Here is a 72,089-nt window from a genome sequence, read left to right as displayed (position 1 = left end):
CGACAGGGACGCTTTCCCCGAACCAACAAGAGGTGCTCTGCTGCTCCCCCATTCCACAAATCTAAAGGGTGCGCGCGGATTACCTCAACCGTACACTGTGACACTGTCTATAGACGACAAGGCGCCGCCCGGTCCTCGTGTTTGTGCGGGAGGGGGGGGGGTGAGAACGGTAGAAATAATCCTTTCAAGTACTCCACTCCGGAATGTCCATTCGTTACACCAAAGGTTCTTTTTTCCTTTTTATGCGTGGGTTCAAGAAACGAGCGAAAACATCTTAAAAGGACCGGGGTTCAGTCTGTACTTGCGGGGACGTCACATGGCGTTCAAAAACTACAGTACGTGAAAGGTCGCCAGTTGCTTCAAGTACTTCCGTAGCATCCATAATATGTTCTAGCAAAGCGTCATCAGGTGGTCGTATGCGATGGCGCAGTTTGTTGGCATACATCGCCACACATTCTCGAGCCATCTTTCCAAACCTTCGAATTTCCTCGCTGCGTGGTGTCAGCCAGTGACGACGAATTCGCTCGTACTCTGTTACAGCACAGGCACAATGGTGGTCTGCCGAAAATGAGCACGAGGCTTTGTAGACCGAAAACCAAGGATAACGTGGGATGTCTCACACACGGACTGCATCCGCGAGTGTCAATACATCTCGATTAACAGTACGCAGCTGACACTCTCTAAGTTTCCGCTCTAATTAACTAGATCTCTCCGTATGACTGCAGGGCTTCATGCACGCAGATATCTTCTAAACGTTCAGGGAGCCAAAATAACTTCATTTTAACTTCTGTGGGCTCAGGGTCTATCACAACACACCTTCCACCTCGAACGAAGAATTCACCACAGGTTACAAGCTTCGCTTTCGCTAGTGCATTCCTGCAAGTCACCATCCAAACATGGGACATCTGAAACTGTCCAATCTAAGTTAGATCTGTAAGTTCTATGATAATATGGAGATCTCTAAAGTCCTGCTCTCGATATGGACCACCAGTAAGGTCTGCATGCAGAAAAACGGAGTCAGCGACGAGCTTACCAGTGGCAAGACGGAGCAGGACGATGCGGTATTCATTATTTCTGGTAGAAACCTGAGCAGTACTTCGGCTTGAAGCCGACTGGTTCTTTGAAGTGGAGAACATCAAAAACGCAACAGGTACGAACGGCGTATTCGTCTTTCTCCCCGAGCCACACCTGTGCTAGAACTTGTTGGCAAACTTTGGGTCGGCAGGCTTGATGTCGGGAAATCAATCGCGTTATTACGACTTGTAAAGCGTTTTAAAACAGAGAAATGTACCCTTATGTACCCACTCCTGCTATGTCTCGTGTATCGAGACAGCAGTATCTGTAAATAAAAAAATAAAGAGAAAGAACGAGCAGTTGTCGCACAATGCGAATTGCGTAACGAGTGGGTGTGACAATGCTCCATCCCATTACAAAGGCTTGTTTTTGTTCAGCTATGAATTGTGGCACATACCCATTTCAGGCATGATTCATCATCATCGTCAGCCACTGCATGAACAATCGGTGGATAGCAAAACGGTGCGTCGTCTGCTACGCTACTTCCGGTTTGAGCCTATCTCTTTACTGCTTCGAGGTGTCTGCTGCGCAGTGTAATCGGGGGAGGGGGCACGCGCAATTTTTGACGTTTTTGCAGCCACTTGTTCAATTATTGTGTTAATCATCACTTGTTTTTTTGTGAATCAATGGATGATATTTCGCGCATTTCAAGGTACGAAGCGAGATGTGGACATGGGGAAAAACGAGGAACGTTGAGAGTTGGCTTTTGAGCACAGAGTGCGGTTATGCTTTCAAACACGCAGTAATCGTTTGCATAATCACCTCGATTTATTAATTTCGAGCGCAAACACTTAACGAGACCTCTTCAAAATCCCTTATACACATGTTCACATGGTGTCATTTGTCATTATACGTGCGATGTCTACATGTGTACGCGTATTTTGCACGAATAGGTATGGCGATATAACATGTTTCTGTTGTATAATCTGCATCGCTAACTGTCTGTCAACTTGATTGAGAAAGGTGAGTGCGTGAAAAACCCACAAAACAATACGGCCACTCAAATAATGGTATCGTGCGATGTGAAACGATCGAAGTCCCTTTTGCAGCATTGCGTAGCATGGTTTGACGTGTCTGTTATGTCGGACTTGCAAGCGTGTAGTGCCGATAGTTGATGTTATACTCCAAATCGTAGCCTTAAAGGCGAGTCTTGCGTAACCATACGTTAAGTGGGGATAACGTTGCATGCATTTAAAAACAGTGTTCGAACGTGTGAGAGACGACACCTCATTTAAAGAGGTATTTATAGGTGCAAAAAAAAGGCCAGAGAACTACGAGCACGTTGCCTTTATAGCGTTCGAAACACATTACTACGGCCATTCACTGTATCGAGCCCGGAATGGTATCTTTGCAAACAAAAAGTAAATAAATCATTTTATGGTTACGTGAGCAACATGGAAACAAGTGAACGGATATTTCTTGATACCATGATGTGCAGGGAATCTTTGTATGTAACAAAAATGTGGATATAACCTTCGCTGCGAAACAACCAGCCTGTGTCCGGAGGCGCAAGCCACTTCAATGAAAAAAATAACCGCTCGCATAATTACAACTATCTCCTAGTGATTCCATTTGTTATTCAATTATGCTGCATAGCACTTCAAAGCATTACGCAGCAATTTATAGGAAAATGACACCACGAGTGCACGACACGCAAAAAACACCGGCACTGGCAATAATGCCCGCACGGCAGTATGGCGCCTCGAACCGGAAATCAGTGCATACGGCCACCGAACCATTGGCGCCCTAAATCTTCGTGTTGACTGGTGATTGGGCAACTTTTATTTTATGTTGTTTACGTAGCGCCCTCACGCCGATGTTTCTCGTCGTCGTCTACACCCGGTTTCTGTCGGTATGTGCACTGCGTGTCTTCCTTGTTTTAGTGTAACGCACATTTCCTAGGCACTCAGAAACGCGCACTATTCAAACGTGCACCACTCATCACAACCACATATATAATACCCAAAATTTGCGAAAATTATTCCATGCTTGGGATTTTGCATTGCTGTTCACACCTTTCCGCGAACCACGTGTGCAAGTGAAAAGTGGCACCGAAAAGCAAGGATAAGGCAACAGGAAAGAACGGGATCTCTCTGTCACGGTTTCGAAGTGATTTTCAGCAATGTAGCTCAATCAGTTGAACTTTAGCCCTTATATCTGGACGAAAAGTAGCCCATAATGATTTTACCAAATACCCGCTGTAGTTCAGTGGTTATGGTGCTCCATTTCTGACCCACAGGTCACATGATCGAATCCTTATCGTAGGTGTTTTCGATGTAGACGAAAATAATCAAGGCTCCTACATTTTGATTAAGTTGCATGTTAAAAACCCAAAGCGGCAAAATTTCCGGAGCGCCCCGCTACGCGTGGTCTCTCATAAACATATAGTTATTTGGGGACGTCAAACACCATCAATTGATCATTAAACGCTATGTTTTTACGCCTGTTCGGAAAATTTATATCAAACAACAACTTCAGTTAATTTTCTTTCTTGATTTACAGCAGGCACTCGTGGTTGGTACATTTGTCTGAAGCCGTCTATAAGTTTCTTTTGAAGAAAAGAGAGAATGTAGGACTTATATTTCACGAGGTATGTTAAGAGAGCGATGCCAAATAATATTTAATTTGATGTTGTAGCTATCAGGTACAACTTTAGGAGTCTCAGTGATAAAAAAAGCGTTCTGCTTCAGCTGTGCCTACCAGCAGTGTTGCCGGAATCTTTAGAAGACGGTGCACGTTTGCGAAGAAAACTTCTGGGCAATTGGCAACCGCTTGCATCGCAGACATGCTCAGCGTTTCTCGATTCTCTCACTTTCATTTCGCAGCCTATACTGCTAAGTCCCCTTGAAATGCTGAAGTTGAGATACTGTTTGAGGACACGTCATTAAACTCCTCGGCAGTGGGAAAAGTGGCAGACTCGGAATATTTTTTGGCAGAAGCGAAGAATACATCTTCAAGGTGTGCCGATGCCTTTTAAAGCACTCATTGAAGTGGTCTAATAAATAATACAGAAAAGGCCAGAAATACTGAAACCCTAAAGTGCTCTTCAACGCGAGCAACTGGCATGTTACTTCTATGAAGCTGCCTGCCTGTGACACGTGGCATCCTCATTTCAACATGGGCGGCTTTAATCCTTTACAGAGGCGTCGTGTACATCATTGAAGCCAGACTCCCGCATCTAGAGCACTGCAGATTTAACGTCGTCGGCACGCATCAAAGCGGTGGCCAGGTCCAAAGAGCTAGGCTGAAGCAACCTCAAAAGCGGAAGCCTTATAGAGAGTACTTTTCTGCTATAGAGAAAACAGCAACGAAAGCTGCGAAAAAAGATGTTACGCGTTTTTGCGCGCATTTAAGTTTTTTATAGCATATATGCAGCGAACAAGCTATTTTTTGTGCGTAGGTATAGTTTGGTCCAGGTGCATTTCCTATTCAGACCAAGTGAATGTTTCTCAACACTGATTACCTTGCTCTTGAAGATTTCGCAATACAACCTCTGCGATTGGAGCAATCCGTTGCTATCAAGTCACAGTGCAACTGTAATGTCACCCAAGGCTGCGAGAAAGTCTGCCGGAAAATTAATGCATAGGAAATTGTGTAGCTAACCTGCAGCATAACTTAGAAAAAAAAATACTTATTGCGTATCGCAAGCATGCTTGGATGCGCGCAGTAAAGGAAAAAAATGCTGACTAGAAGCTGTCACAGCGACCAGGCCTGCTTGACATATGGATCCGAACATAAAAACCATCTCCATAGGCATGCAGTCAAAAACATTGATAGTCAGAAATTAGCTCATCAAAGTAAGCAAAACGAAAATGTAATAATAAATATACAAAATTGTTGCGTATACCTCTCATGCCACGTTGTAAGCGGAGCCGTCCTTGGCTTGTGAAACAAACTTCACTCTGACGAAGACTACGTCATCTACGCTCAACAGAGATTAACGATGCCTTCTCCGATCGGGCGGGTCACGGCAATGATGCGTTGTTTTCAAAGTCTAGTCCATTCAATGCTGCGACGAAAGGTGATTGCTCCAAACGGCCACTGTCCTGCTGTTTACCAAACATTACTGCAATTACTTTATTTTACTTACTCTATTCAAACGCATATGCATGGGGAGGAGGGAGAGGGGTGTTATGACTTTGATATGCATGTACACAATCTGCTCAAACTACCGCCGATAGTCACGTCACAGAGAAAACCTGATGCCTGTGTCTCCCTCGCCAAGTCAGGTTAGTGTGACCTCCCTACCCCGGAAAAAATTTCTGGCTGCAGCCCTGCTGTCGAGTTGTCCGTTTACCTTTTGTTCGCCCAACCCAATAATCTGATTACTTGTTTAGACGCGTTAATTTTGCTGGAAATTTCGTAGAGGACGAGGAGCGACATTATCGTCATCGGAGATTAGAGAAGGGCATTAGAGGTGGAGCGTTGTTACCGTTGTTACAAATTTCTTACGAAAGTCCAAAAGAATAGAATGCTAAACGTAGCTAAATTCAGTTGTTTTAGCGTAGACGTTTTTTTTTCAGTTTTTTGTGTTTTCATGTCATCATTTTAAAGGTATTTCATTGTTTTAAAATTCTTCAACTTTAAATTATTACCTGTAATACCTAAGGAATTTAACCTTTCCCTTCATGAAGTGAAGCAGTTTTAAAGCAAGGCACCGTCCGATTATTGGCTGATCCCCCTAGTCGGGTTGCGCCAAGTTGTTGAGGAACCAACCAACCAAATAAAAAAGAGGTGATAAGAGCGGACTTCACAAATTTCAACCGCAGTCGTAACCTCGAGGACGCTTGTGAAGCCGCCATATGTGAAGCTGATGTGGGAAGCCTAATCGTAAATCATGCAGTGACCCAGATTGTAGAACATAACATCTCGACGACTCCCGGAACCTCTTTGTGCGGTTCTTCATTGACGTCGTGCGTGTTGACTCCAACTTCACCTCGGGACGCGCCCGGCCAGTGATTTCAGACGTTTACGAAACTGGACCAGATCATGAATGCCCTCTACGAGAGGCGGAGTCATGTGCGCAAGGCCGTCACGAAACGCATCGACAACATTGAACGTTTAATACGCGCGGAGCGTCCATCAGTAAGTGAGGCACGAAACATTAATCGAATTTCGACTGAGAACTCCAAGCTTCTTAAAGAAATCGAAGAGGAAGAAGAAGACGCAGTTCATATTAATCGCTTGGAAACTCAGATGGACGAAGCAGAGATTTATGAACAACAGGTCATTCTAGCGAAGGTAAGAGTGGAATAAAGATTGCAGACGTCTGTGGCACTCTTCGTCTGTGGCACCACCATCCAGCCTCTGCTTGTTCAGCAGCAATCTTTTTCTAAGGAAGCTAGACGACTTCTACTCACGACAAAGTGCTGAACGCGCTGGAAGCCAAAACGTATCTGATTTCACCACCGTAACGAGCATTCAAGAACACGTAGAACCGCTACTTCCATAGAACTAGCACTCGCCTTCACGATTCCCGACAGCGTACGCTATCAGTGAAAAAAACGACACAACTGTTAGAACAGCTCAAGTGCACATGGTGGAGAAAGAAAGTTCTAGGGTCGCAAAGCAAAAACCTTTAAATATTTAAAAGAGCATTTGTGGGATATTACGAATGGATGCAAGCCTAAGCCAACACATTCAGATGTTGTACAGCCCTCGCAGCCACACGTAGACACGTCTGACAGAAGCAGACACGACGCATTCAAGCAAAAAAAAGCAAGAGAAAAATTGTGAGGGTGCAGGAGTTTGCAGCCTCTATTAGTCCTGAGATCTCCATGAGTAAGCTGCCAACATCAAGGGGGAGAAGAATGCGGACTGTACAAGCTACCTCACTGCCGATTAAGAATATCGAGACAGGACAACAGAGGCGAATAAAGCAATCAAGTCCAGTGTGGAGGCAGAAGGATGATACTTCCAAGGTGTCCACAGTCAAAGCAAGAAATTCAAAGACAAAAGTTCTCAAAATGAGCTTCACCAGAACCTCGCAGACGAAGCCATTGTTCTGCCAACGAAACCTGTTCATCAAGAGCACAAGTTCACTGAAGACGACACGTTCAAAGGCACCGATATGGAAGAAGCGTCAAAAGCACCATTGAAAAACCAGGCGCTACAGTAAACCCGGATTGTTCCACGTGGATTGACTTGGTCCTGAAAGTATTAGTGACGAACATTGTGTGTTTAGTGTTTATAGCAACCGTGATATCGTTCATCAAGAGGCGGCCACACTGTGGGAGTGCCGAGGATGTTCCAAATTGCGTAGAGGACGACCAGCGACATTATTTTTCATCATCGGGGATTGGAGAAGGGTATTGAATTATAATACCACCTTTCGACGCGACGCCGTCATACATAAAAAATGAAGAGAGGAAGTTTTTTAGTACTATATATAGCTTTTCTAAAAGTGACTGTAGATTACCGCACCGTGCATGGACCCTGTAAACCTCTTTTGTTTGTTTGTTTGTTTGTTTGTTTGTTTGTTTGTTTGTTTGTTTGTTTGTTTGTTTGTTTGTTAGCTTGTGACCTGTAAACTCAGGCATATACCCAGCATGTGTGATTTGACAAAAAAAACTTGTAGCATACGTAAGATAACTTCACAGTGATTGTCATCCTATGTACAAAGAAAGAAAAAGAAGAAATTGTAAATTGTCTTTTAAAAATAAATAAAGCAAGAATAACTTTTTACACACGGGGTTTCTTCTTTGCGTTACGTTAGAAGAGGATTCAAGGTGGCGTACAGGCGCGTCCATTCCGGTACTGCACGTGCTGCCATCCCTGCAGACAAACGACTAGCTCACCGCAGTCTGACACAGAGAAGACCGGGAAGCTAACGGAGGAAGGAGGAAACCGAAGCCGCCAAGCTTCTCTTGCTGAAACGAATTTCAACACACCCGCTGTGGCTGGCTGAAGGCCGCTACCTGTTTTTGGCTGCTCATGTAAGCGGCGCAGCACACTTTCGGCGCAGAACATGGCCGCGCCCAATGGGGAGCGCAGCAGCAGTGACAACAGTGGCGTCGAAGTGACCGATGTATCGACCAACGAAAATGAGACACTGGAGGGTCGAGCTGCGGCCATACGGAACAAACTGGACAACACTTACCGTCAGATAGGGTTCCTCAACCAGCAAATCCGCGACCTCAAACGCCTTTACAAGCGTGCCTTGAAGTACAACAAGAATGATTTTCGCTATAACATCCTTATAAAAAGTCCATCGCAAGTGGCATGATGTATTGCCACTACGCCAACAGCAAAGTGGCTGAGCTGGAGCGCATCACCAGCCCCGCCGCGGTGGCCTAGTGGCTAAGGTACTCGGCTGCTGACCCGCAGGGCGCGGGTTCGAATCCCGGCTGCGGCGGCTGCATTTCCGATGGAGGCGGAAATGTTGTAGGCCCGTGTGCTCAGATTTGAATGCACGTTAAAGAAGCCCAGGTGGTCTAAATTTCCGGAGCCCTCCACTACGGTGTCTTTCGTAACCATATAGTGGTTTTGGGACGTTAAACCCCACATATCATTCAATCAATCGCATCACCACGCAATTGGAAGAGGCGCGTTCAACGGCGAGTGACACCTCGGATGGCGACAGAGTGTATTTTTGGTGTGTGGCATGTTTTAAAGTTTCCATTATTGATGTCCCGTGTTGTTTCTGAGCAGTGTTCCGCTCGCAAGTGTTGTGAAGACTTCCTGAACAGTAATTCTTCATGGGCGTCCTGTGCAGTGTGAATTCCGTTTTCTTTTTTTAACGTTTCTGCAAGAGAGCAAAGTCCGAGCAACTTCTTCGGCAACGACACGCCACTTGCCTGCTTAACGCACGCGGCGACTTGAAGGCCAAGCGCACGTGTCGGTGTCAAGGCTTCGTCTACGCATGCTTTCCCCTCGAAGCCAGCTTTATCATGAGCTAGGACAGACCTCGTTATGAACAGCAGTCTTTGTACAACGAGAAGAATCCAGACGAAGCTGTGTAAGCGATCAGAACAGCACGCCATTCATCTGGGCACAGCGAAGCTGTGGGGTAAAACAGTGACAAATGTTCATCTGATTTTGTGTTACTCAGGCCTCGGTTTCTCCATTTTTATTACAACTTACCGTTTTACGGTCGTGTGTGTGTTGTCATTTACACCTAAGTTAAAATAGCATTAATTGATGTAAAGTTTTACAGGAAAATATGGCTGGCCAACCTTTCCTTTTTCATGATTTTATGTGCTCACTTTTCTTTCGCACCACACCTTGGTGCTTTCCTGTGTTGCCAGTTCCGTCCCAGCTTTCGTTTTAGTATATTGCTTCATTTTTTTGCTCCTCAATTCAGCTGCACTGCCATGTTTTTTTTTGAGAAGGCAATGCTTTGTGAAATACTTTGTTGACTTAACAGCCTTCCCATTATATTTAGTTTGTTTATTGCCTTTCATTTTAGATTGCACTTTTTTGTGTATGATTTTATGCTGGTGTTTTTACTCTAAGAACCTCGAGTAATGTTCTTGCAGGCATCATTAAAAGCAAAGGGTAGGCCGCATAGAAGGATTGCAAGTGACGTCATTTTCTAGGGCGCCAGCGGCACCCGCCGTCATCTCGGTGGTTCGTGGCGGTGCAGATGCCCTATGGTTTGGCGCTACATCGGTTCTGTTGACGCGGCTACGAGAGGCTGTATGCATGACAGTATGCTTGCCCAAGCAGTGTGTGCGTATAGAATGTCGTTGAAACCACCCAAGATGGTCCTTTACCGTTCTGCGCTGGCGCCATCTTGGGGGCCCCACCCCCTAGCAACCATCCTAAACCTCTTACGTATTTTCAGGTTTGTTTATGATCCTTTTTCTCTGAGACTGTTATAAGTGAAGTGTTCGGGTTTGTCCCATCTCATTCTTTGACGTCACTTCTTGCAATTGAACTAGAACTAGCATTTTATTTCCCATGCCCAATTTTTATAGGCAGAGACTACGGCGCCGCTTAGAGCACGAGCCACCTCCGCAAAGAAATGGCTCCAGCGCCACACGGAAGTGACGTCGTACACTTTTACGTTGGGATCATTTCAATAGGACATGAGTTCGCAGAGTCGGCACGTGACGACCTGACTTGCAATGTGCGGCCTCGTCGGCATCCTGTCACCGGACCAGAGCTTCCTCAATTCAGAGGAGGCTCTTGCCGGACTTGCTCTTGCGTTGCTGGTGGGCCTGTCTACAGGCCCTTTGATATTGGATAATTGATTGCCCTCGTAGAATTGGCACATTTACTATGCTAAGCTGCTTAGTGAATGTTCCTTGATGGCGAGAACCCGCCGAACAAGTGAAATTCAGATGCAGCTGGCTGCGTCGGTTTCCCGACATGCGCATCAGGAATGCTTAGTTGTATAGCAGACCAAGTCACTTCAAAATGCTTGCCTGTCACCGTGACGCTCTAGGCGATCAGCACTTTATAAACGATGCCCAACGGCAAGTGCCGACTGCGTTGGCTCAGATACCCATAAAACAATGCGCAACAGTTTGTCTGTTTTGATAATTCATGCGGCCTGGACAGAACGGCATCATTAACCTAGAACAGATGATAACGACCGATACGTGCTCGCACTCTGCGAAAACGTCTGCATTGCAGGAGCTCTGTCATTCGATGATCACAGCTTCGTAAAAACACTTTGCAGCTGCACTGTGATTTCATGAGCGTCCGTGCACTCACGCGAACAGTGCAAAAACATTTTTACAATTTTCGACCTTGCCCTTCGCGATGATCAGATGAAGTGTTCGGCAGCAAAGACACTCACCTTCGACGACACCAACATTTTACATTACAATCTAGAAAATGCAGCACTTACATCAGCAGTAATCCACGTGAAGCTTTCATATTTATATTTTTTGCAACTGCCAATTTTGTCACAGTTAGCTTCCGCAGCGCCCCCTGGTCTTGAGGTACTTGCGATATGTCCTTAGTTAAGAAATATACGTCAACTGACTCATCAAACAGTTCTTGTTTAATACATTTGTATATTTAGCGCTTTATAAGGCAATTATTTGTGCATTTGAATGGCCTTAAAGTCGTTTTATGAAGATGACGTCACTTTCATGTGGTGCGGGTGCCAGTTGTGTGCAGCATTACGGTGAACTATAGCTGTGTTGAGTTACAGTGAACAGCGCGTCACAGAAGACACTGGCTTTTTTATTTCGCGTGCCGTGATTGAATCCGCCACCTTCGGGTAAGCAGATGGCCGCCGTATAACCCCTACACTAGTGCAGCTGACTCTATAGAACGTTGCTCTTATCTTTTTAGAACGAAAGCTGTTATGAGATCACAACTCGGGTATCGCACAGCACCGTAAGTGCCCGCCGCCGCCGCCGGTGTCAGTAAACACACCGCATGATGATGATTAGTGGAGTTTATTGGTGCAAGGGCGAGATGTGGCCAAAAAGTGCCAAAGCGATGATAATGAACTGTGCAATGTGCAGTGTAGATAAAATCAATGTGACGTGGCTGTAAATGAGCCTAAAAACAGTCGCTGTATGAGCATAAAAATATATATAGCAAAATTATGGCAATGACAAATGATGCGTGCGATGGAAACATAAAATGGTTTAAAAGTGATATGTATGTGAAATAAAAACTTAGCATGGAGCACCAGTGCCTCGACAGAGCCCTTAAAACAAGAGGATGGAGGTCTGGGCTCATTAAAAGCTGCTATCACAGCAGCATCCTCTGAACAGAGGATGCGCTATGAACCTGTTGGGCTAACAACATTCAATACTACATCCTTTAAAAAGCTTAAAGCTGATTTTGCATCAAAAAGCGGATCTTCACCGAGAAACGTAATCGGATGTAGAGGAATAGTATAGCGGTATGCCAAAGCAAAATATTTCTTTCTCTCACTTTCAGCTTCAGGACACTCCAGGAGGACGTAGAGGACGGTTAGCCTCTCACCACATCTACCACAAGTAGGAGGTTCATCCCCAGTCAGCACAAAGCTATGGGTACCATAAGTGTGTCCTATTCTGAGGCGACAAAATAGGACATCAGTTCGCCGTGTTCTCGTAGCGGAGGGCCAGTAACCCAACCGCGGCTTAATCAAGTGAAGCTTATTATTTATTTCTGTGTCCCATGACGTTGCCAGTGGTTTCGCAGTTTCTTACGTAGGAAGGGTTTTAGGTCTGTTGCAGGGACAGTAGCGGTGGGGTTAATAGCGCGCAATATAATTGAGGTGGCCATTTGGTCAGCTAAAACATTGCCCTCGATGATTCTATGGCCAGGAACGCAGCAAATAGTAACATGCTGGTTGGCATATACGCTGTACACAGAACAAAATACAGCTCAATTATTACTGAATTTCTGAATCTGAAAAGGGATCTTAATGCATTTACGGCGCTTAACGAGTCTGTGAATATAATAGATTTTTGTATGTTTGAATTCCGTATATGGTTCACATCCGACATTAGTGCATATCCCTCAGCCATAAATATACTTGTTTCCGGGTGCAGCACACCGGATTCCGAGAAGGATGGTCCGACGGCTGCATAAGCCACCCCTGCATGCGACTTAGAAGCATCAGTATAAACCTCTACGCATGAGTAGTTGGACTGAAGTTGTCAGAAATGCATTTTAATATGTGCTTCTGGTGCATGTTTAGTGATCTCGGCAAAGGAAGTGTCACAATGTATGAGCTGCCACTGCCACGGTGGTAAATGTTTTGTTGTGGGCATAGGACAAAGTTTTAGCAGCGGAACACCCATTTCCTCACTTAAGCTTCTCACACGCAAAGGGAACGGCTTTCTCGCTGCGGGTCGATTATGATAGAGGGTGGCAGCGGTCATATCGTTTATAGCTGAATAAGAAGGATGCTTTATGTTTGCGCGTACCTTTATAAAATAAGTGAAACTGCTATAGGATCGCTGTAGGTGCAGTGACCACTGATTCAACTCTACATAGAGACTCTGGATCGGACTTGTCCTGAAAGCACCGGTTGCCAGTCGGATACCCAGATGGTGAACGGGGTCTAAGATTTTCAGAGCACTTGGCGTTGCGGAATGATAAATTATAGAGGCATAATCAAGGCGCGACCAAACAAGGCTTTTGTACAAGTTCAAGAGACACTTCCGATCACTACCCAATGTTGTACGTGATAGGAGCTTTAGGAGGTTCATCGCTTTCAGACATTTCATTTTTACATGTTTAATATGGGGAATAAACGTGAGCTTAGAATCTAAAGTGGTTCTTAGGAATTTATGCTCGCTGCTCACAGAGAGTTGGTCTCCCTTGATCGTAATATTTGGAAGTGGCATTACCCCTCGTTTGTTGGAGAAGAGTACGCAAGTACTTTTCTGGGTGTTTATTTTAAAACCATCCTCATCCGCCCATTTAGAGAATTTATTCATTCCAAGCTGCACTTGCCGTTCGCAAATAGACATATTGCATGATTTGAAAGTCATCTGCACATCATCAACATAGACAGAATAAAACATCGTGCTTGAAATGACTGACTGCTGGGAGTTCATTTTTACAAGAAAGAGTGTGCAACTAAGCACGCCCCCTTGCGGAACACCATTATCTTGGGTAAATGATCTAGAGAGAGCATTTCCCACTTTTACGCGAAAGGTTCTGTTAGACAGATAACTTTTAATTGTGTTTAGCATGTTCCCATGGATGCCCATGGCGGCAAGATCACGTAGAATCCCGAATCGCCATGTGGTATCGTACGCTTTCTCCAGGTCTAAGAATACCGAAAGTACAAACTGCCTATGAATAAATGCATCTCAGATGTAGGTCTCTATGCGAACAAGGTGGTCTGTTGTCGACCTCCCCTCTCTGAACCCACACTGAAGGGGGTCTAGTATACTGTTACTTTCTAGGAAGTGGGCTGAGCCCCAGTTTAACATTTTCTCATATAGTTTGCACAAACAGCTTGTTAACGCTATTGGCCCATAGCTGGCGGCCAAGCATGAGTCTTTGCCTTGTTTAAGTACCGGGATGACTATCGCTTCTTTCCATGACAATGGAATATATCCAGCTTCCCACATGGTATTGATGAGGGTTAGGAGCGTTTTTAGTGCTTCTGGGTGAAGATACTTGATCATTTCGTACGTTATACGATCGCCACCTGGCGCCGATTAGTTGCAGTACGCAAGAGATGCCTTAAGTTCGGCTAATGAAAATGGGCAGTTGTAAGCCTCCCTGGAGGGACGTTAATATTTAAGGGGTTGCCGCTCTTCGCGTTCTTTGAATCTTAAGAACGTTTCTGTGTAGTGCGATGCACTCGAGACGTAGTCAAAGTGTTCGCCTAGGCAGTCCGCCTGCTCCTCCAGGCTCTCCCCTCGGCTACTTACCAAGGGTAGGGGGTGTGACTCCCGACCCATTAACTTCTTTACCCCAATCCAAACCTTCGATTCATCGGTGTAAGAATTTATACCGGAGATGATCCTATTCCAACTTTCTTTCTTTGCAAGACGACGCGTTCTTCTGGCTTGGGACTTGACCTGTTGGAAATTGTTGAGGTTTTCAGCCGTTGGGTAATTTCGGAGTAGTCTCCAAACTTTATTTTGTCTATTGCGCGCTTTCCGACAATCGTCGTTCCATCATGGGATGCGACGTTTATTGGTCATTCCGTTGGTCTGCTTGATATATTTCACTGCAGCGTCAATGATAAAACCTGTTAGGTATGCTACAGCATCGTTCATATTAAAATCAGCAATCTCATCTCCGTGTAAAAATGTAATTTCTCGAAATATTTCCCAGTTGGCTGACTTGGTGTTCCAGCGAGGAAAGTCAGGCGAGCGTGTATCTTCTTTTGTTAACTTTAACATAATCGGGAAGTGGTCACTCCCAAAAGGGTTCTTGAGAAGGAACCACTCCAGATATGGAATTATAGCACTCGAGACAATACTGAGGTCTATAGAAGAGTATGTGTTATGTGCAGTGCAATAATACATTGGTTCTTTTTTGTTTAATAGACATGCACCTGACGAAAACAGAAAGTGTTCTATTAGGCGTCCTCGCGCATCTAAACGGGAGTCGCCCCAGAGGGGATTATGTGCATTTAGATCACCGACGACTATATATGGCGGAGGAAGTTCATCAATGAAGCTTTGAAATTGTGTCTTTGAAAGTTGATAGCACGGGGGAATGTAAGTACAGGTAATTGTTAGTAGCTTCCCGAACAGCACTGCTCAGACAGCAACTGCCTCAAGAGAAGTTCGGAGGCTTAATTGCTTACAGGCAACACCTTTATCAACTATTATATCGACACTGCCCGACGAAGCGGCAGCGTCATCACGGCCTTTGCGGAAGATGGCATAATGCTTTAGAAAGTTTGTTTGTGAGGACTTGAAATGTGTCTCCTGAACACACAGCACTTTTTGAGTATGTTTATTAAGAAGTTCTCTAATATCATCGAGGTTATGGAGAAGTCCTCTCACATTCCAGTGTAAGATCTGTGTATCCATTTTGGATGGGTTTTGTGCTAAGTGCTCCAGGACGGAAAGTTAGCTCACGGACCCTTTCCAGGGGCCATGACACGAGATTTTTCTTTTTTGGATCAGTCGACGGAGTCGCGCCGATCCTTAGGCGCTGGCTGTGCCGTCACGCTCGCTGTTGTGTCCATTGCCTCTTGCGAGGCGCTGGACGGGTGCTCTTGCGAGCGCTGCACTTGTTTTGAGGGCCTCGCCTCAAAAGACGAGACCTTCGCGGCCCCCAGCAAAGAGGTTGGTGGTTCTTTCTTGGATGGCGGAGTAGCACTGGCTGCAACCGCCGAGGGGGCGAATGGCGTCACCGCTGGCTCACTACGCGTGTGCCAGACAGGCGCCAGGGGCCGTCGTGGCGCTGCCCCCTGACGCGCCACTTCGGCAAAGCTAGTTTCTGGTAGGCAGGACACCTGCCTTCGTGCCTTCTTAAATTAAATGTTTTGTTTTACCTTAATTGTGACAATTTCCTTTTTCTTTTTCCAGCACGAGCATGACCGCGAGTATGCGACATGTTCCCCATTACAGTTCGCACAGTGAAGGGAGTTTTCACAGGCATCTGATGTGTGCTCTTCAGCAATGCATTTCGCGCAAGTTAGGCGGCCTCGGCAGTTCTGTGAACTGTGGCCGAACCGCTGGCATTTGAAACATCGGAGGGGGTTTGGTATATATGGCCTCACTCGAAGCTTGATATACCCAGCCTCAACGGAGTCGGGCAGTACACTTGAATTGAAGGTAAGTATCAGGTGTTTAGTGTGGACTTCTTTGCCATCACGCCTCATGCTGATTCATTTTACGTTTATGACATTCTGTTCGCTGAAACCCTCCAGGAGTTCAGCCTCCGTCAGCCCTAACAGGTTATCACCTGAGTCAACGCCACGGGTGGTGTTCATGGTTCGGTGTTGGGTTACTATTAACTTGGTATCTCCAAATTTCACAAGTTTAGGCAATTTTTCATATTGTTTCTGGTCGCGGAGCTCCAACAGGTGGTCACCACTTGCCATTCTCGAAGCTTTATATCCTTAGCCAAAGATTTCCGTCAAAGACTTTGATACTAGAAAAGGTGAAAGTGTTCGCACTGATTTGCCGGGTGTGTTAGCGTGGATAACATGGAATCGGGGAAAAAATACTTTCTGGTTACCAAAAAACTGGAAAACATCGGTGCGTCCTCTTTTCTGAGGGCGATCAGGGAGTGGGGGGAAGGAACAAGCCATATGTAAATGCTTACTTTCGGCAGCAGCGCCAGCCACCCACCATGGAGTCCTACAAGGGGACGCTTCAGGGTCTGTAAGTACAGGCCCCGCAGACGCCAGCTGTACGCCACCACTATAACCGAATATGGTGTATCCAAGGTAGGATAGCCACACAGGGTTAACCCTTGCCTCCAGGAAACACGGAAGTCAATGGAAGTGAGTAGAGGACAGGAAAGGTTTAAAGTGAGAGAAAAGACGAAGATGTGAGGTGGAGACAGGAAAAGGCAACTGCCGATTCTCCCCGGGCGGGTCAATCCGGGAGTGTCGCCTACGTGAAGCCAGGGCCAAAGGGGTGTGTTGCCTCGGCCGGGGGGCCTTTAAGGTCCAATCGCCTTGCGTCGGCTCAACCCCCAGGATCCCCTTTTCTCCGGACACGGCAAAGCCACCCACGGCTAGGCGTGGGAGGGAGTAGAAACTCCCCCGTTAGCTCGGGTCCGTGGTGTCGCTATGATCAATGGTCATTAACAAGCACAAGATTCCACACTGGGGTGTGTTGGCACTTGCTGAACGTCCTAATAGAACAAGGATAGGAACTACTTCTAAAGAAAAATTTCAACAGCAGGAAAGACATGCACAATCAAAAGGGCGGCAACACAAACTAGCACTACTTTGTGTCGTCCCCCTTTTCTTTGTTGATATTTTGCCGTACCTTAGAAAAGTTTCTAGGCGATGAATTACCATCTCGACCAAACACTTGCGTTAATCAAGTATTTAAGGAAAGAGCACATCATAGTGTTGAACTCATGACTATGTTAGACCAAGCAGATGCAAAAAATATCGCCTGAACCCACACGTCCCAGAGATAATACAATTTAGAGTGTATGTACGAGCTCAGCGAGTAAATACAATGTACACACAGGAGTGAACACCATCATCAGTTAAGACGCCAACACAGAAAGAATAGTGGATGCAGCAGTCCATGTACTTGCTCGCACTCCTATTTTCTCCCAAGTATGTACCAACATGCCCAGTATGGTCAACATATATGTACAGTACTCACGGATTGAAACAGGACATTTGTAGCGCGTGGCCACCAATGCATGTGCCGCCGCTCATGGGTGCTCGCGGAACCAGGATGCTGCACTGTTGTATAGAGTGAGGGCAGAAACAGCTACGGAGCAGGCTTACTCCTTCCGGTCTCTAAAGAGTTGGCATTTAGTTCACAAAGTGCACACTGCCAGCGTGGCGCTGCAAGGCCCGCGCATTTTTGCATGCATGCAGCCGGAATAGATGGGGGCGGTACGAACTATTTATATTGTGACGCAAGCAGACGACGCTCTCGATTAACGCTCTGCGACAATGGGGCACGTAGCCTACTCACGTAGGCGGCAGCGGCGGCGGCTGCTGCTCCGTGCTGCTGCTTGCTGCCTGCTGCTGCTGCTGCTGCTGCTGCTGCTGCTGCCGCCGCCTGCTGCCGCCGCCGCCGCCGCTGCTGCTGCAGCTGCTGCTGCTGCTGCTGCTGCTGCTGCTGCTGCTGCTGCTCCTGCTGCTGCTGCTGCTGCTGCTGCTGCTGCTGCTGCTGCTGCTGCTGCTGCTGCTGCTGCTGCTGCTGCTGCTGCTGCTGCTGCTGCTGCTGCTGCTGCTGCTGCTGCTGCTGCATTGCCCACATGATTTGGACATTTGCAACATTCGACACAGGGCAGGCACATAAAAACTGCAACAATACAAGGATATGCATATTCAAAGGAGACACGCGACGACACAAATGATCAGGTTATGAATGAATAAAGTCACGCAATGTCTCAACACGCCGCTTCCGTTCCTGCAAAGCTCGTCTAAAAGGTGCATAAAGTTCGTCTCACGAATCGTCCATGTTGTCAGTCTTTATCGTCTTCGTCGTCTTCGTTGTCTCTCTCAGCGATTTCTATCTTATTCTTTTTTCATAACGTCCCGCAATCACTCGCTTCCTCGTTTCCCATCTCTATCTTTCATTCCTCGTCATACCATCTCTGCCACAGTCATCATCTCATCGACTCTCAATGCTATCTCTTCACATCGTTATCTTCGTTTTCCATTCCGTCTCTCTACCATCTAGAGCTCATCGCATCGTATCTCCAACTCCCTCGTATTGTCTCGTAGTCCCTTTTAGTAGGACCCAACTCACCCTACCGGGGCACCAAACCAATCGCCACTACCGACACGGCATATTTGCTTGTCAGTCGGAGTGTATCATCTTCGATGGCCGCCCTTGCGGCCCACACCAGTAGAAAACCCTCTCCCAAACAAGGCCGAGTAAGTAACAATGTGCAAACTCAAACCTCAGAGAGGGAGATGGGCGAGCAGTCCCAAGACACTTTAATTACGGGTGAACTATGGTGCCGATGCTTCCGACAAAGTGCGTCGCCTGTAATGGCCAACGTCCAGAGTTTGCAGTGTCGTGCCGAAAAGTTTTCGGTCGAACTAATTTCCCCGGTTTCTGTTACTTCATGAGCCGATGTCCAGAAGGAGTCTCGACGTCTCCAAGCAGCTCGGTGTCTCCCGCGAAATGCCGCGTAGCCACCGCTTATTTGTCATTCAACACCGCGGGTGGTCATCGGCACAGAACGCAGTGTTGAGTCCTGGAGCCACGGAGGCTGACGGAAAGTCAAACCAGACCCGGCAGTGGAGCTGCGGCAGAGTCGCATTTCCCGAACCAACAAAAGGTGCTCTGCTGCTCCCTCATGCACAAATCTAAAGGGTGGGCGCGGATTACCTCCACCGTACACTGTGACACTGTCCGTAGACGACAAGGTGCCGCCCGGTCCTCGTGTTTTCGCGGGGGGGGGGGGGGGGACGAGAACAGTAGAAATAATCCTTTCAAGTACTCCACTCCGGAATGCCCATTCGTTACACAGAAGGTTTTCTTTTCCTTTTTTTATGCGTGGGTTCAAGAAACGAGCGAAAACATCTTGAAAGTACCGGGGTTCAGTCCATGTTTGCGCGGACGTCACAATACCTTCATCTTGCAGAAGAATTTTCCCAGCGGGGGAATTCAAACACGGGGAACGCGGGCGCATAGCGCCTTCAGGTTGCGCAGCGAAATTGAGACAGTGCGGCAGTCTTAGGAATACGGTATATGCGAACACAGCACACTTGGGATTCAACCCTGGCGGTAGCGCGTCGCTGAGAGGAACCAATCTGTGATTGTCGCTGTATCATCACCCACCACGAAGCACTTTTATTCCGTGTTTCTACCGCGCACAACACACTTGAAACCTTAAGTATCACCGCCAAAACTCGTGGATGGCGCGTGGACAAAGCGCACACTGGTCACAGCTGTTCTTCGGATGGTTTGGCACGCAACGTTCAGTCATGTGTGCGGAAGGTTCACTACCATGCGACCACATCACACACTTTTTCTGCAGTGTCCACTCTCGGCACAAGCGAACAGATGATACACACATTTCAATACGTTTCCATTCCACACATGCACAAAAATTTTAGGATCTTATCGAAGATCTCAAACCAAACGAAAAGCGGGAAGGCGGGAGAACATAGGTCATATTGGCAGCAACACTGAATTACCCTCGCGTAATATCTCTTGCCCGGCCTCTGCTGCACCCGTTGGTGAGGAAAACGGACCTTCAACGTGGCTTGCGTGTTCGGATTGGCTGAGGACGTAGCGTATATGCTGTCCTATGCAACTGGGACATTGGGCATTGTACATCAATACCGATCACGACGCTCTCTGCCTCCTAAGGAGGCGCGACACTTCCGTACAAGATACGCCATGAACACAATTCAATTTGAAGTTTCTAAACTTTCTCGTTTCTTAAAACAGTCCCTTTTTAACCTTCTTTTCTGACAAGTGGCGTACCCCGCCCTGGTGGTCTAGTGGCTAAGGTACTCGGCTGCTGACCCGCAGGTCACAGGTTCGAATCCCGGCTGTGGCGGCTGCATTTCCGATAGAGGCGGAAATGTTGTTGTCCCGTGTACTCAGATTTGAGTGCACGTTAAAGAACCCCAGGTGGTCTAAATTCCCGGAGCCCTCCACTACGGCGTCTCTCATAATCATATGGTGCTTTTGGGACGTTAAACCCCACAAATCAATCAATTAATCTGACAAATGGCGAGATCTCGGTAACCTGACATTCACTTAGTATATATTTTCTTCCCCCATCATTAGGTGTTAATCAATCCCAGGTCGTACCACTCACTCAGTGATCAACATCAGATGCCGCAAACAACACAAAATAATAATAATCGAGCGAACAACCTGCCTAATCTCCAAACACAATCAACAAAACCAAACAAGCGTACAAGCCAAAGCAAAAATAAAGAAACTCAAACTTCGACACAAGGTCTCTACTAAAATAACAAGCACAATGACCGAGCAGAAATCATAAAACATAAAATGGAATACAACATTGCGGACTCTTATGACCCTAGCCGATCCCCGAGCGCGCAGCGTCTACCCGTATGTAGACCTTTTCCCCAAATCCGAGTCTCGGACCCTCGTTAGATGGTCCGAACTTCCTCCTATTTGACTCACTCACGGACTGGGGCATGTGCGAAGCTATCTGATAAGACCACCGCTGCGCATGCCCGGGTCTGGTGCGGTGTACATCTCGTGTGCTGCAGTTCCCCTTTGGCCCCACAAAAAGCACCCCGTTGCAATATAGGCATTCCTCACTCTCACCTACTCTCTCTAACGTTCAGTCTACCACCGTGTCGACCAAGACTCCGACAACTGCATCCTCAAAAAACCCATTCTCATCCAACTCCATATCTGCAACTCCTACTGGTAATGCCTCATCGCCTCGTGGGACCTTCGAGGTAGAAACCGCAGCTAAACCATCTGTATCCGTTCTAGCAACCTCGATAACTTTTGTTTCACCCAGTGGCACCGACGTGCCAGCGTTCCCCCCCAAACACACACTCACTCAATGGCGGGACATCCTCCTTGATGATGGATCTTACATTAACCACGTCCGCACAAGGTGAACCACGACTCGTTTTTATGGAGCTTGTTTCCTCGCGAATATTTACAACCACGATTGACCTCTGTGCGTCAATGTCATTAGGAGGAGTTGCATCTAGGTTTTCAGATTCGAATTTTGTCCCCATGTCTTTGTCTTTGTGAATGCGGCTGCCACCCGTTGAATTTCACTTTCGTCGCCAGTACCGATAGCATTCTCGCCAAAAGTGACCAAACCTGCTACTGTTATAGCACCTGTCGGGATAAGAGAGCTGCTTCGGGAATTCCTGCCAAATCTGCTTAGCCTTATTGCGTACTGCCAAACTCTCCAGAAGTTTTTCGAGGCGGTCAAGGCGGCTATGCATCTCATGAATATCCGTGTTCTCTTCTGCGAATCGAACGGGTAACGTATTGCTCCACGACACTTTCTCATTCTGTTCCTCCTTGACCGCTATGGCAATGGCCTTGTCAAATGTTTTCGGGTCCCGAGAGAGAACAAATCTGCGGACCTAATCCCTTGGGCCTAATAAAAAACTCCGCCATATCCACAAAGTGAATGATGATGAGTGGGCGAAGTTTCGGAGGTAAACCTGGTAAACCATGAATCCTCTGTACATTTTGCCCACTCGCTTTTATTACATCGCTCCCCCTGGCGTACGTCGCCGCACTAAATCGAACGATTGCGTTCAACCAATGACACGCGCCATATGTGACATCATTCCTAATTTATAAGATCTCGCGTCTTTCATCAACTACAAGTACCGCTTTCTAGTTTATAACATCTTGCATCTTTCATCATCAGCTACAAGTACCACCATCTAGTAAACACTACAAGAACTAAACGAGAATGGGCTACATACAGGAGACGGTACCGCCATATAATGAACACTGCAAGAACTAAACTAGAGGTGGCTACATACAGAGGACGGTACCGCCATCTAGTGAACACTGCAAGAACTAAACTAGGGGTGGCTACATACAGGTTACAGGGGACGCACAGCCCACGCCCTAAGGAGCTTCGCCCCTAAAATTGCGAGAGTAATTGTTCGGCTAGAATTTCACGGCGCAATGAAGCTTTCACCAGATCCTGACTATCGGAGCTCGCCACGGTGACGGTCCCGAGGATGCGCAAGCGACTTGCAAATGACCTCACCTCCTCATCTGCCTTCTGCCTTGCGTTTAAAAACCGTTCCGTTTTAAAGATAAGTGGCTCCGTATCGAACCTGAGGGCCGAATAATTGCACTCAGAAAAAGTTGAAGCCGCAGCGACGCCATCGTCCCACCACGCAAAATCGTGCGCCGTGCCTACCATCTTGCATCGTGCTATGCAGACCAGCTCACTATCCCGCCATCCACCCAAGCGACCAACCTGCTCCAAAATTTTCGAGAAGACCCCAACATTCGAACCCGTATCACCTCCCGTAAACGACGGAACTATGTCCGCTAACATTAACGCGCTCATTTCTATTGGGTCGTCTCTGTCGGTCATCTTGGTAGCCGGCTCGTTCACTTTGCCGCCTCTCCTTCCCTAGCACGAGGGTGAAAGCTCGCACCGTTGCTCCAGCAGTATTCTCACCGCTGCCACCACTTCAGACGTCTCTCGCTATGCCACTGATTGCCAAAGAGAGGGAAGAACACTCAACCCTTTTTCTATCCGGTTCCCTCTTGGCTACGTGTCTCAATCACTTGCGACATACAGGAATTCGTGCTGGGGCCGGGAAAGTAAGAGACTCTACGACCTGTTCCTGTTTACTGATTCATTTAATTTATTACTAACTTAAAACATCGTATACCGCGTACATCAACCACTACACAAACTTATAACACATTTTTTAGTTTTATTTATTTATTTATATATACTGCAGCCATCTTCAGGGCTATCGCAGGAATGGGACGTTATTTATTACCAGGCAACAGAGAAAAAATACAAACAAATTATACTAATTGTGAAGCAAGTACACTCGTAACAAAGCAAAAGTAAAAATGAAGTTAATTATGCGTCAGTAAGATATTCATCGACCGCAACTATGAAGTCGGTTAGTGGCAAGGAGCGAATGCTACCAGGCAGAGAATTCCAAAGTTCTATTGCACGCGGAAAAAACTGTATATAAAGGTATTAGTACGAGCAAAGAAAGGTGTTACATTCAAAGCATGGGAACTGCGGGTACATCTATCATCAGTAAATGTGATGAGGTTACCATGACCAAGGCCAGAGGAGGAGTTATTAATCCCGTAAAAAAATTTTAAAAGTTACGTTTTGGTATCGCGAGAGTTGTGATGGGATGTTTAATTATTGAAGGGCTGTGGTCGGCGAGAAGTTGCGGCTATAGTTATGAAAAATGAAACGGATAGATTTTCGTTGAATGTTATCTAGCAAGCTTATTTCACAGTGTTTGTAAGGGAACCAAACTACGGATGCCTATTCGAGAACAGGGTGAATGAGTGATTTATATAGAAGCAGTTTAGTATCTCGAGGGGCGTTAAGTTAAGTGCTGCGCAAATAACCTAATTTTTTATAGCTTTACGACATACATGATCAATGTGGCCAGTCCATGAAAGGTGTTCGGTTACAATTACTCCTAAATATTTGTACTTTGAATCTCTATTGAGCTGGGTGCCACCTAGAAAATCGTCAAAAGAGAAGGGCTTGCGCCTATTGGTAAAAGACATTACGACTGTATTATTGCCGTTAACGTTCATTTGCCACGTGTCACACCAGTAGCTAAAAAGACGTGAGTGATTGCGCGAGATGGTAATGATCGTCAATGGAGTTGATAGTTTCATAGAGGACGCAATCATCTGCGTAGAGTCTTATTTTAGTTGAGATGCTATGAGGTAAATCATTTATGAAGACTAAAAATAATAAAGGGATGCATATTCGAGAACAGGGCGAATGAGTGATTTATATAGAAGCAGTTTAGTATCTCGAGTGGCGTTAGGTAAAGTGCTGCGCAATTAACCTAATTATTTATAGCTTTACGACATACATGATCAATGTGGCTAGTCCATGAAAAGTGTTCGGTTGCAATTACTCCTAAATATTTTTACTGTGAAACTCTATTGAGCTGGGTGCCACCTAGAAAATAGTCAAAAGAGAAGGGGTTGCGCCTATTGGTAAAAGACATTACGACTGTATTAGTGCCGTTAACGTTCATTTGCCACGTGTCACACCAGTAGCTAAAAAGACGTGAGTGATTGCGCGAGATGGTGATGATAGTCAATGGAGTTGATAATTTCATAGAGGACGCAATCATCTGCGTAGAGTCTTATTTTATATGAGATGCTATGAGGTAAATCATCAATGAAAAATAAAAATAATGAAGGGATGCATATTCGACAACACGGCGAATGAGTGATTTATATAGAAGCAGTTTAGTATCTCGAGGGGCGTTAGGTAAAGTGCTGCGCAAATAACCTAATTATTTATAGCTTTACAACATACATGATCAATGTGGCTAGTCCATGAAAGGTGTTCGGTTGCAATTACTCCTAAATATTTGTTCTGTGAAACTCTATTGAGCTGGGTGCCACCTAGAAAATAGTCAAAATAGAAGGGGTTGCGCCTATTGGTAAAAGACATACCACTGTTTTAGTGCAGTTAACGTTCGTTTGCCACGTGTCACACCAGTTGCTAAAAGACGTAAGTGATTGCGCGAGATGGTAATGCTCGTCAATGGAGTTGATAGATTCATAGAGGACGCAATCATCTGCGTAGAGTCTTATTTTAGACGAGATGCTATGAGGTAAATCATTATTGAAAAGTAAAAATAATAAAGGGCCTAGAACGGATCCCTGAGGAACACCGGATGTGACGTCTATGGGAGATGAGTATGTCGAGCTGAGAGAAACGATTTGTGAAAGCGAATGAAGAAAACTAGCTATCCAAGAAACAATGCGAGGGTTATCGAGAATGCGGTTTGGTTTTAACAATAGCTTAGAATAAATGACGGAGTCAAAACCTTTTAGAAATCAAAGAAAATGGCATCTATTTGATTACCTAAGTCTAAGTTAAAAGCAACGTCATGCATGAAATCGACTAATTGTGTTACAGTACTATAACCGCGATGGAAACCATTGTGAGCTGATGATAGGATATTATTAGAGTCAAGGCATTTGATTATATGTTTGTGAATGATGTGTTCTAACAACTTGCAAGAATAAGGGGTAAGAGATATTGGTCTGTAATTAGAAAGTTGTTTATCGCCTGATTTATGCACGGGAAGTACTTAGGCAGATTTCCATTAACGTGGTACTACACCAGAGTCCAAGGATTTCTGAAAAATTCAGGTAAGGTATTTTGCTGTCCATAAAGAGTATTGTGAGAAAAAAGAATTAGGAATGTCATTGGAACCGGTACATTTTCTGTATCTACTTTCAGAATAAGGTTTAATACACCATCGCAACTAATTGCGATATTTTCTAGTTTATTATTCTAAGCAACATACCTAAACTCCGGAACTGCATGGTTATCGAGGGTGAAAACAGATTGGAAGTATGAGTTGAAAGCATTCCCAATGGCATCAGGATCGTTGGTTATAGCATCGTTAATCTTAAAACAGGTACTTCCACTCATACTAGGCGATACTTACGTCCAGAACTTTCGAGGATTTGATTTTAGTAGTTGAGAAAGTTGCACTGAAAGGTAGAAATCTTTAGCCTTTTTAGTAATAGTGCGAAGTTCATTCTTAGCTTTTTCAAAGGAGACGCGAGCCTCGGGATTAGATTGTTTAATTTTACGCAGCCTGCTAACACGTCGTGATATGTGCAAGATATCGCGGTTATTCCAAGGAAGTTTATTGTTTATCTTTTTTGTTTTCTGTGGAAAGTGGCAAGTTATGCATGACCTCACTAGTGACTCAATATAATCGACAAGCACGTCAACATGACACTCAGTACTGAGCGACACAATATGATCAAGATTGTCTGCCAGGGCATCAACAATAGCCGTATCATCAGCCTTAGAAAAAGCATATGTGGTATAGCTGGAACGTTCATGTGGAATGGGACAGTTAATGTGCACGAGTACTGCATTATGATCAGAGATACCTTCTAAGATCTCGTACGTGACACCTAAATGAGCAAGACTGTTACTAACAAACACTAAATCAAGAATAGAGTTCCGCCGAGTATTTTCATGAACTAGTTGTATTAGGTTATGTGACAAGGAAAATGTAACTAGATCCCTACAGATAGGGGCACTAGAAGCGGAATACGTAAGTGAAGGCCAGTGAATGCCGGTGATGTTGAAGTCCCCTAGAAGTATCAAATTCGAACTATCCAGGTGATGCTCTTGTATGAAATGTGAGAGATCGTCGAACAGATCGTTAGGGCCATCAGGAGGACGATAAACACCACATGTGGTTAAATTCTGCTTATTTATTATTAGCTTTCACCAAACTGATTGAACGTTAGGGGGACCAGATAGAGCCTTAAAACTAAAATCTGAGCGTAAAAGCAAGGAGACACCACCCCGTTTTCTATTCTGGCGATCACAACGGAGAGCAAAGTAACCAGGGGGCGTGAATTCAGAATCGTGAATTTCATCGTGAAGCCATGTTTGCGTGATGCATATAACATGAGGAGAACATGATGAAACTAGCAAAAAAATTGGGGGAATTCGTTAGTATTGCTTCTGGCATTAACGTTCAAAAACGCAAGATCGGAGCTGGGTTGATAGGACGGTCAAGGCAGTGATGCATATGCGTTAGTCGTTCTGGCATTGCTGTCAGAACCACGAGCTAATATTAGTCTGTTTGAAAGCCATCCCAATTATACCGAACGTTATCGATAAATAAATGATCAAACCTCATCTTGACAATTGATCTGTTATTACAATGCTCAGCTGAAGCGTCCCATAGCTTTTTATGTACGGCACGTACTTTCGAGAAAAAGTTTTCGGACAGTTTTATATCAGAATTTTTCAACTTGAAAGCATTCTTTAGCAGTAATAGTTTGTCATTGAAATCTAGCAATTTCAGAATGACAGGCCAAGAACGTTCAGGGCATGTTCTACCTAACCTATTGGAACGTTCAATACGTGTACAATCAATGGCAAGCATGTTGAACACGTTCACTACCTTGGAATGCAGTGTGTCACGATTCTCATCCTTATCTTCTGGTATACCATGAATAATGATGTTCCTTCGCGAACGGTTTTCAAGATCATCAAGTTTAGCCGTTATGTCAGCCACTGTGCGTTTTAAGCAAGCGAGTTCGCAACGAAGCTGCTCGGAATCTTGCTCACTCAGAGCTTTGGAGCATGTGTTTTCTAGAGCAGTCACACGCAGTTACAAGGCGTCAAAACGTGTCTTCACAGTATTTTTTATTTCGCTTATGTCTTGGGATAAATTTTTCTGGCAAGCAACTAAATCGGAAAGAACCTTCACGAGGGAAGGGTTATCACAATCTGCAACTGCCAGCTCAACCGACGACTCAAGAGCGCTTAGGAAATATTTACGTGACTCGTCAGCTTTACTCAGTTTTGAACCAGCCACTTTATTGGGGCCTGGGTTAAGCTCAACGTCCCCGCTCAGGAGTAGGCGACTGAAGCTATCAACGACATGGGAACAGTAGCACAACAAGACCAATAAACGAATCACCAAGTGGGCAACGCAGCAGCAGCAAGAATTGATCATCATACCAGATACAGCACGAGTTGTCGAGGTAAAACACCTGTGTGAACAAGAAGATGCATTTATGCAACATGCCAAGGCTGCTGCTGCTGCTACTGCTGCTGCTGCTGCTGCTGCATTGCCCACTGCCGAGATGTGCGAACGACAGGGCTCTTATACAGCTGATGCCTGACGTCAACGATGTGGTGGCGTCACATAGCAGAGCTGCGATGATTGTAGTGTCCACAGGTGTGCGCAAGATCCCAGCTGTGTCAAGTGAACACGCCGAGAAACCAAGCCGATGTCGCTCTTCGCTGAGGGGGCCATCCCGCTGCAAACTACCGCTGATCGCCACGTGTGCGTCCGAACTAGAGATCGCCGGGCACTGGACACGAGCGGCGAGGCCGGCAATGAAATTCAAGAGCAGTGCAAACAAGAAACAAGAAGATGCATTTAGGCAACATGCTGCTGCTGCTGCTGGCTGCTGCTGCTGGCTGCTGCTGCTGCTGCTGCTGCATTGCCCACATGATTTGGACATTTGCGACATTTGACACAGGGCAGGCACACAAAGTAACTGCAACAATACAAGGATATGCATATACAAAGGAGACACGACGACACAAATGATGAGATTATCAATGAATAAAGCCACGCAATGTCTCAACACGCCGCTTCCGTTCCTGCAGGGCTCGTCTAAATAAGGTGCATAAGGTTCGTTTCACGAATCGTCCGTGTTGTCAGTCTTCATCGTCTTCGTTGTCTCTCTCAGCGATTTCCATCTTAATCTTCTTTCATAACGTCCCGCAATCACTCGCTCCCTCGTTTCCCATCTCTAATTTCCATTCCTCGTCATACCGTCTCTGCCTCAGTCATCATCTCATCTACTCTCATTGCTATCTCTTCACATCGTTATCTTCCTTTTCCATTCCGTCTCTCTACCATCTCGAGCTCATCGGATCGTATCTCCAGCTCCCTCCTATCGTTTCGTAGTCCCTTTTTGTAGGACCCAACTCCGCCCTACCGGGGCACCAAACCAATCGCCACTATCGACACGGCATATTTTCTTGTCAGTCGGAGTGTATCATCTTCGATGGCCGCCCCCGCGGCGCACACCAGTAGAAAACCCTCTCCCAAACAAGGCCGAGCCACTAACAATGTGCAAACTCAAGCCTCAGAGAGGGAGATGGGCGAGCTGTCCCAAGACACTTTAATTACGGGTGAACTATGGTCCCGACGCTTCCGACAAAGTGCGTCGCCTGTAATGGCCAACGTCTGGAGTTTGCAGTGTTGTGCCAAAAAGTTTTCGGTCGAACTAATTTCCCCGGTTTCTGTTACTTGATGAGCCGATGTCCAGAAGGAGTCTCGACGTCTCCATGCAGCTCGGTGTCTCCCGCGAAATGCCGCGTAGCCGCCGCTTATTTGTCATTCAACGCCGTGGGTGGTCATCGGCGCAGAACGCAGTGTCGAGTCCTGGAGCCACGGAGGCTGACGGAAAGTCAAACCAGACCCGACACAGGCACTGCGGCAGGGTCGCATTTCCCGAAACAACAAAAGGTGCTCTGCTGCTCCCTCATGCCACAAATCTAAAGGGTGCGCGCGGATTACCTCCACCGTACACTGTGACACTGTCTGTAGACGACAAGGCGCCGCCCGGTCCTCGTGTTTGCGCGGGGGGGGGGGGCGAGAACAGTAGAAATAATCCTTTCAAGTACTCCACTCCGGAATGCCCATTCGTTACACCGAAGGTTTTCTTTTCCTTTTTTATGCGTGGGTTCATGAAACGAGCGAAAACTTCTTGAAAGCACCGGGGTTCAGTCCATGTTTGCGGGGACGTCACAATACCTTCATCTTGCAGAAGAATTTTCCCAGCGCGGGAATTGAAATACGAGGAACGCGGGCGCATAGCGCCTTCAGGTTGCGCAGCGAAATTGAGACATTGCGGCAGTCTTGGGAATACGGTATATGCGAACACAGCACACTTGTGATTCAACCCTGGCGGTAGCGCGTCGCTTAGAGGAACCAATCTGTGATTGTCGCTGTATCATCACCCACCACGAAGCACTTTGACTCCGTGTTTCTACCGCGAGCAACACACTTGAAACCTTGAGTATCACCGAAGAAACTCGTGCATGGCGCGTGGACAAGCGCACACTGGTCACAGCTGCTCGTCAGATGGTTTGGCACGCAACGTTCAGTCATGTGTGCGGAAGGTTCACTACCATGCGACCACATCACACACTTTTCCTGCAGTGTCCACTCTCGGCACAAGTGAACAGATGATACACACATTTCAATACGTTTCCATTCCACACATGCACAAAAATTTTAGGATCTTATCGAAGATCTCAAACCAAACGAAAATCGGGAAGGCGGGAGAACATAGATCATATAGGCAGCAACACTGAATTACCCTCGCGTAATATCTCTTGCCCGGCCTCTGCTGCACCTGTTGGTTAGAGAAACGGACCTTCAACGTGACTTGCGTGTTCGGATTGGCTGAGGACGTAGCGTATATGCTGTCCTATGCAACTGGCACAATGGGCGTTGTACATCAATACCGATCAAGACGCTCTCTGCCTCCTAACGAGGCGCGACACTTCCGTACGAGATACGCCAAGAACACATTTCGATTTGAAGTTTCTAAACTTCCTCGTTTCTTAAAACAGTCCCTTTTCAACCTTCCTTTCTGACAAGTGGCGTACCCCGCCCTGGTGGTCTAGTGGCTAAGGTACGTTGTACATCAATACCGATCAAGACGCTCTCTGCCTCCTAACGAGGCGCGACACTTCCGTACGAGATACGCCATGAACACATTTCGATTTGAAGTTTCTAAACTTCCTCGTTTCTTAAAACAGTCCCTTTTCAACCTTCTTTTCTGACAAGTGGCGTAGCCCGCCCTGGTGGTCTAGTGGCTAAGGTACTCGGCTGCTGACCCGCAGGTTACAGGTTCGAATCCCGGCTGTGGTGGCTGCATTTCCGATGGAGGCGGAAATGTTGTTGATCCGTGTACTCAGATTTGAGTGCACGTTAAAGAACCCCAGGTGGTCTAAATTCCCGGAGCCCTCCACTACGGCGTCTCTCATAATTATATGGTGGTTTTGGGACGTTAACCCCACAAATCAATCAATTAATCTGACAAATGGCGAAATATTGGTAACCTCACATTCACTGAGTATATGTTCTTCCCCCATCATTAGGTGTTAATCAATCCCAGGTGGTACCACTCACTCAGTGATCAACATCAGATGCCGCAAACAACACAAAATAATAATAATCGAGCGAACAACCTGCCTAATTTCAAAACACAATCAACAAAACCAAACAAGCGTACAAGCCAAAGCAAAAATAAAAAAACTCAAACTTCGACACAAGGTCTCTACTAATATAACAAGCACAATGACCGAGCAGAAATCATAAAACATAATATGGAATACAACATTGCGGACTCTTATGACCCTAGCCGATCCCCGAGCGCTCAGCCTCTACCCGTATGTAGACCTTTTCCCCAAATCCGAGTCTTGGACCCTCGTTAGATGGTCCGAACTTCCTCCTATTTGACTCACTCACGGTCTGGGGCATGTGCGAAGCTATCTGGTAAGACCACCGCTGCGCATGCCCGGGTCTGGTGCGGTGTACATCTAGTGTGCTGCAGTTCCCCTTTGGCCCCACAAAAAGCACCCCGTTGTAATATAGGCATTCCTCACTCTCACCTACTCTCTCTAACGTTCAGTCTACCACCGTGTCGACCAAGACTCCGACAACTGCATCCTCAGAAAACCCATTCTCATCCAACTCCATATCTGCAACTCCTACTGGTAATGCCTCATCGTCTCGTGGGACCTTCGAGGTAGAAACCGCAGCTAAACCATCTGTATCCGTTCTAGCAACCTCGATAACTTTTGTTTCACCCAGTGGCACCGACGTGCCAGCGTTCCCCCCCAAACACACACTCACTCAATGGCGGGACATCCTCCTTGATGATGGAACTTACATTAACCACATCCGCACAAGGTGAACCACGACTCGTTTTTATGGAGCTTGTTTCCTCGCGAATATTTACAACCACGATTGACCTCTGTGCGTCAATGTCAAGAGGAGGAGTTGCATCTAGGTTTTCAGATTCGAATTTTGTCCCCATGTCCTTGTCTTTGTGAATGCGGCTGCCACCCGTTGAATTTCACTTTCGTCGCCGGTACCGATAGCATTCTCGCCAAAAGTGACCAAACCTGCTACTGTTATAGCACCTGTCGGGATAAGAGAGCTGCTTCGGGAATTCCTGCCAAATCTGCTTAGCCTTATTGCGTACTGCCAAACTCTCCAGAAGTTTTTCGAGGCGGTCAAGGCGGCTATGCATCTCATGAATATCCGTGTTCTCTTCTGCGAATCGAACGGGCAACGTATTGCTCCACGACACTTTCTCATTCTGTTCCTCCTTGACCGCTATGGCAATGGCCTAGTCAAATGTTTTCGAGTCCCGAGAGAGAACAAATCTGCGGACCCGATCCCTTCGGCCTAATAAAAATTGCGAGAGTAATTGTTCGGCTAGAATTTCGCGGCGCAGTGAAGCTTTCACCAGATCCTGACTATCGGAGCTCGCCACGGTAGCGGTCCCGAGGATGCGCAAGCGACTTGCAAATGACCTCACCTCCTCATCTGCCATCTGCCTCCCGTTTAAAAACCGTTCCGTTTTAAAGATAAGTGGCTCCGTATCGAACTTCCTGAGGGCCAAATATTTGAATTCAGAAAAAGTTGAAGCCGCAGCGACGCCATCGTCCCACCACGCAAAATTGTGCGCCGTGCCTACCATCTTGCATCGTGCTATGCAGACCAGCTCACTATCCCGCCATCAACCCAAGCGACCAACCTGCTCCAAAATTTTCGAGAAGACCCCAACATTCGGACCCGTATCACCTCCCGTAAACGACGGAACTATGTCCGCTAACATTAACGCGCTCATTTTTAGTGGGTCGTCTCTGTCGGTCATCTTGGTAGCCTGCTCGTTCACTTTGCCGCCTCTCCTTCCCTAGTACGAGGGTGAAAGCTCGCACCGTTGCCCCAGCAGTAATCCCAACGCTGCCACCACTTCAGACGTCCCTCGCTACGCCACTGATTGCCAAAGAGAGGGAAGCACACTCAACCCTTTTTTTATCCGGTTCCCTCTTGGCTACGTGTCTCAATCACTTGCGACATACAGGAATTCGTGCTGGGGCCGGGAAGTAAGAGACTCTACGACCTGTTCCTGTTTACTGATTCATTTAATTTATTACTAACTTAAAACATTGTATACCGCGTACGTCAACCACTACACAAACTTATAACACATTTTTTTAATTTTATTTATTTATTTATATATACTGCAGCCATCTTCAGGGCTATCGCAGGAATGGGACGTTATGTAATACTAGGCAACAGAGAAAAAATACAAATTATACTAATTGTGAAGCAAGTACACTCGTAACAAAGCAAAAGTAAAAATGAAGTTAATTATGCGTCAGTAAGATATTCATCGACAGTCACTATGAAGTCGGTTAGTGGTAAGGAGCGAATGCTACCAGGCAGAGAATTCCAAAGCTCTATTGCGCGCGGAAAAAAACTGTATATAAAGGTATTAGTACGAGCAAAGAAAGGTGTTACATTCAAAGCGTGGGAACTGCGGGTGCATCAATCATCAGTAAATGTGATGAGGTTACCATGACCAAGGCCGGAGGAGGAGTTATTAATCCCGTAAAAAAATTTTAAAGTTTCGTTTTGGTATCGCGAGAGTTGTGATGGGATGTTTCATCATGGAAGGGCTGTGGTCGGCAAGAAGTTGCGGCTATAGTTATGAAAAATGAAACGGATATATTTTCGCTGAATGTTATCTAGCAAGCTTATTTCACAGTGTTTGTAAGGGAACCACACTACGGATGGATATTCGAGAATAGGGCGAATGAGTAATTTATATAGAAGCAGTTTAGTATCTGGAGGGGCGTTAGGTAAAGTGCTGCGCAAATAACCTAATTATTTATAGCTTTACGACATACATGATCGATGTGGCTAGTCCATGAAAGGTGTTCGGTTGCAATTACTCCTAAATATTTGTACTGTGAAACTCTATTGAGCTGGGTGCCACCTAGATAATAGTCAAAAGAGAAGGGGTTGCGCCTATAGGTAAAAGACATTACGACTGTTTTAGTGCAGTTAACGTTCATTTGCCACGGGTCACACCAGTTGCTAAAAGACGTGAGTGATTCCGCGAGTTGGTAATTCTCGTCAATGGAGTTGATAGATTCATAGAGGACGCAATCATCTGCGTAGAGTCTTATTTAAGACGAGATGCTATGAGGTAAATCATTATTGAAAAGTAAAAATAATAAAGGGCCTAGAACGGATCCCTGAGGAACACCGGATGTGACGTCAATGGGAGATGAGTCTGTCGAGCTGAAAGAAACGAATTGTGAAAGCGAATGAAGAAAACTAGCTATCTAAGAAACAATGCGAGGGTTATCGAGAATGCGGTTTAGTTTTAACAATAGCTTAGAATGAATGACGGAATCAAAACCTTTTAGAAATCAAAGAAAATGGCATCTATTTGATTACCTAGGTCTAAGTTAAAAGCAACGTCATGCATGAAATCGACTAATTGTGTTACAGTACTATAACCGCGACGGAAACCATTGTGAGCTGATGATAGGATAATATTAGAGTCAAGGCATTTGATTATATGTTTGTGAATGATGTGTTCTAACAACTTGCAAGAATAAGGGGTAAGCGATATTGGTCTGTAATTAGAAAGAAGTTGTTTATCGCCTGATTAATGCAAGGGAAGTACTTAGGCAGATTTCCATGATCGTGGTACTACACCAGAGTCCAAGGATTTCTGAAAAATTCAGGTAAGGTATTTTGCTGTCCATAAAGAGTATCGTGAGAGAAAAGAATTAGGAATGTCATTGGAACCGGTACATTTTTTTGTATCTACTTTCAGAATAAGGTTTAAGACACCATCGCAACTAATTGCGATATATTCTAGTTTATTATTCTAAGCAACATACCTAAACTCCGGAACTGCATGGTTATCGAGGGTGAAAACAGATTGGAAGTATGAGTTGAAAGCATTCCCAATGGCATCAGGGTCGTTGGTTATAGCATCGTTAATTATAAAACAGGTACTGCCAGTCATACTAGGCGATACTTACGTCCAGAACTTTCGAGGATTTGATTTTAGTAGTTGAGGAAGTTGCACTGAAAAATAGAAATCTTTAGCATTTTTAGTAATAGTGCGAAGTTCATTCTTAGCTTTTCAAAGGAGACGCGAGCCTCGGGATTACATTGTTTATTTTACGCAGCCTGCTAACACGTCATGATATGTGCAAGATATCGCGGTTATTCCAAGGAAGTTTATTGTTTATCTTTTGTTTTCTGTGGAAAGTGGCAAGTTATGCATGACCTCACTAGTGACTCAATGTAATCGACAAGCACGTCAACATGACACTCGGTACTGAGCGCCACAAAATGATCAAGATTGTCTGCCAGGGCATCAACAATAGCCGTATCATCAGCCTTAGAAAAATCATGATATGTGGTATAGCTGGAACGTTCATGTGGAATGGGACAGTTAATGTGCACGAGTACTGCATTACGCTCAGAGATACCTTTTAAGATCTCGTATGTTACACCTAAATGAGCAAGACTGTTAATAACAAAAACTAAATCAAGAATAGAGTTCTGCCGAGTATTTTCATGAAATAGTTGTATTAGGTTATCTGACAAGGAAAATGTAACTTGATCCCTACAGATAGGGGCACTAGAAGCGGAATACGTAAGTGAAGGCCAGTGAATGCCGGTGATGTTGAAGTCCCCTAGAAGTATCGAATTCGAACTATCTAGGTGATGCTCATGTATGAAATGTGAGAGATCGTCGAACAGATCGTTAGGCCATCAGGAGGGCGATAAACACCACATATGGTTAAATTCTGCTTATTTATTATTAGCTTTCACCAAACTGATTCAAGGTTAGGGGGACCAGATAGAGCCTTAAAACTAAAATCTGAGCGTAAAAGCAAGGCGACAGCACTCTCTTTTCTATTCTGGCGATCACAACGGAGAGCAAGGTAACCAGGAGGCGTGAATTGAGAATCGTGAATTTCATCGTGAAGCCATGTTTCCGTGATGCATATAAAATGAGGAGAACATGAAGAAACTAGCAAAAAAAATTGGGGGAATTCGTTAGTAATGCTTCTGGCATTAACGTTCAAAAACGCAAGATCGGAGGTGGGTTGATAGGACGGTCAAGGCAGTGATGCATATGCGTTAGTCGTTCTGGCATTGCTGTCAGAACCACGAGCTAATATTAGTCTGTTTGAAAGCCATCCCAATTATACCGAACGTTATCGATAAATAAATGATCAAACCTCATCTTGACAATTGATCCGTTATTACGATGCTCAGCTGAAGCGTCCCAAAGCTTTTTACGTACGGCGCGTACTTTCGAGGAAAAGTATTCGGACAGTTTTATATCAGAATTTTTCAACTTGAAAGCATTCTTTAGCAGTAATAGTTTGTCATTGAAATCTAGCAATTTCAGAATGACAGGCCGAGAACGTTCAGGGCATGTTCTACCAAACCTATGGGAACGTTCAATACGCGAACAATCAATGGCAAGCATGTTGAACACGTTCACTACCTTGAGATGCAGTGTGTCACGATTCTCATCCTTATCTTCTGGTATACCATGAATAACGATGTTGTTCCTTCGCGAACGGTTTTCAAGATCATCAAGTTTAGCCGTTATGTCAGCCACTGTGCGTTTTAAGCAAGCAAGTTCGCAACGAAGCTGCTCGGAATCTTGATCAGTCAGAGCTTTGGAGCATGTGTTTTCGAGAGCAGTCACACGCAGCTACAAGGCGTCAAAACGTGTCTTCAAAGTATTTTTTATTTCGCATAAGTCTTGGGATAAATTTTTTTGGCAAGCAACTAAATCGGAAAGAACCTTTACGAGGGAAGGGTTATCACGATCTGACACTGCCAGCTCAACCGACGACTCAAGAGCGCTTAGGAAATATTTACGTGACTCGTCAGCTTTACTCAATTTTGAACCAGCCACTTTATCGAGGCCTGGGTTAAGCTCAACGTCCCCGCTCAGGAGTAGGCGACTGAGGCTATCAACGACATGGGAACAGTAGCACAACAAGACCAATACACGAATAACCAAGTGGGCAGCGCAGCAGCAGCAAGAATTGATCATCATACCAGATACAGCACGAGTTGTCGTGGTAACATACCTGTGCAAACAAGAAGATGCATTTATGCAACATCCCGAGGCTGCTGCTGCTGCTGCTGCTGCTGCTGCTGCATTGCCCACTGCCGAGATGTGCGAATGACCGGGCTTTTATACAGGTGATGCCTGACGTCACCGATGTGGTGGCGTCACTTAGTGGAGCTGCGATGATTGTAGTGTCCACGGGTGTGCGCAAGATCCCAGCTGTGTCAAGCGAACACGCCGAGAAACCAAGCCGATGTCGCTCTTCGCTGAGGGGGCCATCCCACAGCAAACTACCGCTGATCTCCACGTGTGCGTCCGAACTAGAGATCGACGGGCACTGGACACGAGCGGCGAGGCCGGCAATAAAATTCAAGAGCTGTGCAAACAAGAAAAGGGAAGATGCACTTAGGCAACATGCTGCTGCTGCTGCTGGCTGCAGCTGGCTGCTGCTGCTGCTGCTTGCTGCTGCTGGCTGCTGGCTGCTGCTGCTGGCTGCTGCTGCTGCTGCTGCTGGCTGCTGCTGCTGCTGCTGCTGGCTTCTGCTGCTGCTGCTGGTGCTGGCTGCTGCTGCTGCTGCTGCTGGCTGCTTCTGCTGCTGCTGGTGCTGGCTGCTGCTGCTGCTGCTGCTGCTGCTGCTGCTGCTGCTGCTGGCTGCTGCTGCTGCTGGCTGCTTCTGCTGCTGGCTGCTGCTGGCTGCTGCTGCTGCTGGCTGCTGCTGCTGGCTGCTGCTGCTGGCTGCTGCTGCTGCTGGCTGCTGCTGCTGGCTGCTGCTGCTGCTGGCTGCTGCTGCTGCTGCTGCTGGCTGCTGCTGCTGCTGCTGGCTGCTGCTGCTGCTGGCTGCTGCTGCTGCTGGCTGCTGCTGCTGCTGGCTGCTGCTGCTGGCTGCTGCTGCTGGCTGCTGCTGGCTGCTGCTGCTGCTGCTGCTGCTTCTGCTGCTGCTTTGCCCACTGCCGAGATGTGCGAATGACCGGGCTTTTATACTGGTGATGCCTGACGTCACCGATGTGGTGGCGTCACTTAGTGGAGCTGCGATGATCGTAGTGTCCACGGGTGTGCAAAAGATCCCAGCTCTGTCAAGCAAACACGCCGAGAAACCAAGCCGATGTCACTCTTCGCTGAGGGGGCCATCCTACAGCAAACCACCGGAGATCGCCCTGTGTGCGTCCGACCTTGAGATCGCCGGGCACTGGACACGAGCGGCGAGACCGGCAATGAAATTCAGGAGCTGTGCAAACAAGAAGATGCATTTAGGCAACATGCCGAGGCGGCGGCGGCGGCGGCGGTGGCTGCTGCTTGCTGCTTGCTGCTTGCTGCTTGCTGCTTGCTGCTGCTTGCTGTTTGCTGCTTGCTGCTTGCTGCTGCTGCTGCTGCTGCTGCTGCTGCTGCTGCTGCTGCTGCTGCTGCTGCTGCTGCTGCTGCTGCTGCTGCTGCTGCTGCTGCTGCTGCTGCTGCTGCTGCTACTGCTGCTGCTGCTGCTGCTGCTGCTGCTGCTGCTGCTGCTGCTGCTGCTGCTGCTGCTGCTGCTGCTGCATTGCCCACATGATTTGGACATTTGCGACATTTGACACAGGGCAGGCACACAAAGTAACTACAACAATACAAGGATATGCATATACAAAGGAGACACACGACGACACAAATGATGAGGTTATCAATCAATAAAGCCACGCAATGTCTCAACACGCCGTTTCCGTTCCTGCAAACCTTGTCTAAATAAGGTTCATAAGGTTCGTCTCACGAATCGTTCGTGTTGTCAGTCTTCATCGTCTTCGTTGTCTCTCTCAGCGATTTCCATCTTAATCTTCTTTCATAACGTCCCGCAATCACTCGCTCCCTCGTTGTTTTCTATCTCTAATTTTCATTCCTCGTCATACCATCTCTGCCTCAGTCATCATCTCATCTACTCTCATTGCTATCTCTTCACATCGTTATCTTCCTTTTCCATTCCGTCTCTCTACCATCTCGAGCTCATCGGATCGTATCTCCAACTCCCTCGTATCGTTTCGCAGTGCCTTTTTGTAGGACCCAACTCCGCCCTACCGGGGCACCAAACCAATCGCCACTATCGACACGGCATATTTTCTTGTCAGTCCGAGTGTATCATCTTCGACGGCCGCCCCCGCGGCGCACACCAGTAGAAAACCCTTTCCCAAACAAGGCCGAGCCAGTAACAATGTGCAAACTCAAGCCTCAGAGAGGGAGATGGGCGAGCTGTCCCAAGACACTTTAATTACGGGTGAACTATGGTCCCGACGCTTCCGACAAAGTGCGTCGCCTGTAAGGGCCAACGTCCGGAGTTTGCACTGTTGTGCCAAAAAGTTTTCGGTCGAACTAATTTCCCCGGCTTCTGTTACTTGATGAGCCGATGTCCAGAAGGAATCTCGACGTCTCCATGCAGCTCGGTGTCTCCCGCGAAATGCCGCGTAGCCGCCGCTTATTTGTCATTCAACGCCGCGGGTGGTCATCGGCGCAGAACCCAGTGTTGAGACCTGAATCCACGGAGGCTGACAGAAAGTCAAACCAGACCCGGCACAGGCACTGCGGCAGGGTCGCATTTCCCGAACCAACAAAAGGTGCTCTGCTGCTCCCTCATGCTACAAATCTAAAGGGTGCGCGCGGATTACCTCCACCGTACACTGTGACACTGTCTGTAGACGACAAGGCGCCGCCCGGTCCTCGTGTTTGCGCGGCGGGGGGGGCGAGAACAGTAGAAATAATCCTTTCAAGTACTCCACTCGGGAATGCCCATTCGTTACATCGAAGGTTTTCTTTTCCTTTTTTATGCGTGGGTTCAAGAAACGAGCGAAAACTTCTTGAAAGCACCGGGGTTCAGTCCATGTTTGCGGGGACGTCACAATACCTTCATCTTGCAGAAGAATTTTCCCAGCGGGGGAATTCAAACACGAGGAACGCGGGCGCATAGCGCCTTCAGGTTGCGCAGTGAAATTGAGACATTGCGGCAGTCTTACGAATACGGTATATGCGAACACAGCACACTTGTGATTCAACCCTGGTTGTAGGGCGTCGCTTAGAGGAACCAATCTGTGATTGTCGCTGTATCATCACCCACCACGAAGCACTTTGATTCCGTGTTTCTACCGCGCACAACACACTTTAAACCTTGAGTATCACCGAAGAAACTCGTGCATGGCGCGTGGAGAAAGCGCACACTGGTCACAGCTGCTCGTCAGATGGTTTGGCACGCAACGTTCAGTCATGTGTGCGGAAGGTTCACTACCATGCGACCACATCACACACTTTTCCTGCAGTGTCCACTCTCGACACAAGCGAACAGATGATACACACATTTCAATACGTTTCCATTCCACACATGCACAAAAATTTTAGGATCTTATCGAAGATCTCAAACCAAACGAAAAGCGGGAAGGCGGGAGACCATAGCTCATATAGGCAGCAACACTGAATTACCCTCGCGTAATATCTCTTGCCCGGCCTCTGCTGCACCTGTTGGTGAGGGAAACGGACCTTCAACGTGACTTGCGTGTTCGGATTGGCAGAGGACGTAGCGTGTATGCTGTCCTATGCAACAGGCACAATGGGCGTTGTACATCAATACCAATCAAGACGCTCTCTGCCTCCTAACGAGGCGCGACACTTCCGTACGAGATACGCCATGAACACATTTCGATTTGAAGTTTCTAAATTTTCTCGTTTCTTAAAACAGTCCCTTTTCAACCTTCCTTTCTGACAAGTGGCGTACCCCGCCCTGGTGGTCTAGTGGCTAAGGTACTCGGCTGCTGACCCGCAGGTCACAGGTTCGAATCCCGGCTGTGGCGGCTGCATTTCCGATGGAGGCGGAAATGTTGTAGTCCCGTGTACTCAGATTTGGGTGCACGTTAAAGAACCCCAGGTGGTCTAAATTCCCGGAGCCCTCCACTACGGCATCTTTCATAATCATATGGTGGTTTTGGGACGTTAAACCCCACAAATCAATCAATCAATCTGACAAACGGCGAGATCTCGGTAACCTCACATTCACTGACTATATGTTCTTCCCCCATCATTAGGTGTTAATCAATCCCAGGTGGAACCACTCACTCAGTGATCAACATCAGCCGCCGCAAACAACACAAAATTATAATATTCGAGCGAACAACCTGCCTAATTTCAAAACACAATAAAAAAACAAAACAAGCGTACAAGCCAAAGCAAAAATAAAAAAACTCAAACTTCGACACGTCTCCACTAAAATAACAAGCACAATGACCGAGCAGAAATCATAAAACATAAAATGGCATACAACATTGCTGACTCTTATGCCCTAGCCGATCCCCGAGCGCTCAGCGTTTACCCGTATGTAGACCTTTTCCCAAAATCCGAGTCTCGGACCCTCGTTAGATGGTCCGAACTTCCTCCTATTTGACTCAGTCGCGGACTAGGGCATGTGCGAAGCTATCTGATAACACCACCGCTGCGCATGCCCGGGTCTGGTGCGGTGTACATCTAGTGGGCTGCAGATCCCCTTTGGCCCCACAAAAACCAGCCCGTTGCAATATAGGCACTCCTCACTCTCACCTACACTCTCTAACGTTCGGTCTACCACCGTGTCGACCAAGACTCCGATAACTGCATCCTCAAAAAACCCATTCTCATCCAACTCCATATCTGCAACTCCTACTGGTAATGCCTCATCGTCTTGTGCGACCTTCGAGGTAGAAACCGCAGCTAAACCGTCTGTATCCCTTCTAGCAACCTCGATAACATTTGTTTCACGCAGTGGCACCGGCGTGCCAGCGTTCCCCCCCAAACACACACTCACTCAATGGCGGGACTTCCCCCTCGATGATGGAAATAACATTAACTACATCCGCACAAGGTGAACCACGACTCGTTTTTATGGAGCTTGTTTCCTCGCGAATATTAAGAACCGCGATTGACCTCTGTGCGTCAACGTCATGAGGAGGAGTTGCATCTACGTTTTCAGATTCGAATTTTGTCCCCATCTCCTTGTCTTTGTGAATGCGGCTGCCACCCGTTTAGTTTCACTTTCGTCGCCGGTACCGATAACGTTCTCGCCAAAAGTGACCAAACCTGCTACAGTTATAGCACCTGCTGAGATAAGAGAGCTGCTTCGAGAATTCCTGCCAAATCTGATTCACCTTATTGCGTACTGCCAAACTCTCCAGAAGTTTTTCGAGGCGGTAAAGGCGGCTATGCATCTCAAGAATATCCGTGTTCTCTTCTGCGAATCGAACGGGTAACGTATTGCTCCACGAAACTTTCTCATTCTGTTCTTCCTTGACCGCTATGGCAATGGCCTCGTCAAATGTGTTCGAGTCTCGAAAGAGAACAAATCTGCGGACCCGATCCTTCGGGCCTAATAAAAATTGCGAGAGTAATTGTTCGGCTAGAATTTCGCGGCGCAGTGAAGCTTTCACCAGATCCTGACTATCGGAGCTCGCCACGGTGGCGGTCCCGAGGATGCGCAAGCGACTTGCAAATGACCTCACCTCCTCATCTGCCATCTGCCTCCCGTTTAAAAACCGTTCCGTTTTAAAGATAAGTGGCTCCGTATCGAACTTCCTGAGGGCCAAATATTTGAATTCAGAAAAAGTTGAAGCCGCAGCGACGCCATCGTCCCACCACGCAAAATTGTGCGCCGTGCCTACCATCTTGCATCGTGCTATGTAGACCAGCTCACTATCCCGCCATCAACCCAAGCGACCAACCTGCTCCAAAATTTTCGAGAAAACCCCAACATTCGGACCCGTATCACCTCCCGTAAACGACGGAACTATGTCCGCTAACATTAACGCGCTCATTTTTAGTGGGTCGTCTCTGTCGGTCATCTTGGTAGCCTGCTCGTTCACTTTGCCGCCTCTCCTTCCCTAGTACGAGGGTGAAAGCTCGCACCGTTGCCCCAGCAGTAATCCCAACGCTGCCACCACTTCAGACGTCCCTCGCTACGCCACTGATTGCCAAAGAGAGGGAAGCACACTCAACCCTTTTTTTATCCGGTTCCCTCTTGGCTACGTGTCTCAATCACTTGCGACATACAGGAATTCGTGCTGGGGCCGGGAAGTAAGAGACTCTACGACCTGTTCCTGTTTACTGATTCATTTAATTTATTACTAACTTAAAACATTGTATACCGCGTACGTCAACCACTACACAAACTTATAACACATTTTTTTTTAATTTTATTTATTTATTTATATATACTGCAGCCATCTTCAGGGCTATCGCAGGAATGGGACGTTATGTAATACTAGGCAACAGAGAAAAAATACAAACAAATTATACTAATTGTGAAGCAAGTACACTCGTAACAAAGCAAAAGTAAAAATGAAGTTAATTATGCGTCAGTAAGATATTCATCGACAGTCACTATGAAGTCGGTTAGTGGTAAGGAGCGAATGCTACCAGGCAGAGAATTCCAAAGCTCTATTGCACGCGGAAAAAAACTGTATATAAAGGTATTAGTACGAGCAAAGAAAGGTGTTACATTCAAAGCGTGGGAACTGCGGGTGCATCTATCATCAGTAAATGTGATGAGGTTACCATGACCAAGGCCGGAGGAGGAGTTATTAATCCCGTAAAAAAATTTTAATGTTTCGTTTTGGTATCGCGAGAGTTGTGATGGGATGTTTAATCATGGAAGGGCTGTGGTCGGCAAGAAGTTGCGGGTATAGTTATGAAAAATGAAACGGATATATTTTCGCTGAATGTTATCTAGCAAGCTTATTTCACAGTGTTTGTAAGGGAACCACACTACGGATGGATATTCGAGAATAGGTCGAATGAGTAATTTATATAGAAGGAGTTTAGTATCTGGAGGGGCGTTAGGTAAAGTGCTGCGCAAATAACCTAATTATTTATAGCTTTACGACATACATGATCAATGTGGCTAGTCCATGAAAGGTGTTCGGTTGCAATTACTCCTAAATATTTCTACTGTGAAACTCTATTGAGCTGGGTGCCACCTAGAAAATAGTCAAAAGAGAAGGGGTTGCGCCTATTGGTAAAAGACATTACGACTGTATTAGTGCCGTTAACGTTCATTTGCCACGTGTCACACCAGTAGCTAAAAAGACGTGAGTTATTGCGCGAGATGGTAATGATCGTCAATGGAGTTGATAGTTTCATAGAGGACGCAATCATCTGCGTTGAGTCTTATTTTAGATGAGATGCTATGAGGTAAATCAATAATGAATAGTAAAAATAATAAAGGGATGCATATTCTAGAACAGGGCGAATGAGTGATTTATATAGAAGCAGTTTAGTATCTGGAGGGGCGTTAGGTAAAGTGCTGCGCAAATAACCTAATTATTTATAGCTTTACGACATACATGATCGATGTGGCTAGTCCATGAAAGGTGTTCGGTTGCAATTACTCCTAAATATTTGTACTGTGAAACTCTTTTGAGCTGGGTGCCACCTAGATATTAGTCAAAAGAGAAGGGGTTGCGCCTATAGGTAAAAGACATTACGACTGTTTTAGTGCAGTTAACGTTCATTTGCCACGGGTCACACCAGTTGCTAAAAGACGTGAGTGATTGCGCGAGTTGGTAATTCTCGTCAATGGAGTTGATAGATTCATAGAGGACGCAATCATCTGCGTAGAGTCTTATTTAAGACGAGATGCTATGAGGTAAATCATTATTGAAAAGTAAAAATAATAAAGGGCCTAGAACGGATCCTTGAGGAACACCGGATGTGACGTCAATGGGAGATGAGTCTGTCGAGCTGAAAGAAACGAATTGTGAAAGCGAATGAAGAAAACTAGCTATCTAAGAAACAATGCGAGGGTTATTGAGAATGCGGTTTAGTTTTAACAATAGCTTAGAATGAATGACGGAATCAAAACCTTTTAGAAATCAAAGAAAATGGCATCTATTTGATTACCTAGGTCTAAGTTAAAAGCAACGTCATGCATGAAATCGACTAATTGTGTTACAGTACTATAACCGCGACGGAAACCATTGTGAGCTGATGATAGGATAATATTAGAGTCAAGGCATTTGATTATATGTTTGTGAATGATGTGTTCTAACAACTTGCAAGAATAAGGGGTAAGCGATATTGGTCTGTAATTAGAAAGAAGTTGTTTATCGCCTGATTAATGCAAGGGAAGTACTTAGGCAGATTTCCATGATCGTGGTACTACACCAGAGTCCAAGGATTTCTGAAAAATTCAGGTAAGGTATTTTGCTGTCCATAAAGAGTATCGTGTGAGAAAAGAATTAGGAATGTCATTGGAACCGGTACATTTTTTGTATCTACTTTCAGAATAAGGTTTAAGACAATATCGCAACTAATTGCGATATTTTCTAGTTTATTATTCTAAGCAACATACCTAAACTCCGGAACTGCATGGTTATCGAGGGTGAAAACAGATTGGAAGTATGAGTTGAAAGCATTCCCAATGGCATCAGGGTCGTTGGTTATAGCATCGTTAATTATAAAACAGGTACTGCCAGTCATACTAGGCGATACTTACGTCCAGAACTTTCGAGGATTTGATTTTAGTAGTTGAGGAAGTTGCACTGAAAAATAGAAATCTTTAGCATTTTTAGTAATAGTGCGAAGTTCATTCTTAGCTTTTCAAAGGAGACGCGAGCCTCGGGATTACATTGTTTATTTTACGCAGCCTGCTAACACGTCATGATATGTGCAAGATATCGCGGTTATTCCAAGGAAGTTTATTGTTTATCTTTTGTTTTCTGTGGAAAGTGGCAAGTTATGCATGACCTCACTAGTGACTCAATGTAATCGACAAGCACGTCAACATGACACTCGGTACTGAGCGCCACAAAATGATCAAGATTGTCTGCCAGGGCATCAACAATAGCCGTATCATCAGCCTTAGAAAAATCATGATATGTGGTATAGCTGGAACGTTCATGTGGAATGGGACAGTTAATGTGCACGAGTACTGCATTACGATCAGAGATACCTTTTAAGATCTCGTATGTGACACCTAAATGAGCAAGACTGTTAATAACAAAAACTAAATCAAGAATAGAGTTCTGCCGAGTATTTTCATGAAATAGTTGTATTAGGTTATCTGACAAGGAAAATGTAACTAGATCCCTACAGATAGGGGCACTAGAAGCGGAATACGTAAGTGAAGGCCAGTGAATGCCGGTGATGTTGAAGTCCCCTAGAAGTATCGAATTCGAACTATCTAGGTGATGCTCATGTATGAAATGTGAGAGATCGTCGAACAGATCGTTAGGGCCATCAGGAGGGCGATAAACACCACATATGGTTAAATTCTGCTTATTTATTATTAGCTTTCACCAAACTGATTCAACGTTAGGGGGACCAGATAGAGCCTTAAAACTAAAATCTGAGCGTAAAAGCAAGGCGACAGCACTCTCTTTTCTATTCTGGCGATCACAACGGAGAGCAAGGTAACCAGGAGGCGTGAATTCAGAATCGTGAATTTCATCGTGAAGCCATGTTTCCGTGATGCATATAAAATGAGGAGAACATGAAGAAACTAGCAAAAAAAATTGGGGGAATTCGTTAGTAATGCTTCTGGCATTAACGTTCAAAAACGCAAGATCGGAGGTGGGTTGATAGGACGGTCAAGGCAGTGATGCATATGCGTTAGTCGTTCTGGCATTGCTGTCAGAACCACGAGCTAATATTAGTCTGTTTGAAAGCCATCCCAATTATACCGAACGTTATCGATAAATAATTGATCAAACCTCATCTTGACAATTGATCCGTTATTACGATGCTCAGCTGAAGCGTCCCAAAGCTTTTTACGTACGGCGTGTACTTTCAAGGAAAAGTATTCGGACAGTTTTATATCAGAATTTTTCAACTTGAAAGCATTCTTTAGCAGTAATAGTTTGTCATTGAAATCTAGCAATTTCAAAATGACAGGCCGAGAACGTTCAGGGCATGTTCTACCAAACCTATGGGAACGTTCAATACGCGAACAATCAATGGCAAGCATGTTGAACACGTTCACTACCTTGAGATGCAGTGTGTCACGATTCTCATCCTTATCTTCTGGTATACCATGAATAACGATGTTGTTCCTTCGCGAACGGTTTTCAAGATCATCAAGTTTAGCCGTTATGTCAGCCACTGTGCGTTTTAAGCAAGCAAGTTCGCAACGAAGCTGCTCGGAATCTTGATCAGTCAGAGCTTTGGAGCATGTGTTTTCGAGAGCAGTCACACGCAGCTACAAGGCGTCAAACCGTGTCTTCACAGTATTTTTTATTTCGCATAAGTCTTGGGATAAATTTTTTTGGCAAGCAACTAAATCGGAAAGAACCTTTACGAGGGAAGGGTTATCACGATCTGACACTGCCAGCTCAACCGACGACTCAAGAGCGCTTAGAAAATATTTACGTGACTCGTCAGCTTTACTCAATTTTGAACCAGCCACTTTATCGAGGCCTGGGTTAAGCTCAACGTCCCCGCTCAGGAGTAGGCGACTGAGGCTATCAACGACATGGGAACAGTAGCACAACAAGACCAATACACGAATAACCAAGTGGGCAGCGCAGCAGCAGCAAGAATTGATCATCATACCGGATACAGCACGAGTTGTCGCGGTAACATACCTGTGCAAACAAGAAGATGCATTTATGCAACATCCCGAGGCTGCTGCTGCTGCTGCTGCTGCTGCTGCTGCTGCTGCTGCATTGCCCACTGCCGAGATGTACGAATGACCGGGCTTTTATACAGGTGATGCCTGACGTCACCGATGTGGTGGCGTCACTTAGTGGAGCTGCGATGATTGTAGTGTCCACGGGTGTGCGCAAGATCCCAGCTGTGTCAAGCGAACACGCCGAGAAACCAAGCCGATGTCGCTCTTCGCTGAGGGGGCCATCCCACAGCAAACTACCGCTGATCTCCACGTGTGCGTCCGAACTAGAGATCGACGGGCACTGGACACGAGCGGCGAGGCCGGCAATGAAATTCAAGAGCTGTGCAAACAAGAAACAAGAAGATGCATTTAGGCAACATGCTGCTGCTGCTGCTGGCTGCAGCTGGCTGCTGCTGCTGCTGCTTGCTGCTGCTGGCTGCTGGCTGCTGCTGCTGCTGGCTGCTGCTGCTGCTGCTGCTGCTGGCTGCTGCTGCTGCTGCTGCTGGCTGCTGCTGCTGCTGCTGGCTGCTGCTGCTGGCTGCTGCTGCTGCTGGCTGCTGCTGCTGCTGGCTGCTGCTGCTGCTGCTGCTGGCTGCTGCTGCTGGCTGCTGCTGCTGCTGCTGGCTGCTGCTGCTGCTGCTGGCTGCTGCTGCTGCTGCTGGCTGCTGCTGCTGCTGCTGCTGCTGCTGGCTGCTGCTGCTGCTGCTGCTGGCTGATGCTGCTGCTGCTGGCTGCTGCTGCTGCTGGCTGCTGCTGCTGGCTGCTGCTGCTGGCTGCTGCTGGCTGCTGCTGCTGCTGCTGCTGCTTCTGCTGCTGCTTTGCCCACTGCCGAGATGTGCGAATGACCGGGCTTTTATACTGGTGATGCCTGACGTCACCGATGTGGTGGCGTCACTTAGTGGAGCTGCGATGATCGTAGTGTCCACGGGTGTGCAAAAGATCCCAGCTCTGTCAAGCAAACACGCCGAGAAACCAAGCCGATGTCACTCTTCGCTGAGGGGGCCATCCTACAGCAAACCACCGGAGATCGCCCTGTGTGCGTCCGACCTTGAGATCGCCGGGCACTGGACACGAGCGGCGAGGCCGGCAATGAAATTCAGGAGCTGTGCAAACAAGAAGATGCATTTAGGCAACATGCCGAGGCGGCGGCGGCGGTGGCTGCTGCTTGCTGCTTGCTGCTTGCTGCTTGCTGCTGCTTGCTGTTTGCTGCTTGCTGCTTGCTGCTGCTGCTGCTGCTGCTGCTGCTGCTGCTGCTGCTGCTGCTGCTGCTGCTGCTGCTGCTGCTGCTGCTGCTGCTGCTGCTGCTGCTGCTGCTGCTGCTGCTGCTGCATTGCCCACATGATTTGGACATTTGCGACATTTGACACAGGGCAGGCACACAAAGTAACTACAACAATACAAGGATATGCATATACAAAGGAGACACACGACGACACAAATGATGAGGTTATCAATCAATAAAGCCACGCAATGTCTCAACACGCCGTTTCCGTTCCTGCAAACCTTGTCTAAATAAGGTGCATAAGGTTCGTCTCACGAATCGTTCGTGTTGTCAGTCTTCATCGTCTTCGTTGTCTCTCTCAGCGATTTCCATCTTAATCTTCTTTCATAACGTCCCGCAATCACTCGCTCCCTCGTTTCCCATCTTTAATTTTCATTCCTCGTCATACCATCTCTGCCTCAGTCATCATCTCATCTACTCTCATTGCTATTTCTTCACATCGTTATCTTCCTTTTCCATTTCGTCTCTCTACCATCTCGAGCTCATCGGATCGTATCTACAACTCCCTCGTATCGTCTCGTAGTCCCTTTTTGTAGGACCCAACTCCGCCCTACCGGGGAACCAAACCAATCGCCACTATCGACAGCGCATATTTTCTTGTCAGTCGGAGTGTATCATCTTCGACGGCTGCCCCCGCGGCGCACACCAGTAGAAAACCATCTCCCAAACAAGGCCAAGCAAGTAACAATGTGCAAACTCAAGCCTCAGAGAGGGAGATGGCCGAGCTGTCCCAAGACACTTTAATTACAGGTGAACTATGGTCCCGACGCTTCCGACAAAGTTCGTCGCCTGTAATAGCCAACGTCCGGAGTTAGCACTGTTGTGCCGAAAAGTTTTCGGTCGAACTAATTTCCCCGGTTTCTGTTACTTGATGAGCCGATCCAGAAGAAGTCTCGACGTCTTCATGCAGCTCGGTGTCTCCCGCGAAATTCTCCGTAGCCGCCGCTTATTTGTCATTCAACCCCGCGGGTGGTCATCCGCGCAGAACGCAGTGTTCAGTCCTGGAGCCACGGAGGCTGATGGAAAGTCGAACCGGACCCGGCACAGGCGCTGCGACAGGGTCGCATTCCCCGAACCAACAAGAGGTGCTCTACTGCTCCCCCATGCCACAAATCTAAAGGGTGCGCGCGGATTACCTCCACCGTACACTGTGACACTGTCTATAGACGACAAGGCGCCGCCCGATCCTGGTGTTTGTGCGGGGGGGGTGAGAACAGTAGAAATAATCCTTTCAAATACTCCACTCCGGAATGCCCATTCGTTACACCGAAGGTTTTCTTTTCCTTTTTTATGCGTGGGTTCAAGAAACGAGCGAAAACTTCTTGAAAGTACCGGGGTTCAGTCCATGTTTGCGGGGACGTCACAATCCCTTCATCTTGCAGAAGAATTTTCCCAGCGGGGGAATTCAAACACGACAAACGCGGGGCATAGCGCCTTCAGGTTGCGTGCGCAGCTAAATTGAGACATTGCGGCAGTCTTAGGAGTGCGGTATATGCGAACACAGCACACTTGTGATTCAACCCTGGCGGTAGCGCGTCGCTGAGAAGAACAAATCTGTGATTGTCGCTGTATCAGCACCCACCACAAAGCACTTTGATTGCGTGTTTCTACGCGCACAACACACTTGAAACCTTGAGTATCACCGCAGAAACTCGTGCATGGCGCGTGGACAAAGCGCACACTGGTCACAGCTGCTCGTCGGATGGTTTGGCACGCAACGTTCAGTCATGTGTGCGGAACGTTCACTACCATGCGACCACATCACACACTTTGCCTGATGATGATGATGTTTGATGTTTTATGGCGCAAGGGCCATTTCACGGCCAAAGAGCGCCAGTTCATCTTACTAAAAATATGGACAATGATTGTGATAAGCGGCTGTATAAGGGCCATAAAATTCCTCGCAGTAAGGCGGGTAAAAACATACAAGTAATAAAATCATGACCATGCCGTGAAAGGTGTGTGTGGTGTGAATAAATGACAAAAGTTTGTGATAAGAAAAGACGATGGTGGATATGTATGGCATTAGCACAAGTGCCTCACTCGTTCATACCCTTGCGTCCAAGGGCCGTGAGGCACGTGTTGTTTTGTGTAACCACCACAGCAAAAACCTCTCTGGAGAGGTCATGCTACGGGATGCCCCGGTATATGATATGAAAACTGTGAATTTCTTTTAAAAACGCTAACAATGATTTATGACTAAAAAGCGGTTCCCCACCAACGAACATTGCAGGGTGTAAGGGTATATGTTGTTGATAGGGTAATGGAAAGTGTTGTTTTCTTAGAGTTTCTAAGTGTTTGCACTGGATTAACATGTGAAGGACGGTTAATGGTTCACCACTTCTGTCACACAATGGTGGATCGCCACCAGACAAAAGATATGTGTGTGTCGTGTATGTGTGTCCTATCCTGAGTCTCGTTAGTATTACCTCTGTAGGACGCGATTTTGATACTGGCAGCCATTGACCAAGGTGTGGCTTAATAATGTGTAGTTTGTTTTGTGTGTGTGTATCCCATTTGCTCCGCCAGTAGTCCCTGATGTTTCGTTTGAGAGACGGCTTAAGATCAAGGGCCGGAATCGATATGGGTGTAGGGGCAGTGCTTTTGTGGACGGATGCAGCGAGCTGATCCACCCTCACGTTGCCTTGAATCTCACGGTGCCCTGGCACCCAGCACACTACAACATGTTGTTTGAGTGTGTAGAGTGTGCATAAAATGGAGTAAAGTGAGACAAGGACTGGGTTTTTGTGTTTTTTAAGAGTGTGCAAAGCCATTACTACACTGAGGGAGTCTGTATAAATTACTGCTTTTTGTATTTGTAATTGCTTGATGTGTTTAGCCGCCACAAGTATCGCATAGGCTTCTGCTGTGAAGTTACTTGTGCCTGGATGTAGAGGGCCAGCATCCGAAAAGGATGGACCGACAGCAGTATAGGGCACAGAGGAGTTAGACTTGGAGGCATCTGTAAAGAACTCAGGACGTGTGTATTTGTGATGATGATGTTTGATGTTTTATGGCGCAAGGGCCGATTCACGGCCAAAGAGCGCCAGTTCATCTTACTAAAAAATATGGACAATGATTGTGATAAGCGGCTGTATAAGGGCCATAAAATTCCTCGCAGTAAGGCGGGTAAAAACATACAGGTAATAAAATCATGACCATGCCGTGAAAGGTGTGTGTGATGTGAACAGATGACAAAAGTTGGTGATAATAAAAGACGATGGTGGATATGTATGGCAATAGCACAAGTGCCTCACTCGTTCAAACCCTTGCGTCCAAGGGCCGTGAGGCATGTGCTTTTTTGTGTAGCCACCGCAGCAAAAACCTCTCTGGAGAGGTCCTGCTACGGTATGCCCGGGTATATGACATGAAAGCTGTGAATTTCTTTTAAAAACGCTAACAATGAATTATGACTAAAAAGTGGTTCCCTACCGACAAACATTGCAGGGTGTAAAGGTATATGTTGTCGGTAGAGTATTGGAAAATGTTGTTTTCTAAGAGTTTCTAAGTGTTTACACTGAATTAACATGTGAAGGACGGTTAAGTAGTCCCCACATCTGTCACACAATGGTGGATTGCCACCAGACAAAAGGTGTGTGTGTGTCGTGTATGTGTGTCCTATCCTGAGTCTTGTTAGTGTTACCTCTGTTAGACGCGATTTTGATACTGGTGGCCAATGGCCAAGGTGTGGCTTGATAACGTGTAGTTTGTTTTGTGTGTGTGTATCCCACTTGCTCTGCCAGTAGTCCCTGAGTTTTCGTTTGAGAGACGGCTTAAGATCAAGGACCGGGATTGATGTCGGTGTAACGGCGGTGCTTTCGTGGGCGGATGCAGCAAGCTGATCCGCCATCACGTTGCCTTGAATCTCACGGTGCCCTGGCACCCAGCACACAACAACATGTCTGTTGAGTGTGTAGAGGGTGCATAAAATGGAGTAAAGTGAAACGAGGACAGGGTTTTTTTTGTTTTTTAAGACTGTGCAGAGCCGTTGCCACACTGAGGGAGTCTGTATAAATTACTGCTTTTTGTATTTGTGATTGTTTGATGTGTTTAGCTGCCACAAGTATCGCGTAAGCTTCCGCTGTGAAGATACTTGTGCCTGGATGTAGAGGGCCAGCATCCGAAAAGGAAGGGCCAACAGCAGCGTAGGACACAGAGGAGTTACACTTAGAGGCATCTGTAAAAAACTCAGGACGTGTGTATTTGTGTTGAAGTTCCAAGAAGTATGTTCGAATATGGGCAATAGGCGCATGTTTAGTAACTTTTAAAAAAAGACACATCGCAATCTATAGTCTGCCACTGCCACGGTGGCGGGTATGCTACAGGAGCCATTAAATTGTGTTCGAGTGACACTCCAGTGTCCTCAGCTAGACCCTTCAGGCGAACTGAGAAGGGCTGCCTCATTGAAGGCCTGTTTTGAAAAAGAATGGAGCTCGACAAGTCATTAATAGTAGAGTATGAGGGGTGCCTCTTGTCTGCTTTCACCTTAAGGAAATAAACAAAGGACATGTAGGTTCTTTGCAGATGAAGCGACCACTCATTTGACTCAACGTAAAGGCTTTCTACGGGGCTGGTGCGAAAAGCACCCGTAGAAAGGAGGATGCCCAAATGGTGCACGGGGTCCAGCATCTTCAATGCACTTTGAGTAGCAGACTGATAGACAACGGCCCCATAATCTAAGCGGGTGCGAATGAGGCTTCTATAGAGGTTCATGAGGCATTGCCTATCACTACCCCAAGTAGTACGTGACAACACTTTTAAAACATTCATGGCTTTTAAACATTTTGTTTTTAGATACTTGATGTACGGCACGAAGGTCAACTTGTTGTCCAAGATTAGGCCCAAGAATTTATGCTCGGCTTTGACGGACAGACGTTGCCCGTTCAGTCGAATGTCAGGTTCGGAGTGCATGCCTCTCTTTCGAGAGAACAAAACACACGTGCTTTTTTGGGGGTTAAGTTGAAATCCGTTTTCATCTGCCCATTTGTAGATCTTATTTAAACCCAGCTGAACCTGCCGCTCACACATGGCCAAGTTGCATGACTTGAAGCCAAGCTGGACATCGTCGACATATGTACAATAGAACATATTGCGGGGAATGGACAAGTGCAAAGAGTTCATTTTGATAATAAAAAGTGTGCAACTAAGCACGCCACCTTGTGGCACGCCTGTTTCCTGGACAAATGTTTGGGAAAGCACACTGCCCAGACGGACACGGAATGTCCGCTTTGACAGGTAACTTTCGATTATATGAAACATTCTTCCGCGCACACCAAGATGAGACAGGTCTCTTAGAATGCCGAACCGCCATGTTGTATCATACGCCTTTTTGATATCTAGGAACACAGAGAGAAAATATTGTTTATGGACGAAGGCGTCTCTGATCTGTGCCTCAATACGAACAAGGTGGTCTGTGGTGGATCTACCTTCTCGAAACCCGCACTGAAATGGGTCGAGCAAATTATTTGTTTCAAGGAAATGTACAAGTCGGCAGTTTATCATTTTTTCGAAGACTTTGCACAAGCAGCTTGTAAGTGCTATAGGCCTATAACTTGAGGGTAAAGAAGGGTCCTTGCCCTCTTTCAAAATGGGAATGACAATAGCCTCTTTCCAGGAGGTAGGAATAGTGCCAGAAGACCAAATAGCATTGTACAAACAAAGTAAGGTTTTACGGGTTTCGTTTGGTAGGTTTTTTAACATTTCATACATCACACGGTCAGAACCTGGGGCAGAAGTTCTGCAGGTGTTTAGAGACATTTGCAGCTCAGCTAGACTGAAAGCTTGGTTATATGCCTCAGATCTAGTGCGTTTGTGTTCAAGTTTCTGCTTTTCTATTCTTGTTCTGTATTTTTGGAAAGTGTCAGTATAGTGAGATGAGCTGGACACCTGTTCGAAGTGTGCACCGAGGAAGTTTGCCTGATCTTCCAAGGTATCACCCCGAGTGTCCACAAGTGGAAGTGTGTGTACTTGTTTTCCTGCTATCCTACCGACCATGTTCCAGACTTTAGCCTCCTGTGTGTATGAATTGATCCCTGACAAAAACTTCTGCCAGCTTTCTCTTCTGGCCTGCCGACGCGTTCTCCTGCCTTGAGACTTTATTTTCTTGAAGGTGTCAAGATTTTCGGCTGTCGGTGAGTTCCGAAGCAGCCTCCAAGCTCTGTTTTGCTGTTTGCGCGCGTTTCGGCATTCAGAGTTCCACCATGGCACACGCCGTTTTCCTGGGTGCCCATTTGTTTGTGGGATGCATTTTGTTGCAGCATCAATCAAAAAAGCTGTGAAGTAGTCGACAGCAACATCAATGCTTAAGGTACCTATGTCACTCCAATCTATACGAGCGATGGTATGAAACCGTTCCCAGTCGGCTCTGTTTATGAGCCATTTGGGAACACGGGGTGTACACCCAGTTGTTGTAGTTGTGCTCAAAACTACGGGAAAGTGGTCACTTCCGTACAGATTACTGACGACTTTCCACTGGAGTAGAGGCACAAGAGATGGAGACACTATGCTTAGGTCTATGGAGGAGTAGGTGTTATGTGCGAGATTATAATAGGTTGGTTCTTTTCTATTTAGGAGACATGCGTTCGACGAGAGAAGGAATTGTTCAATCAGTCGACCTCGCGCATCGCAACGAGAGTCTCCCCATAGCCTGCTATGCGCATTGAAGTCTCCAAGGAGAACATAAGGCTCCGGAAGTTCATCAGTTAAAGAGTGTAAATCACGTTTTTGGAGCTGATAGCTAGGAGGGATGTAAATAGTGCAGATTGTGATTAGTTTATCAAAAAGAACCGCTCGAACAGCCACTGCCTCAAGGGATGTTTGGAGTTGTAAGTGTGTGCATGCAATTCCTTGTTTCACTATGATGGCAACACCTCCGGATGATGTCATGGCATCATCACGGTCCTTTCGGAAAATAACGTATTTACGAAGAAAATTTGTGTGTTTTGAATTAAGGTGTGTTTCTTGTACACACAGCACTTTTGGTAAGTGTTCGTGTAGGAGTTCTTGGATGTCGTCAAGGTTTCTGAGAAGGCCCCTGACGTTCCATTGTATAATTTGAGTGTTCATGGGGAATGTAAAATAATGCTGTGTGTACGAAAAACAAGTGGCTGTTTAGACGGGGAGTTTGAGTTCACTTAACAGGGCCATCACCAGGCCCTGTTATTTGCTTTTTTGTTTTCTTGGCGCGCTCCAAGGAGCCACGCCGCTCTTTCGGCACCAAGGGTGCCGACGTATCCATTGCCTCCTCGGAGGCACTGGATGCCCGCACGTGCGGGCTGTTAGTTTGGATTTTGGGCCTCGCCTGGTGAGGGGAGGCCTTGAGACCCGAAGACTCTGGAGTCTCCGGTCTCTGTTTAGGAGTAGGCGGTGTAGCCTGGGCTACAGCCGCCTTGGGGGCAGGTGCCACAGCCGACGGCTCGCTCTGCGCAGGCCGAAGGAATGGCGAGGGCTGGTGCGGCGTTGCCCCCTGACGCGCCGCATCAGCATATGTTGCGCCGTAAAATGGCGACACTCTTCGTCTTGCTTCTTTGAAGGTGATGTTTTCTTTGACTTTAAGTGTGATTATTTCTTTTTCTTTCTTCCAGTTAGGACACGAACGCGAATACGCGGCGTGTTCTCCGTCACAATTCACGCAGTGAGGCGTAGTAACACAGTTATCAGATGGGTGGCCGTGGCTACCACATCTTGCACAAGTTTCCTGACCCCGGCAGTTCTGCGAGCCGTGACCAAATCGTTGACATTTATAACACCGTCTTGGATTGGGAATGTAGGGACGGACAGAGAGTTTCATGTATCCTGTGTCTATAGATGAAGGCAGTGTGCTAGATGCGAAGGTGAGTATTAAATGTTTGGTAGGTATTTCTTTGTTGTCTCGTCTGATGACGATTCGTTTCACATCTGTGACATTTTGCTCTTTCCACCCTTCAAGCAGTTCCTGTTCAGACATTTCAAGAAGGTCTGCTTCTGAAACAACTCCGCGTGAGGTGTTCATTGATCTATGCGGTGAAATAGATACTGGGATATTACCGAATGCTACGAGGCTGCCAAGTTTTTCATAGTGGTGTTTTTCAGGCAGCTCAAGGAGAAGGTCTCCGCTAGCCATCTTTGTAACCTTGTATCCTGGGCCAAAGACCTCTGTCAGAGATTTTGCAACAAGAAATGGAGATATTGCTCTGGCTTGTTTTGTTGGGTTATCGCTGTGCACAACATGGAATTTGGGAAAGCATTGTCTGGGTTTGCTGAAAAATGATATGTCATCGGTGCGTCCCCTCTTAGGCGGGAGACGATCTAGGAGACGGGGAAATGCAGGTGTTCCCATAGTAGTGTACTTTTTGTTCGGCAGCAATGGCGACCACCCACCACGGAGTCCAACCAGGGGACGCTGAAGCACTTAATAGCATAAGGCTGCAGACGCCAGCCGTACATTGCCACTATAACCAAATATAATTACTCAAGGTTGAGTAATTACACAAGGTTAACCCTTGCCGCCATGAAAAATCGGAAGTAAATGGAAGAGAGAAGAAGACAGGACAGATTTAAAGACGAGAAAAGACTAAGATGTAGGAAGAGAGAGATAGGAAAAGGCGACTGCCGATTTCCCCTGGGTGGGTCAGCCCAGGGGTGCCGTCTACGTGAAGCCGGGGCCAAAGAGGTGTGTTGCCTCTGCCGGGGGGCCTTCAAGGTCCAATCACCCAGCATCAGCTCAACCCCCAGGATCCCCTTTTCCCCGGACACGGCAAAGCCACGCACGGCTAGGCGTGGGAGGGAGTCGAAACTCCCCCGTTAGCTCGGGTCCGTGGTGTCGCTACACACCAAACGCCTTCTTGCGCAGGCGCCCCTGCGGGGGACGTGTGTATTTGTGTTGAAGTTCCAGGAAGTATGTTCGGATATGGGCAATAGGCGCATGTTTTGTAACTTCTAGAAAAGACACATCGCAGTCTATAGTCTGCCATTGCCACGGTGGCGGATATGCTACAGGAGCCAATAAACTGTGTTCTAGTGAGACGACAGTTTCCTCAGCTAGACACTTCAGGCAAATTGAGAAGGGCTGCCTCATCGAAGGCCTGTTCTGAAACAAAATTGAGCTCGACAAATCATTAATAGTAGAGTATGAGGGGTGCTTCCTGTCTGCTTTCACCTTGTGGAAATTGAGGCTAGCCCGCTGCCTTTGCGCGGGCTTTGCCGCCTTTTCTGCCGTTCTCATGTCCCGACATGTCTGCCCTCCTTTGCTGTCTGCCGCGCTGAGAGAGCGGCGTGACGTTTAACTCCCTCACCCGGTAGCGGATGTTGACGGTGGCGCCGCGCGCGGGGACTCCCAAGAGAGGTTTTCGCGCGCTGCGTCGGGAGCGGTCAGATACTCTCCGGGACAGCACACGGTGAGCCACGCTATCTTTTCGTCCGTCGACTCCCGTCAGTCGGGGGCTCGTCGGACTTCGCTGACGGCGCCTCGCGCCCAAGGCGAACGCTCACCCGCTGTTTGCCCCGCTGCGTACGCACGGCCGAAGGGCGGTATGGTGTCCTAGTGCGTGGCCTCGCTACGCCGACCCGTCTCCCTTCGAAGCCAACGCGAGCGCCTTTGCCCTCGCTCGAGCAACCGGGCCTTTGCTCCGGTGTCTCAGTGGATCAGCTTTACCACGGAGACGTGCTCGTGGCACCCCTGTGTAGTACTTTGTTCCCGTGGCGTGGATAAGCCCACTTGCTTTCCCGCCGCGCCTTTTTGCAACGGGCTGTACTGCGTTTGGTGTTGCCACAATAAAGTGTTGCGACTTGAGCAGTATCGTGTTTCCCGCCACGGCGACGGTTAACGCGTGCCCTGCGGCTCGCTAAGACCGGACCCACGCTGGTGGCCGTACTCCTTCGGGATACGTGTACACCACAACCTTAAGGTAATAAACAAAGGACATGTAAGTTCTCTGCAGATGAAGCGACCACTCATTTGACTCAACATAAAGGCTTTCTACGGGGCTGGTGCGAAAAGCACCCGTAAAAAGGCGGATGCCCAAATGGTGCACGGGGTCTAGCATCTTCAAAGCACTTTGAGTCGCAGACTGATAAACAACGGCCCCATAATCTAAGCGGGTGCGAATGAGGCTTCTATGTAGGTTCATGAGACATTGCCTGTCACTACCCCACCTAGTATGTGACAACACTTTTAAAACATTCATGGCTTTTAAACATTTTGTTTTTAGATACTTGATGTGCGGTACGAAGGTCAACTTGTTGTCGAAGATTAATCCTAAGAATTTATGCTCCGTATTAACAGACAGACGTTGACCATTCAGTTCAATGTCGGGTTCTGAGTGCATGCCTCTCTTTCTGGAGAACAGGACACACGTGCTTTTTTGTGGGTTCAGTCGGAATCCGTTTTCCTCTGCCCATTTGGAGACCTTGTTTAAACCTAACTGAACCTGCCGCTCACACATTGCCAGATTGCAAGACCTACGCCAAGCTGGATGTCATCGACATATGTACAATAAAACATGTTGCGAGGGATGGTCAAGCGCAAGGAATTCATTTTTATGAGAAAAAGTGTGCAGCTAAGTACACCATCTTGTGGCACGCCTGTTTCCTGGACAAATGTTTGGGAATGAACCGTGCCCACTCGGACACGGAATGTCCGGTTTGACAGGTAACTTTTGATTATGTGAAACATTCTTCCGCGCACGCCAAGGTGGGATAGGTCTCTTAGAATTCCAAAACGCCATGTTGTATCATAAGCCTTTTCGATATCGAGGAACACAGAGAGAAAATATTGTTTATGGACGAAGGCGTCTCTGATCTGTGCCTCGATACGAACAAGGTGGTCTGTCGTGGATCTACTCTCTAGAAATCCGCACTGAAATGGGTCCTGCAAATTTTTTGTTTCAGGGATATGTACAAGTCGGCAGTTTATCATTTTTTCAAATACTTTGCATAAGCAGCTTGTAAGTGCAATAGGCCTATAACTCGAAGCTAAAGAAGGGTCCTTGCCCTCTTTCAAACTGGGAATAACAATAGCCTCTTTCCAGGAGGTAGGAATAGTGCCAGAAGACCAAATAGCATTGTACAAACAAAGTAAGGTTTTTCGGGTTTCCTTTGGTAGGTTTTTTAACATTTCATACATCACACGGTCAGAACCCGGGGCAGAAGTACTGCAGGAGTTTAGAGATGTTCGGAGCTCAGCTAGACTGAAAGCTTGGTTATATGCCTCGTATCTAGTGGGTTTGTGTTCGAGTTTCTGCTTTTCTATTCTTGTTCTGTATTTTTGGAAAGTGTCCGTATAGTGGGACAAGCTGGATACCTGTTCGAAGTATGCACCGAGGAAGTTTGCCTGATCTTCCAAGGTATCACCTTGAGTGTTTACGAGTGGAAGTGTGTGTACTTGTTTCCCTGCTATCCTACCGACCATGTTCCAGACTTTTGCCTCCTGTGCGTATGAATTGATCCCTGACAAAAACTTCTGCCAGCTTTCTCTTCTGGCCTGCCGACGCGTTCTCCTTCCTTGAGACTTTATATTCTTGAACGTGTCAAGATTTTCGGCTGTCGGTGAGTTCCGAAGCAGCCTCAAAGCTCTGTTTTGCTGTTTGCGCGCGTTGCGACATTCAGAGTTCCACCATGGCACACGTCGTTTTCCAGAGTGTCCATTTGTTTGTGGGATGCATTTTGTTGCAGCATCAATCAAAAACGCTGTGAAGTAGTTCACAGCAACATCAATGTTCAAAGTACCAACCTAGACAAGCGATAGACAAGCAATTCCAACCTAGACAAGCGATAGTATAAAACTGTTCCCAGTCGGCTCTGTTTATGAGCCACTTGGGAACACGTGGTGGACACTCAGTTACTGTCGTTGTGCTCAAAACTACGGGGAAGTGGTCACTTCCGTACAGATTACTGACGACTTTCCACTGGAGTAGAGGCACAAGAGATGGAGATACTATGCTCAGGTCTATGGAGGAGTAGGTGTTATTAGCGAGGTTATAATAGGTTGGTTCTTTTCTATTTAGGAGACACGCGCTCGACGAGATAAGGAACTGTTCGATCAGTCGACCTCGCACGTCATACCGAGAGTCACCCCATAGCCTGCTATGCGCATTAAAAGTCTCCAAGGAGAACATAAAGCTCCGGAAGTTCATCAATTAGAGAGGGTAAATCGCGTTTTTGCAGGTGATAGCAAGGAGAAATGTAAATAGTGCAGATTGTGATCAGTTTGTCAAAAAGAACCGCTCGAACAGCCACTGCCTCTAGGGATGTTTGGAGTTGTAAGTGTGTGCATGCTATTCCTTGATTCACTATAATGGCAACACCTCCGGATGATGTCATGGCATCAACACGGTCTTTTCGGAAAATAACGTATTTACGAAGAAAATTTGTGTGTTTTAAATTAAGGTGTGTTTCTTGTACACAAAGCACTTTTGGTGAGTGTTCATGTAAGAGTTCTTGGATGTCGTCAAGGTTTCTGAGAAGGCCCCTGACGTTCCATTGTATAATTTGAGTGTTCATGGTGAATATGAAATAGTGCTGTGTGTACGAAAAGCAAGTGACTGTTTAGACAGAAAGTTTGAGTTCACTTAACAGGGCCATCACCAGGTCCTGTTATCTGCTTTTTTGTTTTCTTGACGCGCTCCACGGAGCCACGCCGACCTTTCGGCACCAAGGGTGCCGACGTGTCCATTGCCTCCTCGAAGGCACTGGATGCCCGCACGTGCGGACTGTTAGTTCGAGTTTCGGGCCTCACCTGGTGAGGTGAGACCTTGAGACCCGAGGACTCTGGAGCCTCCGGTCTCTGTTTGGGAGTAGGCGGTGTAGCCTGGGCTACAGCCGCCTTGGGGGCAGGTGCCACAACCACCGGCTCGGTATGCGCGGGCCGAAGGAGTGGCGAGGGCTGGTGCGGCGGTGCCCCCTGACGCGCCGCATCAGCGTATGAAGTTCCATAGAATGGAGCGACTCTTCGCCGTGCTTCTTTAAATGTAATGTTCTCCTTCACCTTCAACGTAATTATTTCTTTTTCTTTTTTCCAGTATGTGCAGGAGCGTGAATATGCGGCATTGTTTCCTTCGCAATTTACACAGTGTGGCGGTTGTTTGCAGTTCTCCGACACGTGGCCTAGGACTCCACATTGTGCACAAGTCTGGCGATCACGACAGGTTTTAGAGCCATGGCCATATCTCTGGCATTGGAAGCAACGACGAGGGTTTGGTATGTACGGCCTGATAGATGTCTTTGTGTACCCTGTTTGAATAGATTCCGGTAGTTTACTAGATGCAAATGTGAGTATTAGGTGTTTATTCGGTGTTTCCTTATTATCTCTTCTAATGATGATTCTCTGTACATTAGTGACATTTTGGCTCTTCCACCCCTCCAAAAGTTCAGTTTCAGTCAAGTCGAGTAAGTCCACGTCAGATACCACTCCGCGAGTTGTGTTCATTGATCTATGTGGTGTTATGGTTATTGGTATGCCACCGAAATCTGAAAGACGGTCTAGCTTTTCAAATTGTTCTTTGTCACGGATTTCGAGGAGAAGGTCTCCACTAGCCATTTTGGTTACCTTGTATCCTGTGCCAAGAGTTTCGGTAAGACATCTAGAAACCAGGAAAGGAGAGACGGTTCTGGCTTGCTTTTCAGTTTTTTCACAGTGGATAACATGATAGTGAGGATATGTTTCTTTGGGCTGGTTAAAAAAGTTAATATCATCGGTGCGTACCCGCTTTAAGCCGGTACGATCAGACAATAAGGGGAATGCTCTGTGCATGCTTGTCTTATTTTTGTTCAGTAGCGTTGGCGGCCACCCACCACGGAGCCCAACGAGGGGATGCTACAAGTTTGCGGATGCTGAAACCTGCAGACACCAGCCGTACAACGCCACTGTAACCCAATGCGCCTAGACCAAGGTAGGCTATTTGCACAGGGTTAACCCTAGCTGCCAGGAAGTTTGGAAGTAAACGGAAGAGAGTAAAAGACAGGAAAGCTAAAAAAGTAAGAAAGACGAAGATGTAGGGAGAGAGAGATAGGAAAAGGCGACTGCCGATTTCCCCTGGGTGGGTCAGCCCAGGGGTGCCGTCTACGTGAAGCCGGGGCCAAAGGGGTGTGTTGCCTCTGCCGGGGAGCCTTATATGTCCAATCACCCAGCGTCGGCTCAACCCCCAGTATCCCCTTTTCCCCGGACACGGCGAAGCCACGCACGGCTAGGCGTGGGAGGGAGTAGAAACTCCCCCGTTAGCTCGGGTCCGTGGTGTCGCTACACTCCAAACGCCTACTCGTGCAGGCGCCCCTGCGAGGTCACACACTTTGCCTGCAGTGTCCACTCTCAGCACAAGCGAACAGATGATACACACATTTCAATACGTTTCCATTCCAAACATGCACAAAAATTTCAGGATCTTATCGAAGATCTCAAACCAAACGAAAAGCGAGAAGGCGGGAGAACATAGGTCATATAGGCAGCAACACTGAAATACCCTCGCGTACTATCTCCTGCCCGGCCTCTGCTGCACCTGTTGGTGAGGGAAACGGACCTTCAACGTGACTTGCGTGTTCGGATTGGCTGAGGACGTAGCGTATATGCTGTCCTATGCAACTGGGACATTGGGCGTTGTACATCACTACCGATCACGACGCTCTCTGCCTCCTAACGAGGCGCGACACTTCCGTGCGGGATACGCCATGAACACATTTCAATTTGAAGTTTCTAAACTTTCTCGTTTCTTAAAACAGTCCCTTTTTAACCTTCTTTTCAGTCAAGTGGCGTACCCCGCCATGGTGGCCTAGTGGCTAGGGTACTCGGCTGCTGACCCGCAGGTCGCGGGTTGTAATCCCGGCTGTGGCGGCTGCATTTCCGATGGAGGCGGAAATGTTGTACGCCCGTTTACTCAGATTTGTGTGTACGTTAAAGAACCCCAGGTGGTCTAAATTTCCGGAGCCCTCCACTACGGCGTCCCTCATAATCATATGGTGGTTTTGGGACGTTGAACCCCACAAATCAATCAATCAATCTGACAAGTGGCGAGATCTCGGTAACTTCACATTCACTAACTATATGTTCTTCCCCCATCATTAGGTGCTAATCAATCCCAGTTGGTACCACTCTCTCAGTGATCAACATCATATGCCGCAAACAATACAAAATAATAATAATCGAGCGAACAACCTGCCTAATTTCAAAACACAATCAACAAAACAAAACAAGTGTACAAGCCAAAGAAAAAATAAAGAAACTCAAACTTCAAGACAAGGTCTCCACTAAAATAACAAGCACACTGACCGAGCCGAAATCAAAAAACATAAAATGGCATACAACATTGCGGACTCTTATGACCCTTGCCGATCCCCGAGCGCTCAGCGTCTACCCGTATGTAGACCTTTTCCCCGAATCCGAGACTCGGACCCTCGTTAGATGGTCCGATCTTCCTCCTATTTGACTCAGTCGCGGACTGGGGCATGTGCGAAGCTATCTGATAAGACCACCGCTGCGCATGCCCGGGTTTGGTGCGGTGTACATCTAGTGTGCTGCAGTTCCCCTTTGGCCCCACAAAAACCAGCCCGTTGCAATATAGGCATTCCTCACTCTCACCTACTTCCTCTAACGTTTGGTCTACCACCGTGCCGACCAAGACTCCGACCACTGCATCCTCAGAAAACCCATTCTCAATCAACTCCATATCTGCAACTCCTACTGGTAATGCCTCATCGTCTCATGGGACCTTCGAGGTAGAAACCGCAGCTAAACCGTCTGTATCCGTTCTACCAACCTCGATAACTTTTGTTTCACCCAGTGGCACCAGCGTGCCAGCGTTCCCCCCCCCCAAACACACACTCGCTCAATGGCGGGACATCCTCCTCGATGACGGAAATTACATTAACCACATCCGCACAAGGTGAACCACGACTCGTTTTTATGGAGCTTGTTTCCTCGCGAATATTTACAACCGCGATTGACCTCTGTGCGTCAACGTCATAAGGAGGAGTTGCATCTAGGTTTTCAGATTCGAATTTTGTCCCCATCTCCTTGTCTTTGTGAATGCGGCTGCCACCCGTTGAATTCCACTTTCGTCGCGGGTACCGATAGCATTCTCGCCAAAAGTGACCAAACCTGCTACAGTTATAGCACCTGCCGGGATAAGGGAGCTGCTTCGGGAATTCCTGCCAAATCTGTTTCACCTTATTGCGTACTGCCAAGCTCTCCACAAGTCTTTCGGGGTAGTCAAGGCGGCTATGCATCTCATGAATATTCGTGTTCTCATCTGTGAATTGAACGGGTAACGTATTGCTCCATGACACTTTCTCATTGTGTTCCTCCTTGACCGCTATGGCAATGGCCTTGTCAAATGTTTTCGGGTCCCGAGAGAAAACAAATCTGCGGACCCGATCCCTCAGGCCTAATAAAAATTGCGAGAGTAATTGTTCGGCTAGAGTTTCGCGGCACAGTGAAGCTTTCACCGGATCCTGACTATCGGAGCTCGCCACGGTGGCGGTCTCGAGGATGCGCAAGCGACTTGCAGATGACCTCACCTCCTCATCTGCCTTCTGCCTCGCGTTTAAAAACCGTTCCGTTTTAAAGATAAGTGGCTCCGTATCGAACCTCTTGAGGGAAAAAGGTGCTCTGCTGCCTCCATGCTACAAATGTGAAGGGTGCGCGCGGATTACCTCCACCGTACACTGTCACTCTGTAGACGACAAGGCGCCGCCCGGTCCTCGTGTTTGCGCGGGGGGGGCGAGAACAGTAGAAATAATCCTTCCAGGTACTCCACTCCGGAATGCCCGTTCGTTACACTGAAGGTTTTCTTTTCCTTGTTTTTATGCGTGGGTTTAAGAAACGAGCGAAAACATCTTAAAAGGACCGGGGTTCAGTCTGTGTTTGCGGGGACGTCACACGGCGTTCAACAACTACAGTACGGGAAAGGTCGCCACTTGCTTCAAGGACTTCCGTAGCATCCATAATATGTTCTAGCAAAGCGTCATCAAGTGGTCGTATGCGATGGCGCAGTTTGTTGGCATACGTCGCCACACATTCTTGAGCCATCTGCCCAAACCTTCGAATTTTCTCGCTGCGTGGCGTCAGCCAGTGACGACGAATTCGCTCGTACTCTGTTACAGCGCAGGCATAATGGTGGTCTGCCGAAAATGAGCACGAGGCTTTGTAGACCGAAAACCGAGGGTAACGTGGAATGTCTCACACACGGACTCCATCCGCGAGTGTCAATACATCTCGATTAACAGTACGCAGCTGACACTCTCCAAGTTTCCGCTCTAATTAACTTGATCTCTCCGTATGACTGCAGGGCTTCATGCACACAGATATCTTCTAAACGTTCAGGGAGCCAAAATAACTTCATTTTAACTTCTGTGGGCTCAGGGTCTATCACAACACACCTTTGACCTCGAACGAAGAATTCACCACAGGTTACAAGCTTCGCTTTCGCTAGTGCATTCCTGCAAGTCACCATCCAAACATGGGACATCTGAAACTGTCTAATCAAAATTAGATCTGTAAGTTCTTTGATAATATGGAGATTTGTGAAGTCCTGCTCTCGGTATGCACCACCAGTAAGGTCTGCATGCAGAAAAACGGAGTCAGCGACGAGCTTGCCAGTGGCAAGACGGAGCAGGACGATGCGGTATTCTTTATTTCTGGTAGAAACCGGAGCAGCGACGAGCTTACTAGTGGCAAGACGGAGCAGGACGATGCGGTATTCTTTATTTCTGGTAGAAACCTGAGCAGTACCTCGGCTTGAAGCCGACTGGTTCTTTGAAGAGGAGAACATCAAAAACGCAACAGGTACGAACGGCGTATTTGTCTTTCTGCCCGAGCCACACCTGTGCTAGGACTTGTTGGCAAACTTTGGTTCGGCAGGCTTGATGTCGGGAAATCAATCGTGTTATTACGACTTGTAAAGCTTTTTAGAACAAAGAAATGTACCCTTATGTACCCACTCCTGCTATGTCTCGTGTATCGAGACAGCAGTATCTGTAAAAAAAATAAATGGAAAGAACGAGCAGTTGTCGCACACTGCGAATTGCGTTACGAGTGGGTGGTACAATTTTTCATCCCATTACAAAGGCTTGTTTTTGTTCAGCTATGAATTGTGGCACATACCCATTTCAGGCATGATTCATCATCGTCGTCAGCCACTGCATGAACAATCGGTGGATAGCAAAACGGTGCGTCGTCTGCTACGCTACTTCCGGTTCGAGCCTATCCCTTCACTGCTTCAAGGTGTCTGCTGCGCAGTGTAATAGGGGGAGGGGGCACGCGCAATTTTTGACGTTTTTGCAGCCGCTTGTTCCAGTATTGTGTTCATCATCACTTCTTTTTTTGTGAATCAATGGCTGATATTTCGCGCATTTCGAGGTACGAAGCGAGACGTGGACATGGGCAAAAACGAGGAACGTTGAGAGTTGGGTTTTGAGCACAGCGTGCGGTTATACTTTCAAACACGCAGTAATCGTTTGCATAGTCACCTCGATTTATAAATTTCGAGCGCAAACACTTAACGAGACCTCTTCAAAATCCCTTATACACATGTTCACACGGTGTCATATGTCAATATACGTGCGATGTCTACATGTGTACGCGTATTTTGCACGAATAGGTATGGCGATATAACATGTTTCTGTTGTATAATCTGCATTGCTAACTGTCTGTCAACTTGATTGAGACAGGTGAGTGCGTGAAAAACCCACAGAACAATACGGCCACTCAAATAATGGAATCGTGCGATGTGAAACGAGCGAAGTCGCTTTTGAAGCATTGCGTAGCATGGTTTGACGTGTCTGTTATGCCGGACTTGCAAGCGTGTAGTGCCGATAGTTATGTTATACTCCAACTCGTAGCCTTAAAGGCGAGTCTTGCGCAACCTACGTTAAGTGGGGATAACGTTTCATGCATTTAAAAACAGTGTTCGAACGTGTGAGAGACGACACCTCATTTAAATAGGTATTTATAGGTGCAAAAAAAGGCCAGAGAACTACGAGCACGTTGCCTTTATAGCGTTCGAAACACATTACTACGGCCATTCACTGTATCGAGCCCGGAATGGTATCTTTGCAAACAAAAAGTAAATAAATCATTTTATGGGTACGTGAGCAACATGGAAACAAGTGAACGGATATTTCTTGATACCATGATGTGCAGGGAATCTTTGTACGTAACAAAAATGTGGGTATAATCTTCGCTGTGAAACAACGAGCATGCGTCCGGAGGTGCAAGCCACTTCAATGTAAAAATGACTGCTCGCATAATTACAACTATCTCCTAGTCATTCCATTTGTTGTTCAATCATGCTGCATAGCACTTCAAAGTGTTAGCCAGCAATTTATAGGAAATTGACACCACGAGTGCAAGACACAGAAAAAACACCGGCACTGGCAATAATGCCAGCACGGCAGTATGGCGCCTCGAACCAGAAATTGCTGTATACGGCCGCCGTAGCCCACAGTCCATTGCGTGAACCACGATATTGCTATACACCTATGGACACTCAATCCCTCGCAATAGTTTAGCGGATACTACGCTTCTCAAAAGAATGACAACAAATAGCATAGCGAACGCCATCCTACTACCCTAAAATTGTTATTATTATTGCCGTTGTGGGCCCCGAGCACACCCAATGACAGTTTAGAAAAGGCTCTGAAAAGTCACTCTTGTAGCTTTCGTTTTGAGTGTGCTTGTGCTGCGCCTTCCGCGCAGGCCTGGCGTTTTCTGGTTTGTTTGTTTGTTTCATTGTTCATTTGTTTATTTGTTAGTTTATTCCATCGTTCTCTCATTCGTTTGCTTCGGTGTTTGCGATTGGAGAATTATTATCCAGAAGCGGGTGTCATCTCTTTTCTCGTACTCCCTGCTCCTTGCGGGATCACAGGAAGAAACTAATAGATTTCAGTTCGTGCTGTCGTGTTATTAGCTTCATACTTTTAAATACTTGGGATGATTGCCGGCCATATACTTTTCTTTCTCGTGAAAGAAATCGAGAAAGTATTCCACTCCCATTGAAGTAATTGAGCTCAAGGAATACAATTCCGCTATCGGCCCCCGTGTACATTAGTAATTCCAAATTGCCTAAAAACCGTGTACACGCGTTAAATATTCCTCTCACCAGTGTGAGATGCGCAATTGTTCGCCTTTAATTGCGCGACTTGATTTTCCGCGGACGAAAATCAAAAGAAGGGTCAGGCACGTATACAGGGAACCAACGCTTAAACGGGGGCTCTAAATGTTAATTACTTGTGCTCTGTACGATGAAGTAAGCGTTTTTGTTGGTTTCTAAAATAATGTACTTATCTATGAATGTACTTATTCACGATGAAGTAACCATCCTTGTTGGTTTCTAAAAGTAGTGTATTTATCCATTACACACGTATTGGCCACGTTGCCTTCATCGCTGACCTAAAAGACACTGCACATACCTTACAAGGTAGCCTTTCTAAACAGAATGGCTATATAAAAATGCCTTAAAATTTAACAAAATATCGATATTCAATAGTGAGGTCACTGCTACCCGACGCGCTGTAGTCACATCCGTAGAGCTGAGAACTCTCATTGTCGATATTCATAGCAACAATATGAAAATCCGGACGCCAGCTCTGCTACCTGTTATAAATGCAGCGTGGGAAATGAGAGTGGGAGATGAAGGTTGCTTGTAACAACAAAGAGCTCTTCAGCTGTTTGAGGAACCAATATACACTCTAATCAGGCTTAACGTCACAAGTGATCAGGCGAGACTGCAATATCATTGTTTATTTCTAAATCTAGTATGACCAAAATATAGACCACCTCTCCGAAGCAGTACCTGCTACTGTACGGCGGATCATAATGCACACTCATGTTGGTCATACGTATATAAGGTTAAATATACCCAAGGAGACGGAGAATCCATGCTTCGAGTTCCTTGAGCAGCTCCTGCACACATTGGCTATACACATCCTGGAAAGGCGCATTGCTGTCCAGCAGGAAGCCACCAGGAAGCGAAAACCCACTGACGGCGACCCTGAAGCCCGTGCCTATTCAAAATGGTTGTCCAGGATCTCATGGGCCAATTTGATGAACAGGAACGGTGACACTCGACTCGCATGATAGTAGCGAGCCAGCCGCACATAGAGCTGGGGGAGCTGTGCGTCATAATGTCGACCGCCAAGAAACCGCCCATGAAAGCACGAGGCTGGCCGTTGAAGTCCTCTCTGAGTAGCCGCGGATGCATGGCGTAGCTCAGGCTGAAAACTTGTAGCTTAACGCAAGTACCGGCCTTGAAAAGGCACAAAATGCTTGCCTCGCCGACACCCCCGCGGTAGCAAAACGGCCGAGAGTGACAGCAAGATTCGCCCAGAAGGCGTTTTGCGAAGAAGGCACTGGTGCGTAGCGGAGGTGCTTTGTGAATGAGCTCGCGGCTGTGCATGACGATGTCGAATGCATTTCGTCTGAACCACGCAAGCCCAAAACAGCGCTTCCGAAACACAAACACCAGGTCTTCGCCATCCCGCTGTGCTCTGCGCTTCGAGGTGGCGATGTCGACGTTGTGCTGTCCGATGCGAGCGCGGTGCCGTTTGGCGGTGCCCCGAGGTGAAGACATGCGTAGTTTTCTGTTTTCACGACGCTTTACGTGAAAGGGGGGAGCCAACAGTGTCTCGATCGTACCGCTGGTCAGCTGGCGAAAGTGGCGACAAGCACATGCTGAGAAATACAGGTCGAAGACTTGGTGCGCAGGCTTCATCTTGATGACGAGCGAGCTAGCGTGGAATGCCTTGCAGAACGAGCCACCACGCGCACATGACACGTACGCTCGCTAAGACCTACGTAGCAATTTAAAAAAAAGAGGAAGGCCAACGAAAGCTCTTGGTATACGCGCAGTGCAGTGCAGACCTCGCGGTGGCTAGAATAGGGCATGTGCGCTGCAGCCCTGCAGCAAAAACTCAATAGATATGTATGCATTGGTAAAAGTTTTGCGATATCTTTCCGTAGTGCGTACTCCAAGCACTGAAATATATTCGAAATTGCTATGCACCCACTACCTGGCCATAACGGAATAGTCGCAGTGAAGTGTGTGCTTTTTTAATGGGCGACCTGCTTCAAACATGAAGTCATTATTTTTAATCTTCTCATGCCCGATGCATGGCAATGCACGCTTCCTTGTACCGCGCATTATTGCTTCAATCTTTCATCTTGTATTGTGAAGCCTGTATACAAGATGCGCATGTTTGTAAGGCATGAAAATATTTTCACTGCATTTTCAAGCAGAGGAAGTTATTTTCGCTGTATTCATATCCAGAGGCGTGGCTGTGTGGTAGAATTGCGCATAGCCCGCGAATCTGGCGAGTGCTGTACAAATAAAAATTGGCGTAACTTGCATTCGTGCCGGAAGGCTTGAATTACTGTTAAGCTGGGTGGCCTTCCTTGATCCTCTTTATATTTTCTCTTTCGCTCCGTTTTTTGTTCCTTTTTGTCTCTGTTGCTGTATATTTATTTAATTCTATTTATTTTGTTACAAGTAGCCTGCCGCACACATCCATTGCACGTAGAGCCTCCAAAATGACCGCATGAGGCAGGCAATCAAAGGCACTGTTGATGTCGAGGAGAACCAAGTATCCGGTATCACCATGGAGCTTTGCATCTTTTAGGGTGGTGACAACGTCGGAGATGGAATCCGTGGTGGACCGGGGGCTGCGGAAGCCGCTCTGCTCGTCCGCCAGCAAATTGAGGGTAGCGGCTATCCATCGAGTCGACTGAAAGCCATCACCTCTATGACCTTCCCAGCAGCTGACATAGGCGAGACGGGCC

The sequence above is a fragment of the Rhipicephalus microplus genome, chromosome X (genome assembly GCF_043290135.1).
Source record: "Rhipicephalus microplus isolate Deutch F79 chromosome X, USDA_Rmic, whole genome shotgun sequence".
NCBI lineage: Eukaryota > Metazoa > Arthropoda > Arachnida > Ixodida > Ixodidae > Rhipicephalus > Rhipicephalus microplus.
Note: the sequence above shows the minus strand (reverse complement) of the source record.